Source organism: Hemitrygon akajei, chromosome 29 (genome assembly GCF_048418815.1).
Source record: "Hemitrygon akajei chromosome 29, sHemAka1.3, whole genome shotgun sequence".
Lineage (NCBI taxonomy): Eukaryota > Metazoa > Chordata > Chondrichthyes > Myliobatiformes > Dasyatidae > Hemitrygon > Hemitrygon akajei.
The window spans coordinates 985,054-1,057,142 of NC_133152.1; the positions used below are offsets into that span (position 1 = coordinate 985,054).

At 44.4% G+C, this 72,089-nt stretch overlaps 2 protein-coding genes across 5 annotated transcripts; both read right to left on the minus strand.

Moving 5' to 3' along the window:
• Positions 1–9,126: 9,126 nt before the first annotated feature.
• LOC140718588 (galanin receptor type 3-like) lies at positions 9,127–10,134 on the minus strand. The gene has a single exon (XM_073032548.1). The coding sequence runs from the start codon at positions 10,132–10,134 to the stop codon at positions 9,127–9,129; it is 1,008 nt and encodes a 335-aa protein (XP_072888649.1).
• Positions 10,135–29,602: 19,468 nt separating this feature from the next.
• patl2 (PAT1 homolog 2) lies at positions 29,603–60,231 on the minus strand. Of its 4 annotated transcripts, XM_073031635.1 has the most exons (17): positions 60,134–60,188; positions 59,365–59,455; positions 55,049–55,296; positions 54,818–54,889; positions 54,325–54,474; positions 53,765–53,904; positions 43,557–43,631; positions 43,304–43,442; positions 43,104–43,221; positions 42,353–42,450; positions 40,454–40,507; positions 39,794–39,936; positions 39,528–39,678; positions 39,156–39,287; positions 30,878–30,975; positions 30,438–30,587; positions 29,603–30,078 (listed from the first exon to the last, which is right to left on the minus strand). In XM_073031635.1, exons 1-17 carry the CDS (start codon positions 60,161–60,163, stop codon positions 30,045–30,047), a joined length of 1,923 nt encoding a protein of 640 aa, XP_072887736.1. In that variant the 5' UTR covers positions 60,164–60,188; the 3' UTR covers positions 29,603–30,044. The 4 variants fall into 4 exon arrangements, 3 of the variants coding, with proteins under 3 accessions (XP_072887736.1, XP_072887738.1, XP_072887737.1); XR_012096643.1 differs by lacking the exon at positions 30,878–30,975; XM_073031637.1 differs by lacking the exon at positions 59,365–59,455 and having other exon boundaries at positions 60,134–60,231.
• Positions 60,232–72,089: the final 11,858 nt, after the last annotated feature.

A 72,089-nucleotide genomic window follows, 5' to 3' on the forward strand; every position in this document is an offset into this window, starting at 1 on the left:
TCCTCACTCTTTCTTCCTACGTCATTAGTACCGATGTGTACCATGACATCTGGCTGCTCACCCTCCCATTTCAGAATGCTGTGCCACACGATCAGAGACATCCCTGACCCAGACATCCGGGAGACTCTATCGCAACCACAGAACCACCTGTCTGTACCTCTAACTATTGAGTCCCCTATCCCCTATCATAGAGGATGTCCTTTTAGAATGGAGATGAGGAGGAATTTCTTTAGCCAGAGGGTGGTGAATCTGTGGAATAGGCAGCTGTGGAGGCCACATCTTTATGTATATAAAGATTCTTGATTGGTTAGGCATGAAATGTTATGGGGAGAAGGCAGGAAATTGGGGCTGTGAGGAAAATTGGATCAGACATATGCTAAAGCAGACTCAATAGGCCAAATGGCCTAATTCAGCCATTTCTTAGTTATTTGAACTGAATCCCCTGACTATGACAATTTCAGCATTCCAAGGCACAGTGGCCAAGGAAGTGGGTGTACCACCATGTTTATAAAGCTTTCTAGGTGCAATCTACTGCTTGTCAATAATTTTTCAATGTTCACTTAAAATTCATGGTTTGGATCCTGTCCTCTGCATTATCATTTATTGTCCTCCTAAATCCAATGCATTCTTTCTCCAGGAATTCTTATCCTCTGTTATATAGGATTGTCATCACTAGTGATTTCAATATTCATATTAATGATCTCTCAATTGCAAACTCTATGGAAGCTGAATTCATGAGCTTACTAGACAGCCTAGACATTAGCCAGCATGTCACTGAGCCCACCCATCGACTTGGAAAGGCTCTTGATTTAGTAATGACAAAAGGGTTAAATATTATTAATGTCTCTGTCTGATACCACTATCTCTGATGATGTTTGTGCACTTTCTGATGTTCTCCTGCCTGTACCCAAGACCAGGAAGAAATTAAAAACATTCTTTATCTTTTCAGGTTCTGTGGCCCCAATCATGTCATTTTCACTGTGGATGTCCAGTCCCTACACACCTCCCTCCCCCAACAGAAGGGCCTTACAACTCTCCATTTCTTCCTTGACAACAAACCCAACCAGTTCTCCTCCATCACCACTCTCCTCTGTCTGGTGGAACTGGACCTCACTCTTGATGTGGTGATATCACATGTCAGAATGTGATTGGTCAGAGGTTGGAGCATGCGCAGAAATGACAGAATGATCTAGAAGCGTGGCAGTGTTAAAATGTGCTTGCTATTTGCTGTTGTAAATAAAAATCCTAGTTTTCCAGAATATGGTTTGTTCTTAGTAACCAACGGTACATGTGAAGAACACAACATGGTGTCAGAAGTTAGTCTGGAAGAATAATTTGTTTTGCTAACACGGGAGAAGTGAAGATAATCAAAAGAAAAGAGCGCAAATTTTTTCGTTGTTTGCTAACAGCTTTACGAAGTTTTGCAACCCCCATCGATGCTTCAGCTGACTGGAAGTGTAGCTGAAAACTGGAAAAGATTTAAACAGCATTTTGAAAATCTGTTTATTGGCGATCGGAGCAGATAATAAAATGGAGAAAACAAAAACTGCAATTCTACTCCATGTGATTGGGGACAACGCAGTTGAGGTATATAACCATTTTACTTTTGAGAATGGAGATAATTTGAATCTAAAAGCGATAATTGACAAGTTTGAAGCATTTTGTATACTGAAGCGCAATGTGACATATGAATGGTTCAAATTCCTTAACACACAAGCAGAAAGCTGGTCAAATGATTGATCAATTTGTTACGGAATTTGAGAAACCACAGTAAAACTTGTGAGTTTGCAGAGCAGACGGACTCTCTCATTAAAGACAGAATTGTTTGTGGCATTCTGGATAATGCTCTGAGAGAAAGACTTAGTAGAACCAGACATAATTTGGAAAAAGCTTTGATTCTTTGCAAAGCTTCAGAGACTGTGATGTCGCAGGCTAAAGAGCTTTTGATTGAGAATGACAACGTAGATGCTGTAAAGCGCAAACATTTTAGAAAAAATAATGAAGCTACAATGAAACCGACAGAGAACAAGATGTCATCTGAAAGAAAAATACGTTGTGATCGCTGTGAGTGGAAGCACTGACCTAAAATGTGTCCAGTGTATTGGAAAATGTGCAACAACTGTGGTAAGAGTAATCATTTTTCGTGATGTTGCAGAAGTAGAAAGGAAATAATACACGTAAGTGCAGTGCTTGTAAATGAAAGAAAGGAGTTTTATATCAATGTGCTTTGTGAAAACAAGCAAAGTAAGAATGACTGGACTATTCCATTGCAAGTGAACCAAAACAATATTCTGTTTAAACTGGATACTGGAGCACAAGTAAATGTTCTTACAGAATCTGAGCTTAATGCATTAAAGCCAAGACCAAAGTTACATTAGACAAATATAAAAGTGACTGGGTATTCAGGTGCAGACATTCCAGTTAAAGGAACATGTGTGGCAAAAGTATCACACAAAAATATGGTGCACACGCTTTCATTTGTGGTTGTGCCTAAGAATGTACAGTCAATACTGGGTTTATCTGCCTGTGAAAGACTTAATTTGGTGAAAAGAGTGAGTTGAAGAAAGAGTATGAGGACTTGTTCAAAGGGCTTGGTTGTCTTCCAGGAGAGCACACAATTAAAATTGACAACACAGTGCCACCCATAGTACATTCATGTAGAAAAGTACCTTTTGTATTACATGATCAACTGAAAACAGAGCTTGACAAAATGGAACAGTTATGAGTCATACAAGAATTTGATGAACCGATTGAATGGGTCAATTCGCTTGTTATTTTTGATAAGAAAAATGGAAAACTGAGGATATGCTTGGATCCAAGTGCCTTGAATCAAGCCATTAAAAGAGAGCATTTCAAGTTGCCTACTTGTGAAGAAATTATGTCACAGTTTGCTAATGCAAAGTACATCAGTTAATCAGATGCATCCTCTGGATTCTGGCAACTTAAACTAGATGAACTGAGTTCAAAGTTGTGTACCTTTAACACTCCTTTTGCCACATAATGCTTTCTTAGGGTTCCACTTGGAATTGCATCAGCTCCTGAAGTGTACCATAAAACTATTCACATGCTATATGAGCACATTGAGGGCATAGATACTTCCATGGATGATATTGTTGTTTGGGGATCATCTAAACAAGAGTATGATGCCATACTCAGACAAGTCTTTGAGGCAACACGCAAGGCAAACCTGAAGTTGAATAAAGACACATGTCAGCTAGGAGTGACTGAACTTACCTTTATGGGTGATACCATCAGCAAGAGGGTTTGTGTCCTGATCCAGTGAAGGTTTCTGCTATTGAGAACATGCCAAGACCGCAATGTAAAAAGGATGTTCAAAGGTTTATGGGAATGGTCAACTACATGGGAAAATTCATACCCAATCTTTCAGATCAGCTTGCTCCATTGAGGCAGCTGACAGAGAAAAAACCAAAAGAAGCTGGAACCATGAACAGGAGAAGGCATGGCAAAATCTCAAGAAAGAACCTGTGTTGAAGTTCCATGATGCTGAGAGGCCCATCAGAATCTCCTGTGATGCATCTCAAGCAGGCTTAGGGGCCAGTATTACTCCAAAAACATGATCAGGAATGGCTACCAGTGGCATATGCATCTCATGCATTATCCGATCCAGAAACAAGGTATGCCCAAATTGAAAAAGAATTGTTCAGTATTATATTTGCTTGTGAGAGATTTCATCAGTTTGTGTTAGGGCAATCTATTGATGTTGAAACTGATTATAAGCCTTTGATTGCATTGTTTAACAAACCTTTAAGCAACTGTTCTTTGTGAATTCAGCAAATGATGATCAAATTGCAAACGTGTTGAATATGTCATACACACCTGGAGAATTCATGTACATGGCTGACACACTTTCCAGAGCTGTGGATCTAACAACAAAAGACAGTCACAGGAACGTTATTGATGTTCAGGTATTTATTGATACGGTCATAGAAACTGTACCTGTTGCTCCTAAAAAGTTGGAACTGCTGCATCTTGAGACAGAGGAGGACAAAATTCTCAGTCAGGTAATACAAGTGGTGATGGATGGATGGCCAGATAATAGGCATGACTGTACCTCAGAAGTACAAGAATATTGGAACCACAGATCAGAATTTTCTGTTGTGGATGGGATATTGTACAAAGGTAGCAGAACTGTAATTCCCAAAAGTCTCTGAAAAGAAATGCTTGAGAAAATTCATGAAGGCCACTGAGGTATTGAAAAGAAGGGCGCAGGAAGTGATTGGCCCAGGATGAGTCAAGAAATTGCAGAATTTATGTCTTCTTGCTTTAAATACCAACCTGGCAACCCTAAGGAGCCATTACATCCACATCCTAGTCCTCAGAAGGTAGGCGTTAATCTGTTTGGAACTGACAACAAAGATTATCTATTAATAACAGATTACTACTCATTGTATCCTGAAGTGTGTGGTTTGAGCAGAACAATAGCAGAGAATGTAATTACATGCATGAAATCATTTTTTTTCAGACATTGTGTACCTAATGAAGTTTTTACAGACAATGGTCCACAATTCTATGGTGAATGCATGAGACATTTTGCTCAGGAATGGAGCTTTATTCATTTAACATCTAGTCCATTTTTCCTTCAGTCCAATGGATTAGTTGAGAAGTCAGTAGGAATGATCAAGAAACTGATTCTCAAAGCAAAGGATAGTGGAGGTGATTTTTATAAAGCTTTGATAGCCTATCGTAGTACTCCAGTTAAATGTGGATTTTCACCTGCTCAGCTCTTGATAGGATGCCGTTTGAGATCCAATCTGCCAATAGATGAAACGCCTGCTGAGAACAGAGGGAGGTGAACAAGTGAAAAGTTGGAAAGCAAAGCAGAAAACATACTTTGACAGATGTTCTCATCCATTACCTGAACTGCACCAAGGAGATAAAGTGAGGATACAAGACAAAATGAAAACATGGACACAGAAAGCTACAATACTTGAAAAAGTACAACCCAGATCACACATGGTCCAAACAGAAGAAGCAGTGTTAAGAAGAAATCACAAAAACCTCACGAAAGGGCCAACTTCAGAGTTTCAGTTAACTGAAACAGACCTGACGAAACATGAAAATAACAAAACACAAGAACTGTGTGAACCACTTAGAAGGTCTACGTATGTTCGTAAACCCCCAGAGAGACTGATAGAGACATGTTAAATTATGCATTTGCTCTAATTGTTTTTGTTTTTAAGGAAAGGAAGATGTGGTAATATCACGTGTCACATGTCAGAAAGTGATTGTTCAGAGGTCGGAGCATGTGCAGAAATGACAGAATGATCTAGAAGCGTGGCAGTGTTAAAACGTGCTTGCTGTTTGCTGTTGTAAATAAAAGTTCTACTTTTGATTCTTCCAGAATATGGTTTGTTCTTAGTAACCCACGGTACATGTAAAGAACACAACACTTGATAATTTCTCCTTTGGCTCCTCCCACTTCCTTCAAACCAAAGGTGCAGCTGCGGGCATTTGTATGCCTGCCTTTCTGTCGGCAGTCCATGTTCCAAGCCTACCCCAGTACCACAACCCATCTCCTCTTACACTACATTGACAACTGCATTAGTACAGCATCCTGCAACTATGCTGAGCTCATTGACTTCATCAAATTTACCTAACTTCACCCCCACCCTCTGCCTTCAGATTTACTTGGTCCATTTCTGACACCTCTCTATAGACAGTCTATCCACCAATATATTTTGTAAACCCCACTGATTCTCGCGGCTTCCTGGACTATACCTCTACCCACTCTGTGACTTGTAAAAATGCCATCCCCTTCTCTCAATTCCTCCAACTCCACCGTATGTGCTCTCAGAATGAAGTCTTCCATTCCAAAACTAATGAAATGTCCTCCTCCTTCAAAGAAAGGAGCTTCCCTTCCTCAACCATCAAAGGTGCCCTCAATATTCTTTGGAACTTTAAAGGTTGAGGGGAGACCTGATAGAGGTATTTAAAATTCTGATGGGGATAGATAGAGTTGACATGGATAGACTTTTTCCATTGAGAGTAGGGGAGATTGAAACAAGAAGACATGAGTTGAGAGTTAGGGGCAAAAGTTTAGGGGTAACACGAGGGGGAACTTCTTTACTCAGAGAGTGGTAGCCGTGTGTAACAAGCTTCCAGTAGAAGTGGTAGAGGAAGGTTTGATTTTTGTCATTTAAAAAAAAAATTGGATAGGGATATGGACAGGAAAGGAATGTAGGATTATGGTCTGGAAAGGAATGTAGGATTATGGACTGAGTGCAGGTTGGTGGGACTAGGTGAGAGTAAGCATTCGGCACAGACTAGAAGGGTCGAGATGGCCTGTTTCCATGCTGTAATTGTTATATGGTTATACTTGTGAGCCTGCTGGGATCCTCTACTGTATCCGGTGCTCCCAGTGTGAACTGTATATCGGTGAGACTCCAGGTAGATTGGGAGATCACCAGAAAAAGTGGCTTCTCCCAATAGCCATCCATTTCATTGTACTTCCCATTCCAACATGTCAGTCCATGATCTCCTCTATTCCACACTCAGATTGGAGAAGCAACACTTTATGTTCCATCTTGGTAGCCTCTAACCAGATGGCATGAACAATGATTTCTTGAACTTCTGGTAATTGCCCTCCCACCCTTCACCATTCCCCATTCCTGTTCCCCCCCACCCCCGTCATTTTTTCCTAACCTGCCTACCAGCCCTCTCTAGTGCTCTTTTCCTTCCCTTTCTTCTATGGTTTTCTCCCCTCTTCTATCAGAGTCCCCCTTCTCCAGCTCTTTCACTTGTCAACATCCCAGCACTTTACTTCATCCCTCCCCAGCTCCCGGTTTCTCCTTTCACTGCCTTGTACTTCTTCCTTCCTTTCCCCAGTTTCTTACTCTGACCTAATCTTTTTTCCAGTCCTGATGAAGGGTTTTGACACAAAACATCACCCGTCTCTTTCTTTCTATAGATGCTGCCTGGCCTGCTGAATTCTTCCAGCATTTTGTGTGTGTTGCCTTGGATTTCCAGAATGGTTTCATGTGAAGAATGGTTTCTTGATGCTGCAATGGAACTTCAATTCTCAGGACTGACTACCGGTAGTTTATCTGACCTAAACTGCTCAGTAAATGAAATGGTAGATTCTTTCAACAACAACTTCAGGTATATTAAATACAGTGGCACCAGTCATGGGTTAAAAATAAATCACTTAGTCAAACATCCCCATAGTTAAACTATTCTGTCTGCAGATTCAAGATGTTTTGTAGAGTAGCTGACAGAAAATGGTCCTTAATAAACCTTTAGCTCAGCACTGATACCAACAGAGCCCCAGTTCTCATTCTCAGTCTCAGAGCTGCCTTTTACACAACTGACTATGACATTCTCCAAGATTGCCTCGAGAACTGGGTTGGCCTCTGTGGTAGTACCCTTAATTGGTTTCACTCTCATTATCTTAGAGATTCTTTAATCTGCCATGGAGGCCAATTTTCTAAGAAATACAATGTACCTTCTGGGAAGCAGTCTTGGTCACCTGCTCTTCTCCTTATAGCTGCTCCCTCATTAGAGAGCATAAACTTGATTTCCACAGTTTCATAGATGACACTAATTGTATATCAAGGGCCTACTCTGCCCTGTATGGCCAATAAAACAAACAAACAAATAAAAAAATTCTCCAGAGCCTCACTGAGTGCATCCATGGAATTTGTGGCAGGCTAGAGTTTCTTGAAGAAGTACCATAAAGGTAAATGAGGGTGGATATTGTCCAGTTGGACTTTTGTAAAGCATATGATAGGGTCCTGAATGGCAGGCTAGGTGCCATAGAAAATAGCAGGAGCTAGTTAGGTGGATTCAAATTTGGCTCAGAGGTAGGCAGCTGAGGATGGTGGTTGAAGGTTGTTTCTCAGAATGGAGAGCAATTACTAGTGGTGTGCCACACAAATCGATGATGGGTTCCTTGTAGTCTTTATTTATATAATATACAGTATATAGCATATACTTATATAGCAGCCTTTTTCTGGAGCATCCTTCATACAGACGATGTAGTTCAAGTGCTTTATGGAGACCAGAACTGTGATAACCATACTTCAACTGTCAAATTTTCCAGCAGAACCGATTAAATTATTTTAATAGTTTAAAAGACTATTAATGAAAGTCATATATGCATATACAAATCATCACTTTATAAAAAATTAAGCTATCCCAATAAACATTTTGTGAAGTTGGGTGTCATTGAGGAATTGTAGGACAGGAGTGGAAGAATATGAACAACAGAGTTCAAAAGGTTATTAACTTCACATCTTTGCTACAGTATCACCAAATCAACATCTTAGGTATAAATACTGATATGAAAGGAGCTTTGTGCAGTTAGGGTTGTGTCTGATTTTTTTCATCTTTATCTACGTGCATCTGACCTCTATGTGACAGAGAAATCGTGGACAAGAACAAAAAACATATATGATGGGACTATAGGAAAAATATTTACAGTACAAGGATGTTGTAAGGACTCAGGGACCTGTGCAACAAAGTAAGACTATTTAGGTTAGGACTTTATTCCTCGGAGTGCAAGTTACTGGCGCAATTCCTGTTTCTGTATCCTACATCATAAGTCACCACACACAGTTTTAGTCTCTATATCCAAATGGTGTCTTACTGCACACAGATCCAGTCTCCATATCCCATACAGGGTATGAGTTCCAGTCTTCAGAGTGGGGGGGGGGGGGGTGGGGAGAGCAAAGGGAAGGTGAGCAAAAAGGGGAAAGAATGAGTGAAGGGAAGGCAGAGAGGCAGTGAGGAATGAATGTGAAGGAGAGAGGAGCAAGGGTAGACAGAGGTTGGAGTGAGAGACCCAAGACCAAAGAGAGGGGGGAGGGGTGACACACGAAAGGAGGGAGTGGATGGAGAATGAGAGGAGAGAAAGAGGAGTGAGGAAAGATGGATAAGAGGGAGGAATGGGGTGGAAATGGAGAGAAGGGAGGGGAGGCATGTGAGAGGGAGGGGAAAGGGTGCGAGGACAGAGGGAAAAGGGCAGTGAGGAGAAAGAGTGAGGCGTGTGCTATATCAGTAATATTGTAAACATAGTTTGATTAAGCATTATTTATTTGTTTACATAATTCATTACGAATTATATGTACAAGTATAAAAGCCACCGTTAGTTAGCCCTGCCCTTGCCAACTACCAACAGGATGCCGCCCCGCGAAGTTTGGGGGCTGGCTGGAACGGGCTGTCAGGGGGCAAGGCCAGCCCCGGAGTTTCGGGGGGTGAGGCCAACCCCGAGTCCTCGCTGAAGCGGCGGTCAAAGATGCTGGCTAGCGAGCGGCGGAGACCACCGCCCACCTCTCGGCTGGGTAGCACGTAGGCCAGTGGAACTAGGCAACTTTTGACGTCGAGCAGGCAGACGGAGTAGAAGGCAGCCAGGTAAGTCCTGTAGCAGACCAACGGTCTGGCGGCCCAACGCGCCTGGTAGTAGGCGAAGACAAAGACATGATAGGGTACCCAGCACGGCAGGAAAGCAGCGGCGTGAATGATCACTGCAGCCTGCAGGCGTGAGGCCTCCCGTGGCAGCGCCGCGCCCCCCCGGCAGCCCACGAATGCGCTGGCCACGGAGAAGATGGTCAGGGGAGTAGCGAAGCCCAGGCTGAAGTCCAGCCAGATGGCGACCCTTTGCGGCATCCCATCCGAGTGGAAGCGCGCCACCCCGTAAAGGACGCCTATGCCCAGACCCAGGACCAAAGAGGTGAGGCAGGCGAAGAGGGCCGGCGCCCGCGAGCGGCCCAACCGCCACCAGTGCGGAAAGGCGAGGGCAAGCGCCCTCTCGGTGCTCAACCAGGCCAGCAGGAAGGCACTGCTGCTGTTGCAGGCCGTCATCAGGCAGCGGATCACCAGCAGCGTCCCGCCGGCTGAGACGCCGGCCAGCCGGGAGACAGTATGTATGGCTTGCAGCAACAGGAAGAGGAAGTCCGCCGTTATCAGGCTGATGACGTAAAGGGCGAAGCGAGGCCGGGAGCGGGAGCGGGCGCGGGAAGGGCGGCGGGCCCCGCACACGTACCGCAGGGCCAGGCCGTTGAGGGGCAAGCCGACCACGGCAGTGAGCAGCAGCAAGCCTGAGATGGTGTGGGCGTGCGACGGCAGTCGCTGGAGTTCGGTGCTGTTCGAGTCGTTGCTGAAGCACATCGAAGACATCGGGCAATCCGTCCTGGGGAGCAGAGGGGGAAGAGTGGAGGGGGTTGGAGATGATGGCGGGAGGAGGAGAGTGGGTGGGGTGGAGGGGTTGGCAGGAGTGGAGGGAGGGGAGAATGGGGGGTGGGAGGGGATGGCGGGGGAGTGGCGGTGGGGGTGGGTGGGTGGAGGGAGACGGGGGGGGGGAGGGATTGAGGGGGTGAGAGAAGGGAGGGCAGAGGCTGGTCACTGTCTACTCGAGAGAACTCTTCCGCCCCACCACTCCCCCTATTCCCTTCTCCAAACCACTCTACAACACCTAGATTCCCTCCCACTTCTCTCTTCTACTTCCTCTCTCTCCATTCTTGCGCTGCATCTCCACCCTTCTCTCCTCAATGTCATTAATGACCAATTTGCCTACTGATCTGTATGTCTCTGGACTGTGGGAGGAAACTGGAACAGCCAGAGAAAATGCATGCTGTCAAGGGGAGAACATTCAAACTCTTAACAAGCAGCAGCAGCAAGATTTGAACCTCGGTCACTGGTATAGTAAAGCATTGTGCCTGGCACTACCCTACCATACTGCCTCTCCCCCCAACCCCATTGCCATCATCTGTACCTCCCCCCTCCCCTTTATATTCAGTAGACTTCCATGAGATTCCCATCATTCTAAACTCCAGTGCATATAGGCCCAGAGCAATTAAGTGCATGTACATTGACCCTTTCATTCCCAGAATCATTCTTGTAAATCTCTTCTGGAGCCTTTCCACTGTCAGCACATCTTTTCTTTGATAAGGGGCCCCAGCACTGCTCTTAATACTCTGCAGTCTGACCCATGCCTTATAGAACCTTGCTTTTATTTCCTAGTTCTGTCAAAAGGAATACCTTTAACCTTTTGCCTTTAAATTTGCTTTCTTACCACTGACTCAATCTGCAAGTTAACCTTTAGGGAATTGTGGAAATATACTTGAAGCAAAATGACATTTTGTCTGTAACAAAATGGAGCTTGTATTGTACCAGGGTGCTTTGCTAAGTGTTTGTGCAACGTTATGCCAATGGACCTTGAGTATATGACAACCCACAGAAAGATAAACCAATTCGGTTACTGGAAGAATACCAAGTACACTAACAGAATGCACACTGTCATTGAACTGGCATGGGTATTCATACTTCTTACAATACCTTCAAGTTAGACATTTCTTACAAAAATATTTAAGTAATTTTCCTTGCATATTAGAGGCCGACTTGTTGGATACTATTATGAGTATGAACCCTCTGATGAAGGGTTCCATTGGGAGAATGTATAATTTATTATTACAATGGGATAAGTACCCTTTCTTCAAGATTAACAAGATTGGGAAAAGAAACTTAATTTGACTTTTATAATGGATGCGGATCTTGAAGTTGGTTAACTCTTCTTTGATTTGTGCTAGTCATTCATTGATTCAATTTAATATTGTACATCATTACTATTTGACAAAGGAGAGATTGTCTTAACATCTTTCCTGATGTTGACAGTTATTGTGATAGATGTAAAACTGAGGCAGCTACACTGACACACATGTCTTGGTCTTGTTCTATACTGGAACAGTTTTGGAAGTCAGTTTTTTCTACATTTTCTAATGCACTTAAAATTAATTTACAACCTAACAAATTAACTGTGCTCTTTGGAATAATACCTCAAAATATAGAACCATAGAACACTACAGCACAGTACAGGCCCTTCAGCCCTCCATGTTGTGCCGACCCATATAATCCTTAAAAAAAGTACTAAACCCACACTACCCCATAACCCTCCATTTTCCTTTCATCCATGTGCCTGTCCAAGAGGCTCTTAAATACCCCTAATGTTTTAGCCTCCACCACCATCCCTGGCAAGTCATTCCAGGCACTCACAACCCTCTGTGTAAAAAAACTTATCCCTGATGTCTCCCCTAAACTTCCCTCCCTTAATTTTGTACATATGCCCTCTGGTGTTTGCTGTTGGTGCCCTGGGAAACAGGTACTGACTATCCACCCTATCTATGCCTCTCATAATCTTGTAGACCTCTATCGAGTCCCCTCTCATTCTTCTACACTCCAAAGAGAAAAGTCCCAGCTCTGCTAACCTTGCTTTCTCCAAACCAGGCAACATCTTGGTAAATCTCCTCTGCACCCTCTCCGTAGCTTCCACATCCTTCCTATAATGAGGTTACCAGAATTGAACACAATACTGTGTATAAGTGTGGTCTCACCAGAGATTTGTAGAGTTGCAACATGACCTCTCTACTCTTGAACTCAATACCCCTGTTAATGAAGCCTAGCATCCCATAGGCCTTCTTAACTACCCTATCAACCTGTGCAGCAACCTTGGGGTTCAAATCCATACATCCCTCAAGATCCCTTTGTTTATCCACACTCTTAAGTAACTGACCATTAATTCTGTATTCAGTCTTCTGGTTTGTCCTTCCAAAATGCATCACCTCACACTTGTCCAGATTGAACTCCATCTTTTTCTGCCCAACTCTGCAGCCTGTCTATATCCTCTTGTAACCTTCGACAACCTACAGCCCCATCCACAACTCCTCCAATCTTCGTGTCATCTGCAAACTTACTCACCCATCCTTCTGCCTCTACATCCAGGACACTTATAAAAATCACAAATAGCAGGGGTCCCAGGACGGATCCCTGCGGCACTCCACTAGTCACCGACCTCCAGGCAGAATACTTTCCTTCCGCAACTACCCTCTGCTTTCTTCCTTTAAGCCAATTTTTTATCCAAACAGCCAAGGTTCCACTTATCCCATGCCTCATGACTTTCTGCAAGAGTCTCTTGTGAGGGACCTTGTCAAATGCTTTGCTAAAATCCATGTAGACCACATCCACTGCCCTACCCACATCAATTTCTTTTGTTACCTCTTCAAAAAACTCAAATCAGGCTCGTGAGGCATGATCTTCCCCTCACAAAGCCATGTTGACTATCCATGAGTAGACTGTACTCCAAATGCTCGTAGATCCTATCCTTAAGAATCCTTTCCAGTAGTTTGCATACCATTGACGTAAGACTCACTGGTCTATAGTTCCCAGGTTTCTCCCCATTACCTTTTTTAAACATTTGCCATTCTCCAGTCCTCCAGCACTTCCCCTGCAGCCAAAGAGGATTCAAAGATCATAGCTAATGCTCCTGCGATCTCTTCTCTCAATTCCCACAACAACCTGGGGTGTATCATATCTAGCCCTGGGGATTTATCAATCTTAATGTTTTTAAGAAGATCCAGCACTTCTTCCTTAATCTCCACATTGTCCAGCACATAGGCCCACTTTACTTCGATCTCATCCTGATTAAGATCCTTTTCACTTTTGAATACTGAAGCCAAGTATTCATTTAGGACCTCCCCAACCTCCTCCGCTTCCAGGCACATGTTGCCCTCTTTATTCTTTAGCGGTCCCACCTTCATTCTTGTCATCCTATTCTTCACATACGCATAGAACACGTTGGGGTTCTCCTTAATCCTACAAGCCAAGGCCTTCTCATGCCCCCTTCGAGCTCTCATAAGTCCTTTCTTTAGCTCCTTCCTGGCTACCCTATATTTCTCATAAGCCCCTTCCTTTTTCCCCTTGACGAGTTGCCTCGCATGTTTCGTCAGCCACTGTTCCCTTTTCCTACCATTTATTCCTTGCCTCAGTGGGACAAACCTGCCCTGAACCCAGCTCAAGTGGTCCCTAAACTTCTCCCACATTGCTTCTGTGCTTTCCCCTTTGAACATCTGTTTCCAATTAACTCTCGCTAGTTCCTGCCTCATCCCTTCAAAGTTAGCTCTTCCCCAGTGAAGCACTTCACCATTTCATCTGATTTTATCCCTTTCCATAGCTATGCTGAAGCTAAGGGAGTTGTGGTCACTCTCACCAAAATGCTCCCCTACCAAGAAGTCTGTTACCTGACCAGGTTCATTACTCAGAACCAGATCCAGTTAGCCTTTCCTCTTGTTGGTCCACAAGGATCCTTCTTGAACACACCTGACAAATTCAACCCCATCTATCCCCCTTGCACTCAGGAGGTGCCAGTCAATATGAGGGAAGTTGAAATCACCCATAACTACTACCCTGTATTTCCTGCACCATTATAAAATCTGCCTGCTTATCTGCTCCTGGGTGTCCCTATGGACTACTCCCAGCACAGTGATTGATCCCTTCCTATTTCTGACTTCCACCCAGACTGATTCTGTGGACACTCCTTCTGCAGCGTCCTCCCTTTCTATAGCCGTGATACTATCCCTGACCAGCAATGCCACTCCCCCACCTTTTCTACTTCCCATCCTATTCCTTTTAAAACACCTGAACCCCAGGACCTGCATCATCCAATCCTGCCCTTCCTCCAACCAAGTTTCAGTAACAGTCACAACATCGTGGTTCCACGTACTAATCCATGCTCCAAGTTCATCCTCCTTGTTCCTAATACTCCTAGCATTGAAATTTAACTAATACTCCTAACATTTCAACCCCTTTAACTGGCTACAATTATGTTCTGTCCCCTGCCTGTCCTTCGTCATCAACTCAGAACTCTTAGCATCATGCCCTTGTCCTTCTACCTTAATCCCTGCACTCACATTCTGATTCCCAACCCCCCCTGCCAAACTAGTTTAAACCCTCCCCAACAGCTCTATCAAACCTGCCTGCCAGGATATTGGTCCTCCTGGGATTCAAGTGCAACCCGTCCTTTTTTTATAGGTCACACCCGCCCCAAAAGAGGTCCCAATGATCCAGAAATCTGAATCCCTGCCCCCTGCTCCAATCCCTCAGCCACGCATTTATCCTCCACCTCATTCTATTCCTATTCTCACTGTCCTGTGGCACCAGCAGTAATCCCTAGATTGCTACCTTTGAGGTCCTGCTTTTCAACTTCCTTCCTAACTCCCTGTAGTCTTCTTTCAGGACCTCCTCCCTTTTCCTACCTGTGACATACCAATATGTACCACAACCTCTGGCTGTTCTCCCTCCCTCTGCAGGATATCTTGGATGCGATCAGAAACATCCCAGACCCTAGCACCTGGGAGGCAAACTATCATCTGAGTTTCTTTCCTGCGTCCACAGAATCACCTGTCTGAACCCCTGACTATAGAGTCCCCCATCACTACTGCCTTCCTCTTCCTTCCCTACCCTTCAGAGCCACAGGGCCAGACTCTGTGCCAGAGGCATGGCCACTGTCGCTTCCCCCAGGTAGGCTGTACCCCCCCAACAGAACTCAAACTGGAGTACTTATTGTCAAGGGGTACTCTCTAGTACCTGATTCTAGTCTCTTTCACTCTGTCTCCCATTGTTCTCTCTCCTTCTCTCTATCTGCAACTCTATTCCTGCTTGCCTCTTTCTCCTCTCTTCCCATCTCATAATCTCTTCCTTCCCTTTTACTGCATCTCTCCTCCCTCTCCCTGTTCTTTGTCTCTCTCTTTCTCCCATGTCTTTTTGACTTTTTGCCCTAATGTGACCCATTTCTCTGTCCCCTGTGGCCCCGGAGTGACCACCTGCCTGTAACTCCTCTCTATCACCTCCTCACTTTCCCTGACCAGACGAAGGTCATTGAGCTGCAGCTCCAGTTCCCTAACACGGTCCCCTAGGAGTTGCATCTTGACTCGTGGTATTTCTTTATCTGACCAACATGTTGTTGCGTTTGTTACATTGATAGCTAGGAGGGCCATTTTGTTGAAGTGGAAGGATACGTCAGCTCCCACTCTGTCACAATGGTTCTCTCAAATGATGTTATGTCTTAGTTTGGAGAAAATTAGAAGTCAAACCTTCAAACCTATGTTTGATTTTGAGAAAAGTTAGGTTCATTTGCTTGTTATTACCATTTGAGTTAATTGCTAGATTTTCTCCATGATCTAATTGTAAATTTTGGTATAATTTTTTTTGCTGGCGGTTTGATGTTTATCTTTAGAAGCTTTTTGTATGACACATGTCTCCGGGGTTGATCACCTAATGGGATTTTTTTTTGTCACTTTTTTCTTGCTTTAGTAGGGTTTTTTTTCTTTTCTTTTTTGTGTCACCATTTTTTCAATCTTTAATGTTTTTTTCTCTTTTGAGACATTGTAAGTGGTACTTACTTCGATGTACTCTTGTATTTTGGATAATAATAATAAAAATTTGAAAAGAACTGGCATGGGTAGGTGACCATAAGACAAAGGAGCAGGATTAGGCCATTTGGCCCATTGAGTCTGCTCCGCCATTCAATCATGGCTACATGATTATTTCCCTCCTCAACCCCATCCACCAGCCTTCTCCTCGTAACCTTTGATGAACCTGTCAAGCTCTGCCTTAAATGTGCCCAACGACCTGGCCTCCACAGCTGCCTGTGGTAACAAATTCCACAAATTCATCAGCCTCTGGCTAAAGGAATTTCTCTGCATCTGTTTTTAATGGAACACCCTCTATCCAGAGGCCCTCTTGTCCTAGACTACCCCCACCATGGAAAACATCGTTTCCACATCTATTCTGTCTAGGCTATTCAACATTCGAAGCGTTTCAGTGAGACCCCCCCCCCCCCCATCCTTCTAAATTCTAGTGAGTGCAGAGCCAGAAGCAAAAGATTTGAAGTGAGTGGGGAGAGAGGTAAGAAGGTGGAGGGCAAAGAGATAAAGGGGAGAGAGTCAGAGAGAAACAAAGTGGAGGGAGAGGTGGAAAGGGAGACAGGATGTGTTAGAGAGGGGCATGAGAGGAGAACAGGAAAGCGGCAAGAGGAGTACGAGGGCAGAAGGAAAAGGTGAGGGGTCTGGCAGAAGGGGGTGAGAGTGGAGGGATAGGGGAGAAGGAGGTGGTGTGAGAAGACAGGATGGTGGGAGAGTACAGGAAGTTGAAGGAGTTGAGAGATGGGAGTGAGAGTGGGGAGATGCAGGGGGGCTAAATGGAGAGGAAATGCTGGGCTGGCAAGAGGAGAGTGTGAGAAGTGGGAGAGAAAGAGGAAGTGGGGACATGCAGAGTTTCTGTTAGTACAGAGGCACAGATAAGATCATCTGACACTGAATGTGAAATGCAAACAGCGATGTTATCGGATAGTTTCTTGTTCTCTGACACTAGACAGGGTATACAGAGTTAAATCATGTGCTATTCGTGAGGAGAGGGGTGAAGGAGTGGAGAGAGAGGAAAGTGGAAATAGATTGAGAGTGGAGGGAGAGTCGGAGACAGACGGGAAAGAGAAGAGAGTAGGGAAACTGAGGAGAAGGGCAATTGTGTGCAGAGAGGTGGGGTGGGATAGAGTGGTAGAAATGGATGGTGACAGGAAGAGAGAATGTAGGCTGAGTGCAGAGGAAAGTCTGAGATTGGGGAAAAGGGAGAGGCAGAGGGGAGGAGCTAGAGAAAGCATTGTTTGGGGTGTGAAAAGATGGAGAGCAAGAGGGTGTGGAGGGAGGGGGTGGAGGTAGAGATAGGTGCTGGGGAGAGGAAGAGTTTGGGGAATATGAGGAGGGCCAGGGAAGGAGTAAAGGCTGTGCAAGAGGGTGAGGGGATGGAGAAAATTTTGTGACTGAGGGACCAGATAGGAAAGGGAGAGTGTAGTTCACACCGAACCCTCCCTCCTGAACTACTTGCATATTAGCCCTCCCCCTCCTTACTTTTTGCCCTCCCAGCCCTGCGGTTCTCCGTGTACTTCCTCTTCTACAATGACTGGTCTCATTGCCCTCTCCTTCCTCTCCAGTCCTTCCCATTTCTGCTTAAGAACATTATACATTCTTAATGACAGCTTGACTTCAGCCCAACGACCTTCTCCTTTCAACATATCTGGAGCACTGGCCAGGAACTTCGCTCCATTGGGTCCGTGCTAACCATAATGTTGAATTCAACTAAATCCCTTCTGTTTGCATTGACCTGCATCTCTCTGTTCTGTGTACATTCATGTGTGAATCTAAAAGTCTCTTAAAAGCATGTTGTATTAGCCCCCACCACCATGCCTGGCAGCACGTTGCAGGCACCTACGACTCTGTTTAAAAAAAATCATACCCGCACACATTCTGTTTAAACATTAACCACATTTTCCTCCGCCCCCCCCCCCTTAACATTTATTCACCTTAAACCTCTGCCCACCGTATTTTAACATTTCCAACCTGGGTGATTAAGTTTATGACACCCATACTTGTACTATAAACTTACATCAGCCTCTCCTACTCTAGAGCAAACAGCTCAAGTTTATCCAACCTCTTCCTTATAGTACATGCCTTCTAATCCTGGCAGCACTCTGGCAAACCCCTTATGCATCCTTTTCAAAGATTCCACATCCTTCCTATAATGGGGTGACCAGAAATGCACACAATACTCCCAGCCTAATCAATGTTTTATCCAGCTATAATATTACTCTCAACTCGTATTCAACACCCTGATCAGTGAAGAAAAGCACACTGTGCGCCTTCTTTACCAATCTATCTACTTGTGTGGCCACTTTCAGGGAGCTAATAATGCTATATATCAAAGCTCTTGTCATTTGTTGTACATATTCTCTTTAGATTTGACCTCTCAAATTGCAACACCTCATACTTGCCTAGATTAAACTCCATTCGATATTCTGCCCCATTTCCAAAATCAATCTTCCTCACTCTTCAACCAACATTTCTTCCAAAAAGTACAAAAATGCCAACTCACTTGAGATCACTGCTGACCCAATGCTCCCCTCTTTGGGCTCCGAGACAGGCTGATGAAAGTTGCATGGCATTAACTTTGTGTTACAGCAGACACTTAAAACTGTGGTTACTTGTAAAGACAGATATTATCTGCTAACTTTGCAACAGCTCTATAATAACAAGACCAGGTTCTCAATATTTTTGGATGCTACCCATCTCTCTTCTCTCTAGTCACTTTCATTCTCTCCCATCGTTCTCTCTCCCTCTCTCTATCTGCAACTCTATTCCTGCTTGCCTCTTTCTCCTCTCTTCCCATCTCATAATCTCTTCCTTCCCTTTTACTGCATCTCTCCTCTCTCTCTGTTCTTTGTCTCTTTCTCTCATGTCTTTTTGACTTTTTGCCCTACTGTGCTTTTTCCTCTTCTGCTCCTGTCTCTCACTAATTCTCTCCCTGCCTTTCACACTCCTCTCCATCTTTATCACTTTCTCCATCTCTTATCCTGCCTACCTCCTCCTCCTATCTCCATTCTATCTAAATCTCTCTTGATCTGTGCTTCTTTTCCATCTATCTCATTTTTCACTCTCCTTCCCATCTCTGCTTCCTCCCTCTATCCCCATTCTTCTATCACTATTTGTAACCTCTCCCTCTTCCCTCCACCTCACCCCGCAAATAGTTTGGGGCACATTCAGGGGGAGTGTTGAGGACAAGACAAATCAAACTCACCTTCAGAATGGTTCAGAACAGCAAGCGAGGTCTTGGGCAGTGATGTCTGTCACCTGGATATCTGTGTTTTCATCTAAAACAGAGCTGACTTCCTTCCTCCAAAATTTAACCCTGCATCAGCCGAGACCCAGGCTTTGTCAATGGTCCAGCACTCAGTGAGTGGGAGTGCTTTTGAGAAAAACCATGTAACACCCATTCAAAGAAAAAAATTATCCCCCTCCCCACTACACAAAAAAAAGTGAAGGAGGGAGGGATGGATGGGATGCTCAGGAGGGAGTTCCATGTATGTTAGTGCTGAGTTACTGAAATAAGGTTAAAGAGATGGGGAAGGTGTAGGGATTGCTGGGGAATTAGAGATGGACAGGGCTGCAGGTGAGGGAGAAGATATTACAGAGATGGGAGGAGTTCACGTAGAAGGGGAGGTGGGGCTGCAGAGACAGGGAAGGAGAGGGGGAGGGTTGTGGGAGGGGAATGGGGTCACAGACACTGGGGGGAGAAAGGTGCTGGAGGGGATCACAGATATGATAAAGGGTTTACAGGCTAAGGGGATTAGAGAGGGGCAAGTATGTACTTACCCGGAGAGAGAGCTGAACAGAATCAATAAATCTTGTAAAAGGATGAGCTTGAGCAGAGTGTTTGAACCACTTATTTGTGGCTACTACTGGCTTGTCAAGCTTGCAAGATAGTTCAGAGATAGCAGAGTTGTATCTGCAAGCTTGTCACGCAGTGGCTTACACTAAGTTCCTGCTGTTGCTGAAGAGGTCTGTCTTTCTGTCCACTTACTTCACGTTTATGCACATTCAATGAGGGAGGGTTCAGATCTCACCCAGATTAGAGTTATCGATGGATAAGGAGAGTTGTGAGGTGCTCCATCTTCACCACTGTTTTACTTCAGAACTCCCGCCCTCTGCATTATCCCTTTCCCACAGCGCTTTCTCCCTCTTAGCCACTCTTGTCCCATGGTGTTCCTTTTTGCCTTTCCCTTTCCTGTGCAGCTCCATGACCTCTCAATACTCCTTCCCCTTGGTGCTCCCTTCCTCAGCACCCCTCTTCCTCCGGCACTCCATCCCTCATCGCCTCCCCCCCCCCAACTTTGCGTCACACCTCACCTTTTCAAAAGCTCTACACCCCTTCTTCGTCTTTCCCTCTCCAGTGCTGTTCTGCCAGGCCTTGTTCCCCACCCCCGGCAATCGATCCTCGCTGCTCTCTCCCTCTGCACCATTCCTATTCTGCAGCACCCCGTCCTCACTTTCCCCTCTCCCAATGTACTTGCTCCTTACTATTTGCTCCATCCACACCTCTCCTTCTCCTTCTGTTGTCTCCTCTTCCTTGGCATTCCCTTCAGCCTTGCCCCTCCAATCTTGAAACTGCCTCCTCACCTTCCCCCTTCTTTTGCTACACCCCTCTCCCATGGTGGTTCCTCCCTCCTTCCTGCAGATCAACAATGTTTTTTGGGAAAGTTCATAACACTATAAAGTACAGGAGCAGAATAAGGCTGTTTGGCTGATCCAGAGTGTTCCCCATTGGATGTGGCTCACTTATCTCAACATCTTTCTTATGCCTTCTCCCCTGTAACCCTTAACGCATTTACTAATCAAGAACCTATCAATCTCTGCTATAAACACACCAAATGACTTGGCCTTTGCAGCTCTCTGTGGCAATTAATTCCACAGTTACACTATCACTATCTGGCTGAAGAAATTCTTCTCCATCTCTGTTCTAAAGCAATGTTTCTTTTCTGAGGCTGTGCGCTTGGTTCCCGGACTGTCTCACAAATGGAGACTCCCTCTCAAAGTCCACTGTATACAGCTCTTTCAGTATCTGGGAGGTTTCAATTAGACCCCCCCCCCCATCATCATTCTGAACTCCATGGAGTACAGGCCCACTCATAGTACATGAGGCCCTTTCATTTTGGAATAATTCTTGTGAACTTTCCTCTGGATCCTCTTCTGAGCCAGCACATCCTTTCTTTGAAATGGGACCACAGATTGCTCATAATACAGTGCAGAGCAGTGCAACACTGGATAAGCTATTAGGCCCACAATGTGTTGATCTTGCTGTCAATTTACACTAAATATCTTCCTGTCTATCACCCATATCCTTCCATTACCTTCATATTCATGTATCTATCTCAATGAATTACCTCCTCCTGTTGCTATCCTGGGTAACCTAATGAAGACATCCACAACTCAGTTAAAAAATATGCTTGCTGCCTAACATAGAAAACCTACAGCACAACACAGGCCCTTCAGCCCACAATGCTGTGCTGAACATGTCCTTACGTGAGAAATGACCCTCTATTTTTCTGAGCTCCATTTACTTGTTTAGGAGTCTCTTAAAAGACCCTATCATATCTGCCTCCACCACTGTCGCCGGCAGCCCATTCCACACACTCACCACTCTGTGTGAGAAAAACTTACCCCTAATATCTACTCCTGTACCTACTTTCAAGCACCTGTGCCCTCTCATGCTAGCCATTTCAGCCCTGGGGGAAAAAAAGCCTCTAAATATCCACACAATGCCTCTCATCCTCTGTCGCTCCAAGGAAAAAAAGGCAGAGTTCACTCGACCTATTCCCATAAGGCATTGTTCCCAATCCAGGCAACATCTTTGTAAATCTCTGCACCCTTTCTATGGTTTCCACATCCCTCCTATAGTGAGGTGACCAGAACTGAGCACAGTATTCCAAGTGGGGTCTGACCAGGGTCCTATATAGCTGCAACATTACCTCTGGGCTCCTAAACTCAATCCCATGATTGATGAAGGCCAACACACTGTGCTTTCTTAACCACAGAGTCAACCTATGCAGCAGTCTTTAGTGGCCTATGGGCTTGGACCACAAGATCCCTCTGATCCTACACACTGCCAAGAGTCTTACCATTAATACTATATTCTGTCATCATATTTGACCTACCAAAATGAATCATCTCACACTTACCTAGGTTGAACTCCATCTGCCACTTCTCAGCCCATTTTTGCATCCTATCAACACTGTAACCTCTGACAGCCCTCCACACTATCCACAACACCTCCAACCTTTGTGTTATCAGCGAATTTACTAACCCATCTTTCCACTTCTTCATCCAGGTCATTTATAAAAATCACAAAGAGGAGGGGGTCCCAGAACAGATCTCTGAGGGACACCACTGGTCACCAACCTCCATGCAGAATATGACCTATCTACAACCACTCTTTGCCTTCTGTGTGCAAGCCAGTTCTGGATCCACAAAGCAATTTCCCCTTCAATCCCATGTCTCCTTACTTTCTCAATAAGCCTTGCATGGGGTACCTTGTCAAATGCCTTGCTGAAATCCATTTACTGTACACTACATGATGAGGCCAAACTCAGGTTGGGGGAGCAACACCTCATCTACCGTCTGGGTAGCCTCCAGCCTGGTGGTATGAACATTGAATTCTCCAATTTACGGTAATTCCCTCCCCTATCCCAGGTCCCTCTCTGCCTCTCTCCCCTTTCAACTTTCTGCTCCTTTATCTCTACAGTTCTTTCATGCTTATCCCCTCCCCCCTTTATCTTTCCTCTGATTGGTTTTCCACCTGGCACCTCTAGCCCTTCCCCCTCCCCTATCTCTATTACTGGGCTTCGGTCCTCTCTTCCCCCCCGATTCCTGATGAAGGGTCTCGGCCCGAAACGTTGGCTACTCTTTTCTCACAGATGCTGCCTGACCTGCTGAGTTCTTCCAGTATTGTGTACATATTCTTTGATCCACAGCATCTGCAGTTGTATTTTTGTGTTTTCACTACATCTACTGCTCTACCGTCATGAATGTGTTTGGTCATATCCTCAAAAAATTCAATCAGACTTGCAAGGCATGACCTGCCTTTCACAAAGCCATGCTGACTATTCCTAATCATATTATACCTCTGCAAATGTTCATAAATCCTGCCTCTCAGGATCTTCTCCATAAACTTACCAACCACTGAAGTAAGACTCACTGGTCTATAATTTCCTGGGCTATCTCTGCTCCCTTTCTTGAATAATGGAACAACATCTGCAACCCTCCAATCCTCCAGAACCTCTCCTGTCCCCATTGATGATACTAATATCATCAACAGAGGCTCAGCAATTTCCTCCCTCACCTCCCACAGTAGCCTGGAGTACATCTTATCCAGTCCCGGTGACTTATCTAACTTGATGCTTTCTGGAAGCTCCTGCACATCCTCTTACTTAATATCTATATACTCAAGCTTTTCAGTCTGCTGTAACCTTAAAAGCATTTCCTGTAGTGTTTGACATTTCCATCCTGGGGAAAAGATTCTGTCTATTCTATCTATGCCTCTCAATTTAAAAAACCTCTACCAAGTCTCACCTCAGCCTCCAGTGAAAACAATCCAAGCTTGTCCAACCTCTGCCTTAGAGTTCATACCCTCTAATCCAGGTAGCAATGTGTGCCCTCTCCACCATCTCCATATCCTTCCTGCAGTGGGGCAACTGGAATCAGAAACAGTACTTCAAGTATGGTGTGACTGAAGTTTAGGTGTGCTGCAGCATGACCTTTCTTGTACTCAACACCCCTACCAATGAAGGAAAGCATGCCATACATCTTCTTTGCTACCTTATCACTTGCATTGCCACTTTCGGTGAACTATGGACCTGGATCCCAGGATCCCTCTGTACTTTAATTCTGTTAAGGGGGCTACCATTGATAGCACTATGTTCCAACACCAATTTCTGTGAAACAAATATATTTCAGAGATTTATTATCAAAGTACATATTTATCACATATTACCTTGAGATTCATTTTCTTGAAGGCACGTATGGGAAGAATTACAGTAGAATTTATGAAAATTTATACAAGACTGAAAACAACCACTGTGCAAAGAATGAACTACAAATAAAAAATAAACCAAGAACACCAGTTGCAAAGATTCCTTTAAAGTGAGTCTGGAGAATCAGTTCAAATTATTGGTGATTGAAGTTATCCACACCAGTTCAGAAGCCTGATAACTTCCTGAACCTGATGGTGCAAGACCCAAGGCTTCTGTTCCTGTCCAACGGTAGTAGCAAGAAGGCAGCATGGCTTTGATGATGGATGCTGCTTTTCTGTGACAGTGCTCCATGTAAATATACTCAATGGTGGGGAGGTTTCTGCCTGTGATGGACTGGGCTGTGTCAAACACTTTCTGTTGACTTTTCCTTTCCTGGGCATTGGTACTGTGATGCAACCAGTTAGGATACTTCCCACTGTGCATCTTTAGAAGACGGTCAAAGGTTTTTTGTAACATGTTGAATCTATGCAAACTTCTAAGCAAAGTTATGCTGCTATGCCTTCTTTGTGATGGCACTTAAATGGTGGTCGCAGTACAGATACTCTGATATGTTAACACCAAGAAATTTAAAACTACTTAACCTGGCCATCTCTGTTCCCCTAACAGTGGACCATGAACACCACTGGTCACAGGCCTTCAGCCCTACTCTTGTGTTTTCTATGGCTAAACTTGTGCCAAAGCCAAATTTACAACTCAGCCTGGATTGCCTACTAAGAGGAATCTGGTCAATATTGCAAGTGCAGCCTGACCAGCACCTTAACGAGAACTACATCCATGATTTTATATTCTAGTGCATTGGAAATAGAACATAAAACACTACAGCATAGTAAATTCCCTTCAGCCCACAATGTTGTGCTTACTTTTTAACCTACTCTAAGATCAATTTTAGCTGGCTGGTGGCATAGTAGCATCAGCACCAGACGCTGACGTGAGTGGTCTTGGGTTCAAATCCAGCTGACTCTTTACACACTTTCCATTAGTGTTGGGTTGAATATTGAGCTAGCAACTTGGCCTCAAAAAAAAAACACAAATGCTAAAGAAACAAGTTGCTGTCTTGTTGCTAAAGAAACAAGGTGCGGTAAGGAACAACATTATCCATAATATACCTTATTATAAATCCATATCCACTGCTCGATCCTCATCAATGCACTTTGCCACATCTTCAAAAAAAAATTCAGTCAGGCTTGACAGGCATGACCTGCCCCTCACAAAGGCATGCTGACTATCCTTACTTAGATTGTGCTTCTCCAAAAGGTCATAAATTCTGTCTCTAAGAATCATCCAACAAGTTGAAGTAAGACTCACTAATCTATAATTCCTAGGGTTACCCCTACTCCTTGAACGAAAGAATAATGTTTGGCACGGACTAATTATCTGTACTACTATGGCCAGTGAGGACGCAAAGGTCATCAGCAATAGTGCAGTAATCTCTTCCCCTGCTTCCCACAGTAACCTGGAGTATATCCTACCCAGCCCCAGGGATTTGTTTATTTGAATGTCTTTCACATTTCCAGCAGATCCTCTTAAACATCAAGATGTTCTGGCATACCAGTCTGTTTTACGCCAAGCTCACTCTCAGCAAGGCCCATATCACTGGTGAATATTTAAGTGAAGTATTTATTAAGGACCTCCTTTGCCTCCAGGCATAGGTTTCCTCTACTATCTGATTGGTCCTACCCTCAAATCTGGCCATCCTCCAGTTCTTCACATACGTGCAGAATGCCTTGGTGTTTCCACAGTTCCATTCACCAATGCCTTCACATGTTACTTTCCAGCTCTTCCAAGCCTATTCATTCTTCAGTTCCTTCCTGGCTATCTTGCCAACCCTTCCCAACCTGGGGTTCACGGACCCCTTGGTTAATGGTAGGGGACTATGGCATAAAAAAAGGTTGGGAACCCCTGCTCTAGAGCCTTGTCTGATCCTTATTTCCAAAACCTTGAGCTTCTTTCTTCCTCTTGACTAAATGTTGCACATCTCGTCACTGTGGTTCCTTCATCCTGTGATTCTTTCTATCTCAAAGGGACAAATCTATTCAGAACCCCATGCGAGTACTCCCTATACAGACTGCATGTTATCATTGTGCTTTTCCAAGCACATCTGTTCCAAATTTATACTTCCAAGTTCCTGTCTAATAGCATCATAATTCCCCCTTAAATACTTTCACATACCCTCTGCTCCTATCCCTGTCCAAGGTTATGGTAAATGTCAATGTCTCTGAAATTCTGATTCTCTGAAAGACCAGATACCTGACCTGGTTCATTGTCTAGCACCAGATCCAGTATGGCCTTTCTTCTAGGCAGCTTGTCTTCAGAATCCTAGGACACACCTAACAAGGTGTAGCACCTGCTTAGCCCCCGATCAGGGTCACATGAAGCCATAGGAGAAGGTGGTGGATGGTCATATGAGCAGTCAGTACATATCACAAGTCCTGGTTTTGCGATGACTGACTCCAGGCAGTCAATCTCTGAACAGAATTGATAATGGCTGGGGACACCTGTCTTGTAAAGACACTGCCCAGAAGGAGACAACCCACTTCTATAGACAGATTTGCTAAGAACAATCATGGTCATGGAGAACATGATCGCCCACATCATATGACACGGCACATGATGACGAGGTAGTGGAGAGAGATAGAAGAAAGCTCTGCAAAAGCAAGACCTTTCTATATCATCAGTAACACAGCATGAGGAACAGGCCCTTTCAGCCCAGTGTGTGCAAACAAGTTAAATTAAGCAAAACTCCTGCTGCCTGCACAGGATCCAGATCCCTTCAGTTCCTGACTTAAACCACAGATTTGCACCCACTACCTTCCCTGGCTCATTACAGGTAGCTACCACTCTGTTTATATATTTAAAAAATCCCCCCCCCCCCCCACCTAACATCATTTTGACATTTCTACTGTGGGGTTGAAAGATTCTGTCTATCTAAATTTGGTAGGGCACCACAGTAGCATAGCAGTTAGCATGACGCTATTACAATTAGGAGTTCAATTACAGCATCCTCAAGGAGTCTGTATGTCCTCCCTGTGAATGCATGGGTTTCCTCCCAAAGTCCAAAAACTAGTTAGTTGGTCATTGTGAATTGTCCAGTAACTAGGCTAGAGTTAGATAGTTGGGTTGCTGTGTTGTGTAGTTTGTTTAGCCAGAAGGTTCTGTTCCACACATTATCAATAAATAAATAACATAAAAATAATAAGTGAAACAACAAACCTCTTTCAGGTATCCCCTCAGCCTCTGACCCTTCAGAAAAAAACAACCCAAGTTTGTCCTTACAGCACATGCCTTCCAAGGCAGGCAATATCCTGGTGAACCCCTTCTGCACCCTGCCCCAAACCTTCACACCCTTCCTATAATGGGGCAACCAGAGGTAAATGCAATACTTTGCAAGTAACAACACACACAAAATGCTAGTGGAACACAGCAGGCCAGGCAGCATCTATAGGGAGAAGTGCTGTCGACGTTTTGGGCCGAGACCCTTCGTCAGGACAAACTGAAAGGAAAGATACTTTGAAAGTAGGAGGGGGAAGAGGAAATGCGAAATGATAGAAGACCGGAGGGGGTGGGATGAAGCTAAGAGCTGGGAAGGTGATTGGCGAAAGTGATACAGAGCTGGAGAAAGGAAAGGATCATGGGACGGGAGGCCTAGGGAGAAAGAAAGGGGGAGAGGAGCACCAGAGGGAGATGGAGAACAGGCAGAGAGAGAGAAAAAACAACTAAATATGTCAGGGATGGGGTAAGAAGGGGAGGAGGGGCATTAATGGAAGTTAGAGAAGTCAGTGTTCATGCCATCAGGTTGGAGGCTACCCAGCCTCCAACAAGGTGTTGTTCCTCCAACCTGAGCATGGCTTCATCTTAACAGTAGAGGAGGCCATGGTTAGACATATCAGAATGGGAATCAAGCGTGGAATTAAAATGTGTGGCCACTGGGAGATCCTGCTTTCTCTGGCAGACAGAGCGTAGGTGTTCAGCGAAACAGTCTCCCAGTCTGCGTCGGGTCTCACCAATATATAAGAGGCCACACTGGGAGCACTAGACACAGTATACCACACCAGCCGACTCACAGGTGAAGTGTTGCCTCACCTGGAAGGACTGTCTGGGGCCCTGAATGGTGGTGAGGGAGGAAGTGTAAGGGCAGGTGTAGCACTTGTTCCGTTTACAAGGATAAGTGCCAGGAGGGAGATTGGTGGGAAGGGATGGGGGGGACGAGTGGACAAGGGAGTCGCATAGGGAGTGATCCCTGCGGAAAGCAGAAAGGGGGGGGGGGAGGGAAAGATGTGCTTGGTAGTGGGATCCCGTTAGAGGTGGCGGAAGTTACTGTGAATTATTGTTGGACCTGGAGGCTGGTGGGGTGGTAGGTGAGGACAAGGGGAACCCTATCCTGAGTGGGCTGGTAGGTGGATGGAGTGAGAACAGATGTGCGGGAAATGGGAGAGATGCGTTTGAGAGCAGAGTTGATGGTGGAAGAAGGGAAGCTCCTCTGTTTAAAAAAGGAAGACATCTCCTTCGTCCTGGAACAAAAAGCCTCATCCTGAGAGCAGATGCGGCGCAGGTGGAGGAATTGTGAGAAGGGGATAGCATTTTTGCAAGAGACAAGGTGGGAAGAGGAATAGTCCAGGTAGCTGTGAGAGTCTGTAGGCTTATAGTAGATATCAGTAGATAAGCCGTCTCCAGAGATGGAGACAGAAAGATCAAGAAAGGGGAGGGAGTTGTCGGAAATGGACCAGGTAAGTTTGAGGGCAGGGTGAAAGTTGGAGGCAAAGTTAATGAAGTCAACGAGCTCAGCATGTGTGCAGGAGGCAGCGCCAATGCAGTCGTCAATGTAGCGAAGGAAAAGAGGGAGATGCATACCCGTATAGACTTGGAACATGGACTGTTCCACAAAGCCATCAAAAAGGCAGGCATAACTGGGACCCATGCGGGTGCCCATGGCTACACCTTTGGTTTGGAGGAAGTGGGAGGAGCCAAAGGAGAAATTATTGAGAGTAAGATCTAATTCCGCTAGATAGAGGAGAGTGGTGGTAGAGGGGAATTTGTTAGGTCTGGAATCCAAAAAGAAATGGAGAGCTTTGAGACCTTCCTGGTGGGGGATGGAGGTATATAGGAACTGAACTTTGCAAGTAATCTGACCAGAGCTTTATAAAGCTGTAACGTAACTTACTGACTCTTCAACTCCATGCCTCAACTAAAGGCAAGAATGCCTTAACTACTTGTGCAACCGCTTTCAATGAGTTGTGGATGTGGACCCCAAGATCCCTCTGTATGTTAACAGTTTGTTAACATATGTTAACACTTTCCATTTTACCTCCCAAAGTGCAACATCTCACACCTACTTGATTAAACTCTCTCATCCGTAACCACATTGTCTCCAGATGTTTCCAGGGTCCCATCCCCATTGATCTAGTGTCTGTTACCAGCTGATCAGGGAGAATCTTCACTGGATGTCTGGAATGACCTGTCCCAGGAGGTTGAAGGGGGGATTTCCCCATTCTCTTCTTCTCCCACCCATCCCAAGTACCCAGCAGGAGGTAGTCCAAAGCTGGAGAGAGACACAGGAAGAGGGTGAAGCCAATAAGCCTTTTATTGCACAGAGTGTGGTCTGTGAGCCATAGTGGGGCAGGTACAGACTCCCCATACCCTAGCTTGTTAGAAAGCCTTCCACCACCCTCCCCTTCACCTACCCACTCTGCCCTTTCTCCTAGCCCCCACAGCTGCATCTCCATCTCTTCAATTACCCCCAAATTAGCAAGAGGGGAGAGGGAGCCTCAGACAAGGGGGAAAATGGTGCAAAAATCTCCGCAGTTCAACAGAGGAGTAGGGGTTGTGGAGCCGGCCCATGCAATGTTTACATTCGGGAACAGGAATCGGATACGCTGAATCTGTGGGAAAGAAAGGGAAGGGATGTAGTGTCAGAAAACTTCGGACCCATCCCCATCTCCACAGCCTCCTCCCTCCCTAAACCCCTCCACTTCCCCATGACCACCTCCCTATTTGTAACACCCCCCACGTGCTGTTCCATGTCAATGTGACACTCTCCTTTCTCTACACCATGCACATTTCTGTAACCCACTTGCTACCCTGCAGCCCTCATCTCTTTATACACCATGTGATGGGACAGTGTGGAGGGAGCCTTGGTGTCTGAGCCTGGGAATGTGTGATGGAATAGTGTGGTGGGAGCTTCACCCTGTATCTGACACCAGGTGTGGATGGAGCTGCACTGGATGTGGAGGATACCTACTCAATCTTGTCCTCCAGCGTGTGGGCTGTCTGCTTGTCCACGTACCGGCAGAAGAGTGAGAGCAAGTTGCTAGGGAGCTGAAGGGGTTCAGCCATGCTTGATTTTGGGGTCTGCGAGAGTTCCCGGGCCACCAGGAAGATGATGTCCATCCTTTAGAAGGAATCACAAGATTACACAAGCTGTGAGAAAGGGAAGGGAAGGGGGAAGGTATGGGGGAGGGGTGCAGAAATGCCTAGGTACCCTGAACCTAGGCCCAGCAGAGAGTCAGGTAGTCCGTCTTGTTTTGTTGCAGTTTGAGCAGAAGAATGCTAATTTTTGGATAAGCCTTGAGGTGGGATCTTTCCTAGATCCAGAAGGATGTGGGAACAGTGGGGGGGGGGGGGGGAAGAGACTGGGACCATGGAGAGCCTGGGGGATAAAGGAGAGACAGTGCCACTTACCAGTGCTGGAAATCCTCAACACAGGGCTCTGTGGGACAGCTAAGAGAGAGTAGGGACTCTCCGTGACTCAGCAGGACATAGAGGAAGGAAAGACTAAACTAAAGGAAGAGAGACAATATCACATCAGGTCCATATGCAAAAAGGCCTAAAATTCCTCCCACCCACTCCCCATCTCTACTTCCACCTCCACCTCTGTTGCTTCCTCCCCTTTCCCCCTTCCCTCTTTCCCCAAGCTACAGAAGAATTACACCATTCACCCAGCCACTTGCTTAGTTGTGGGGGGTGGGGGGGGGGGGGGTGGCAGAGAAGAGAGGATATAACAGGGGGAACACTGAGTAGGCCAGTGTAGCTTTGGCAAGATTTGGTTTGAGAACTAAGTATTTGGCAAGTTCTTCTTCCTATTATTTTTCTCAATTTTTCATCTGTTAGAGCACAGTTAGTGCTATGAGCATGGCTCCTTTGCTGTTTTGTTCTGTATGAGAGATATGGAAATTCTGGGACCTCTAGCCTCCTGGAATACTGGTCCTCAGAGAACGCGTTAAGGATCCAGTACTGGAGTACGATGATCTTCATGTCATACAGGAGACCAAGGTAGTGATAGATAAGAATTACAGGGAAGTAGTCACCCCGAGGTTGCAGGAGGGAGGTAACTGTGTGATTGTTAGAAGGGAAATGGCCAGCTAGTACAGAGTATCCCTATGGACATTCCCCTCAATAATAAACTTCCATTTAGATAGTGTTGAGAGGGTTGACCTACTGGAGGGGGGTGGGGGTGGGGAAGAGGGCACAACAACCAGGCCTCTGGCACTGAGGCTCAGAAGAGAATAGAGGTGAAGAGGACAGCAGTAGTGATAGGAGATTTCATAGCTAGAGGAATAGAGACAAGATTCTGTGGATGTGATAGAGACACCCAGATGGCATATTGCCTCTCAGGGTCAGGGATGTCTCAAATCAGGTCTACAGCATTCTAAAAGTTGGGGGGTGGTGAGCAGCCGAGGTCTTGGCGCACATTGGCACTAATGACATAGGTAGGAAAGGTGAGAAGGTCCTGAAGACAGACTTCAGGGAGCTAGGTAGAAAGCAGAAAAGCAGGGTAGTAATCTCTGGATTGCTGTCAGTCCCAGTAAGGGCAAGAATGGGATCATTTGGCTGATGAACGCATGGTTGAGGAACTGGTGCAGGTGGCAGGGCTTCAGATTTCTGGATCTTTGGGATCTGTTTAAAAAAAAGACAGGTTACACCTGAAACCAAGGAAAACCAATATCCCTGCAAGCAGGTTTGCTAGAGCTGTTAGGGAGGGTTTAGACCATAAGACAAAGGAGCAGAAGTCGGCCATTCGGCCCATCGAGTTGGCTCCACCATTTCATCATGAGATGATCCAATCTCCCCTTTAGTCCCATTCCCCTGCCTTCTCACCATAACCTTTGATGCCCTGACTACTCAGATACCTATCAATCTCTGCCTTAAATACACCCAATGACTTGGCCTCCACTGCTGCCCGTGGCAACAAATTCCACAGATTCACCATCTTCTGGCTAAATTTTTTTTTTTTTCACATCTCTGTTCTGAGTGGGTGCCCTGCAATCCTCAAGTCATGTCCTCTCATACTAGACTACCCCACCATGGGAAACAACTTTGCCACATCCACTCTGTCCATGTCCAACAATGTCCAACATTTGAAATGTTTCTATGAGGTCCCCCCTCATTCTTCTAAACTCTAAGGAGTACAGTCCAAGAGCGGTCAAACGCTCCTCATATGTTAACCTTCTCATTCCCGGAATCATTCTAGTGAATCTTCTCTGAACCCTCTCTAACGTCAGCACATCCTTTCTTAAACAAGGAGCCCAAAACTGCACACAGTATTCCAAGTGAGGTCTTACCAGTGCCTTATAGAGCCTCAACATCACATCCCTGCTCCTATACTCTATTCCTGTAGAAATGAATGCCAACATTGCATTCACCTTCTTCACCACCGACTCAACCTGGAGGTTAACCTTAAGGGTATCCTGCATGAGGACTCCCAAGTCCCATTGCATCCCAAAACTTTGAATTCTCTCCCCATTTAAATAATAGTCTGCCCCTTTATTTCTTCTACCAAAGTGCATGACCGTACACTTTCTGACATTGTAATTCATTTGCCACTTCTTTGCCCATTCCCCCAATCTATCCAAGTCTCTCTGCAGACTCTGTTTCCTAAGCACTACCGGCCCCTCCACCTATCTTTGTATCATCAGCAAACTTAGCCATAAAGCCATCTATTCCATAATCCAAACCGTTGATATACAACGTAAAAAGAAGCGGCCCCAGCACAGAACCCTGTGGAACACCACTGGTAACTGGCAGCCAACCAGAATGGGATCCCTTTATTCCCACTCTGTTTCATGCCAATCAACCAATGCTCTATCCACACGTATGTAACTTTCCCGTAATTCCATGGGCTTATATCTTGTTTAGCAGCCTCGTGTGCGGCACCTTGTCAAAGGTTTAAACTAATTTGACACCAGGATGGGAATTGAGTGATAAGGCTGGGGATGGGACACTTGGCTTACAAACAGAGGCAGTATGTATGAGACCGCTAGCAAGAAGAGGCTAATGATAGGCAAAATTGCAGTTAATGGGATGAGTTGCAATGTAAAAGGGGGACAAAATCAAAAAGGGTAATAAATACAGTACTGACAGTGTCACATTTGAATGCCACACTGAATATAAAACTTGTAGCACATTTACAAGTTGGCATGTATGATATTGTGCTAATTAATGAATCGTGGCTAAAAGAAGATTGTAGTTAGGAGCTTAAAGTCCAAGGATATACATTGTATCGAATGGACAGGCAGATAAGCAGAGGAGCTCTGTTGGTAAAAATGAAATCAAATCATTAGAAAGGTGACACAGGATCGGAAGGTGTCGAATTGCTGTGGGTAGAGCAAGGAACTGCAAGAGTAATAAGACCCTGAGGAGAGTTATAACAGGCCTCTAACAGTATCCAGGATGTGGGATATAAATTATAATGGGAGATAGAAAATCCATGTCAAAAGGTCAATGTTACGATAGTCACGGAGGATTTCAATACGCAGGTTGGGAAAAATCAGGTTGGTGCTGGATCCCAAGAGGGAATTTAGAGAATGCCTATGAGATGGCTTTTTTGAGTAGCTAGAGGTTGAGCCACTAGGAGATCAGCTATTCTGGACTGGGTGTTGTGCAATGAACTGGAATTGATCAGAGAGCTTAAGGTAAAGGAAGCCTTAGGGGCCAGTGATCATAAATTGATAGAATTTGCCCTGCCATTAGAAAAGGAGAAGCTAAAGTTGGATGTATTAGTATTACAGTGGAGCAAAGGGTATTACTGAGGTACGAGGGAGGAGCAGGTCAAAACTGATTGGAAGGGAACACCTGCAGGGATGAATGCAGAGCCGCAATGGTTGGAGTTTTTGGGAGCAATTGGGTGGAACTCAGTAATAAGGTTTTTTAAAATCAGTATATGGACTGTCCAACAAAAGGAAGGGCAGTACTAGACCTGGTGTCGGGTGACAAGCTCGGCCAGGTGACTGACTTCTCAGTGAGAGAACAGTTAGGGAACAGTGACCACAACTCCTTAACTTTCAAGATGGCTACATACAAGAATGGGTATGATCCTTGTGGGAGTGTTTTAAATTGGAGTAGGGCAAATTATGAGGGCATTATGCAGGAACTAAGAAGTGTTAATTGGGAACATCTTTTCTCTGGGAAGTCCACATCAGACATATGGAATGTGTTTAAAGATCAATTGTACAGAGTACAAGAAAGATATGTTACTGCTAGAAGGACAGAAATGGAAAGATAAGGGAGCCTTGAATGTCCAAAGCAGGAATGAACTTAGTCAAGAAAAAAAAGCTTCAGAAGTTAGGATCAAATGAAGCACACATGGAGCCAGAAAAGCCAGAAAAGAACTAAATAAGGTTATTAGGAAAGCCAGGAGGAGTCATGAAAAGTCCTTGTCAAGTAGGATTAAGGTGAAACATTCACAGAGAAAGGAGGGGGGGAACATTTGTGTGGACGCAGAGAATGTGAGTGAGGTACTTAATGTGTACTTTTGCTTTAGTATTTACCAAGGCGAAGGATATGGAGGATCAGGAGATCAGTGCTGAGTGTATAAATATATTTGGGCATTTAGATGTCAAGAAGGAGGAAGTGTTGGGCCTCCTAATGAGAATTAAGATGGATAAGACCCCAGGGCCTGATGGGATTTACCCTAGGATACTGAAAGAGCAAGAGACAAGATTACTGGGCCATTGACCAGTATCTTTCTTTCCTCTCTAGCCATAGGCGAGGTCCTGGAGGACTGGTGAGTGGCTGTCATAGCTTTATTTAAGAAGGGAACAAGGGAAAATCTTGGTAACTATAGACCGGTGAGTCTCATGACAGTTGTAGGGAAATTGCTGAAGAAAATTCTAAGAGAATGTGGAAATGAGCATTTGGAAACCCATGGCTTATTCAGGGAGAGTCAGAATGGTTGTGTGTGTGGCAGGTGGTGCCTTACCAAATTGAGCGGATTTTTGACAAAGTGACGAGAGAGATTGGTGAGGGTAGGGCAGTAGATGTTGCCAACGTGGATTTTAGTAAGGCATTTGACAAAGTCCCTCATATGGGAGGCTAATCAAGATGATTAAGATGCATGGGATCTATGGCAAACTGGCTGTAGTGATTCAGAATTGGCTTGTGCTTAGTAGTGGTTGAAGGAATTTATTCACTCTGGATGTCTGAAATTAGCAGAGTTCTGCAGGGATCTGTGTTGGGACCTCTGCTGTTTGTAGTGACCTGGATGAAAATGTAGATGGGTGGGTTAGTAAATTTGCAGATGATACCAAGACCAGTGGAGTTGTGCATAGTGTAGAAGACTGGCAAAGAGTACTGTGTGATATAGAGCAGTTGATAATATGGGCTGAGAATTGGCAGATGGTGTTTAACCCAAATAAATATGAGGTGTTACAGTTCAGTAGGGCAAATGAAAGGAGACAGTACACTGTTAAGGGCAAGATCCTTAAACAATGTTGCTGAGCAGAGAGATCTTGAGGTCTAAGTTTATAGCTCCATGAAAGTAGATAAACAGGTCAATAGGGTGGTTAATAAGGCTTATAGACTGCTTGTTTTTATTAGTCGAGGCATTGAGTTGAAAAGTCAAGATGTTACGTTGCAACTTAATAAAACTCTGGTTAGGCCACATCTGGAGTACTGCATACAGTTCTGGTTGCCCCACTATAAGAAGGATGTTGAGGCTTTGGAAAAGGTGCAGAAGAGGTTTACCAGGACATTACCTGGTTTAGAGGGCATGTGCTATCATGAGAGGCTGGATAAACACAGATTGTTTTCTCTGGAGGCTGAGGGGAGATCTGATAGAGGTATACAAGATTATGAGAGGCATAGATAAAATGGACAGAGAGCATCTGTTTACCAGATTTGAAATGTCTAATAGCCGAGGGCATGCAATGAAGGTGAGGGGGATAGGTTCAAGTGGGATGTGAGGGAAAGTGCTTTTTTAACTCAGAGTTTGGAAATGTGCTGCCTGATATAATGGTAGAGGCTTTTAAGAGACGTTTGGATAGATACTTGGATGTAAAGATGATGGGGGAGGGGGAATATGGACATGTTGTAGGTAGGAGGGATTAGTGATTGGGTGTTTTTGATTTGCTTTTAGCTGGTTTGGCACAACATTGTGGGCTGAATGGCTGGACCCTATGCTGTACTATGGTCTAAGTTCTAATTTGTAAGGTGCAGGATAGATGCATCACAGAATAGTATTCTAAAGACAGGATGACTCATCTACAACTGACAAGAGAAATCAATGTCAACATAAAAGCCAGAGAGAAGGTGTATAGAGCAAAAGTTAGTGGGCAGCTTTTAAAAACTAACAGAAAGCAACTAAAAACTCACTGAGGAAAAGATCTAATATGAAAGTAAGCAAACTAGCCAATAATATTAAAGAGGATAGCAAAGGTCTCCTCAGATATATATAGTGTAAAAGAGCGGCTAGAGTATATATAATCAGACTGCTGGAAAATGATGCTGAAGAGGTAGAAATAGGGGACAAGGAAATGGTGGATGAACTGAATAAGTACTTTACATTAGACTTCACTGTGGAAGACTCTAGCAGTATGCCGGAAGTTTGAATGTTGGAGGCAGAAGTAGGCGAGGTCGAAAGCACTAGGGAGAAAGCACTTGGGAAACTGAAGGGTTTTAAGGTAGATAAAGTCAACTGGACCAGATAAGTCTCCACCCAGGGTTCTGAAAGAGGTGGCTGAAGAGATAGTGGAGGCATTTATGATGAACTTTCAAGAATCAATAGATTCTGTCAAGGTTCCAGAGGACTGGAGAATTGCAAATGTCACTCCACTCTTCAAGAAGGAGAGAAAGATAGAAGAAAGGAAATAATAGGCCAGTTAAATTGACCTCAGAGTTGGGAAGATGCTGGAGTCAATGTTAAGGATGTTATTTTGGTGTTATTGGAGGCACACAATAAAACAGGCTGAAGTCAGCATGGTCTCTGTAAAGGAAAATCTTGCCTGACAGATCTGTGGGAATTCTTTGAAGAAATAACATGCAGTATAGACAAGGGAGAATCAGTGGATGTTGTGTACTTGGATTTTCAGAAGGCCTTTAACAAGGTACCACACACGAGGCTGCTTAACAAGCAGCGAGCCCATGGTATTACAGGGAAAATTCTAGCATGGATAGAGAGCGGCTGACTGGCAACAGGCAAAGAGTCGGAATAAAGGGAGCCTTTTTTGGTTGGCTGCAGGTGACTAGTGGTGTTCCACAGGGGTCTGTGTTGGAACTGATTCTTTTTACATCATATGTCAATGATTTAGATGATAGAATTGATGGCTTTGTGACCAAGTTTGTAGACAATATAATACAGGTGGAGGGACAGGTAGTGTTGAGGAAACAAAGAGGCTACAGAAGGACATAGACACCTTAGGAGAATGGGCAAAGTAGTAGCAGATGGAAAACAGTTTTGGGAAGTATAGAGTCATGCACTTAGGTAGAAGTAAAAGCGTAGATTACTTTCTAAATGGAGAGAAAATCTGAGGTGCAAATGGATTTGGTAGTCCCCATGCAGGATTTCCCAAAGGTTAATTTGGTGAGGAAGGTAAACAATGTTAGCACTCACTTTGAGAGGACTAGAATATAAAAACAAGGATGTAATGTTGAGGCTTTAAAAGGCACTGGTGAGGCCTCAGTTGGAGCATTGAGAGCAGTTTTGGGCCCCTTATAAGACCAATAGACATAGGAGCAGAATTAGGCCATTTGGCCCATCAAATCTGAATCTGCCAATTATGGCTGATCCTTTTTTTCTCCTCTTCAACCCCATTTCCCAGCCTTCTCCCTATTACCTTTGATGCCATGTCCAATCAAGAACCTATCAATCTTTGCCTTAAATACATCCAGCGACCTGGCCTCCACAGCTGCATGTGGCAACAAATTTCACAAACTCTGCACCCTCTGGCTAAAGAAATTTCTTCGCATCTCTGTTATGTATGGACACCCCTCTATCCTCTTGTCCTAGACTCTCTCACCATGGGAAACATCCTTTCCACGTCCACTCTCTCTTGTCCTTTCAACATTTGAAAGGTTTCAATGAGATTTCCCCCCGCCCCATCCATCTAAATTCCAGTGATAACTTTCCTCGTATGATAACCCTTTCACTCCTGGAATCATCCTTGTGAACCTTCTCTGAACCCTCTCCAATGCTAGCACATCTCTTCTAAGATGAGGAGCCCAAAACTCTTCACAACACTTAAGGTGAGGCATCACCAGTGCCTTATAAAACCTCAGCATCACATCCCTGCTCTTGTATCCTAGACCTCTTATCTAAGAAAGGATATGCTGACATTAGAAAAAGTTCAAAGGAAGTTAACAAAAATTATTCTGGGGGATTTGAAGGTTTATCATACAAGATCGTTTGATGGCTCTGCTCATCGGAATTCAGAAGAATGGGGGGAATCTCATTGAAACCCATCAAATGCAGATAAATCTCAATAGAGTGAATGTGGAGAGGATCTTTTTTTATGGTGGGAGAGTCTAAGACAAGAGATCCCAGCCTCTGAGTAGAGGGACGTCCAGTTAGAATTTCTTTAACCAGAGAGTGGTGAACCTGGAATCTGCAGCGGGAAGCAGGGGTATGTGGTGGGGAAAAGATGCATGAAGCGGGAAGGGGGGGTAGAATGCAGAGCAAGAAGCGGGAAATGGGAGGCTGGGAGGGAGAAAAACAGAGAGACCAGGAAGAAGAGCAGCACTTCCCTACCGTGTTGTGGAAGATGTGCTGGAGGGTGTGGGGAACAACCCCACCCCATATCACTTCTTGGAGCAGGGAGACAAGTTGGGAGAAGGTGAGGCTGGAAACACTCCTTGTTAGTGCTGGGAAGAGGAGGGGCAGCTGCTTGGGGGGGGGGGGGGGTAGAAAGAAAAAAATTGAGTTAGCCTGGGATGCTAGCCCCTTTCTTTGTGCTCCCTCCCTCCATCCTCCTGCTATTTCTCCCTCATTGTCCCCTTCCACCAACCCTCCTGCAGCATTGCCCTTCCCCCAACCCTTCCTGTGGGACTCCCTCCACTCACTTCCTCACAGCCTCTACCACAGCCCTACCTCCACTCCCTTGTTCCTTCTTCCCATCCTCACCTCATCCAGACCCTCCTTGCCCAGCTGGTGGAGGGATGCTGCCACAGAGAAGAGGATCTCGGTGCAGCGGGTGGAAGGGAGCAGAGGCAGGAGACGGGACAGCAGTTTGATCCCCTTCCGCACCCTCAGTATCCTGAAAAATTCTGAATTCCTGCAGGAGAGTGTAAGGAATGGTTGGTTAGTTACTAAATGGGGAGAGAGGATAGTGTTCCCGACACCTGGTTCAAAGGATGAGTGGTTGGGAGACAACGGTGCAGATCACTCACTCTTCCCTGATGCCCACATGGAGACGCTGGTAGAGTTGCTCCAGTTTCCTGTCCCTGAGCGATTGGTACATCAACCTCTTCTCCTCTGGCACAGACACCAGATGGGTCTCCATCTCCTCCAACTCCAGGAGCAGCTGGTACATCTGATTAAGGGAGGCGGTAGTTAATAACGTGTATCATATCTCAGCGGGAGAAAGAACTCTCCCTCCCACCACAGAACTCCCTCTGTCTCTGGTATCCCTCCCACTTTCCCTGCCCTCACACCATCTTTTAGAAGGAATCTGCTCTCCCTCCATCAGAACCTCCCTTTAAGGGTCCCTCTGCTTCCTTCATTCATTGTTCCCTCCATGGGATCTTTTCTTTCCTTACCCCCATGGAGGCACCTCCACCCTCAGTAGCACACCTTCCTTCCATGAGACCCCTATTCCATCATTCCACTTATTGGAGCCCCTTTTCCTCCCTCCACAGGAGTCTCCCCTTATGTCACCACCTACCCTCTCCAGGGATCCTCTTTCTCCCTCCATCTTGGGGATACTCCTTCTCACTTTTCTCAATGGCATCCCATTCCTTCCCACCATCTGCAACTAATCCTACACTTCCTGGGATCCCTCGCTCCCTCAATCCTCCTCCCAACCCTCTCCCTCCCAAGAGATCACCCACCTTCTCGATGTTGTCCAGCAGATGAAGTCGCTGCCGACCTAAATTTGGTGGGTCCTGGGATTGGAGGTATGGGAAAAGAAAATGCCAAAATTCAAAATACAGCCAAGTGTGTTACCACACACAAAAAGCTGGAACTCAGATCAGCCAGCATCTATGAAAATTAATAAATTGTTGCCTTTTCGGGCCAAGACCCTTCTTCAGGACTGGAAAGAGGGATGATGCCAGAATAAAAAGATGGGGGTGGGGAAGGAGGACTAGCTATATGTGAGTGAAGGCTGAACCATGGGGAAAGGGAAGGAGGGGCACCAGAATGAGGAGATAGGCAGGTGAGAAGAGGCAAGAGGCCAGAGGTGGGAATTAAAAAAGTGGGCAGGCAGAGGGAATAACATTACCAGAAGGAGAAATCGACTTTCATGCCATCAGGTTGGCAAAATTGTGTTAAAAGAGGATGCCATGGACCAACGTCAGAATAGGAATGGGGATATTGCTCCAATGTAGTACCCCTGTTCCATCTGCCAAGGTAGCCTCCAACCTGATGGTATGAATATTGATTTCTTCTAGTAATTTTTCCTTACCCCTTTCCTCTTCTATTCCTCACTCTGGCCTCTATCTTTTTTTCTCACCTTCACCCCTCCCCCCCCGGTGCTCCTCCTCCTCTTTCCTTCATAGTCTGCTCTCGTCTCATTTCAGATTCCTTCTTTGTCAGCCTTTTACCTTTCCCACCCATCTGGCTTTACCCATCACCTTCTAGCTGGCGAAGGATCTCGGCCCAAAACGTCGACAGCGCTTCTCCCTATAGATGCTGCCTGGCTTGCTGTGTTCCACCAGCATATTGTGTGTGTTGCTTGAATTTCCAGCATCTGCAGATTTCCTTGTGTTAACCTTCTAGCTGGTCCTTCTTCCCCTTTATTCTGGCATCTTCCCTCCCAGATGCCACCTGTTACGAATGTGACGCAACTCTGAGGGGCCGAAGGGTACAAAGTCGCCCCCTCCTTTTTGAGAATCGCAAGATTGCTATTAATTCGGGTCTGGGACCCAGGAAATGAGAGAGAGACGTCCAGAATACACAAGGTTTGGAATGTGTCCTGACCTCAGCGAAACGGAACCACTGATAACGGCCATTGTCTCTTGGAGACGGAATTGTGTATTGAGTACTGTACTATTCATTGAACCCCCTCAGGGGACAACCAGAGTGGGCTGGTTGAGGGATTGCATCATCCCAACCTGATTGACATCTGAGATCCCATGAGTAAGGATAAAAGAGGGTCTGGGGAACAACCCCTTTGGACGCACCAGGAGAAACGCTAGAGATCCCGTGACAGCGTTTAATAGCGACAGCCGGTGGGGGCTCGTGTGCGTCCTCCCTTGCCAGGGTGGCGGGCTCATCACGGAAGAACGGCTTAGCTAAAGGAGAGGCCACAAGTGAAAGGCCACGACAACGAGACTCCTGACGGATCGAAATCATAAAAGGAAAATCGGCAAGTTTTTCTCCAAATCTCTCTCTCTCTCCCACCATTGCAACACAGCAGTCCCCAAAGGCTGCAGTCTGCATGAACTGAGTGAACTTTATATTTCCGTCGGACAATACATTATCCCCTAGACAACGATAGAGCTTATTTCTTATTATTATTATACCCGCACATTTAGATTTAGTATTGACGACGTATATTATCTGTATATTTGCATTGATATTATTTTTGTGTATTTTTACTAATAAATACTGTTAAAAATAGTATCATCAGACTTCAACGGACGTCTCCATCTTTGCTGGTAAGTGACCCAGTTACGGGGTTCGTAACACACCCCACCCATGACTCGGCAGCTCCTTCACCCTCCCCATCTCAGCAAGCACCCTTCACTCCCACATGCCTCTTCCTCTCCCTCTGAACCCAAACACACCTCCTCCAGGGTTAAGACATGAACAACATCTATGGCTCGACGAGGGCTGTAACATGTGGAGACAGCAACTTGTCCCAGGGAACCCTCGATGTGGACAACTGTGGGTCAAACAGAGAAGAGTTCACCTACTGAGAAATGCACCTCACCCCAGCACACACACCAGATGCCAAACACAGAGTGCAGCTTCTTCTGCCCTGTCTCATAACACATGCTCAATAAAGGGTACTCTAGTAACTAACCCTCCTGATTCATCCAGTTTCCTTTAGAACTCAGTCCCTCTCATTCTCCATAGGTTGGTGGACAAAAATTTATTAGTGAAATATTCTTCTGCAAATCAATCAAAAATCTTGAAGCTAGTACCTGCTAGCTAGAAGCTAGGCTACTATTTGCCAAATGTGTCAGATTTCATTCTTCCTCCTGCTGCTTTGGTTTAAACTAGTGATTTAGCCAAATTATTTATAAAATATATGCAAATTATTAGTCTAGTCTCCATAAACAAAATGCTATGAGTGATGAAGCAGCTTATTGTAGTTTTGAGAACTAATCATTGTAGAATAATCTCATTTTAGGACCAAAAATGTCAAGACACAAAGTGAAGCTCTCTCCACTCCGTGCTATCACACATACCTGGGGTCAGACTGGATTCAAGCACATTGCTACACATTTACAAATCATTCACTGCCCCCATCCTAAAATCAAGTGCCCAAAGTAGATGGCCAATATTCAACACTACCCAAAAATTCTGACTTACCAGAATCATACATCTCTGCCTTCTGAACATACGGAGTGACCAACTTCTGAGGTTCCTGTTTCACCTCCTTACCCAGCTCCTCGTCCTGAAGTTTGAGTTCAAGTTTCCGAAAAAATTCCTGTAAACACAGAATGTCACAGTATCTGCTGCTCACCCCAGATGAGGCAGAGAACTGTATCTGACAGTGTTAATGTCCTTACTTGATAATAGTAGTCATCCAAATGTGGATTTTCACTCTGTAGCTGGATCATTTGTAATTTTATGATCCAAGCCTTTTCTTTATCAGTCATTAAGTTGCCGAAAGCATCTACCCCAGCATTAGGCTCCTTAGTAGACTCTCTGCAGGGAGGGAGGAAGATTCATATGTACACTGGTGTCTCTCGACCCCTTTTCCTCAGGGTTGATCTCTCCACGGGGTGAGGGTAGAGCAACAAATGGTGTCGGTGTACTCACCTCCGCACGCGTTGCTGCCTTTGGCTGAGAATGCGACTGTGTTGTGGATGTAACTGTGTAACACGTCCAGGGAACCTGAGAATAGAAGCAGCAGTGGTGAACCTGCCCTCTCACCATATCCCTTGATGGCCTGACCAATCAGGAACCTATCAAATTCCGCTTTAAATATACCCACGGACTTGGCCTCAACTACAATCTGTAGCAGAGCATTCCACATTCACCACTCTGGCTAAAATAATTCCTCCTTACTTTTGTTTAAAAGGTCACCCCTCAATTTTGAGGCTGTGCCTTCTAGTTCTGGATAACCCCACCAGAGAAATCATCCTCTCCACATCCACTCTATCTAGACCTTTAAACATTCTTCTAAGTTCCAGAGAGTACAGGTCTAAAGCTGCCAAACGCTCCTCCTATGTTAACCTCTTCATTCTCGGAATCATCTTCATAAACCTCCTCTGGACTCTCTCCAATGACAATACATCCTTTCTGAGATAAGGGGCCCAAAACTATTGACACTACTCAAACTGCAGCCTGACTAGTGTCTTATAAATCTTCAGCATTATCTCCTTGCTTTTATATTCTATTCTCCTTGAAATAAATACCAATATTGCATTTAAAGAGCATACACGAGGAAATCTGCAGATGCTGGAAATTCAAACAACAACACACACGAAATGCTGGTAGAACACAGCAGGCTAGGCAGCATCTTCGTCAGGACGAAGGGTCTCGGCCTGAAACGTCGACAGCGCTTCTCCCTATAGATGCTGCCTAGCCTGCTGTGTTCTACCAGCATTTCGTGTGTGTTGTTGCCAATATTGCATTTGCCTTCTTTACCGCAGACTCAACCTGTAAATTAACCTTCAGGGAGTCCCTCTGCAGCTCTGATGTTTGAATTTTCTCCCCACTTAGATAACAGCCTGCACTATTGTTCCTTTTACCATAAATCATTATCATACATTTTCCAACAGTGTATTCCATCCGCCACTTTTTTGCCCATTCTTCCAATGCGTCTGTCCTGCTCCAATTGCATTGCTTCCTCAGCACTACCTACCCCTCCACCTACCTTCGTATCATCTGCAGACTTTGCTATAAAGCCATCAATTCCATTATCTAAATCACTGATAAACAATGTGAAAAGAAGCAGTCCCAATACGGACCCCCGAGGAACACCACTCATCACTGGTAGCCAATCAGAAAAGGCCCCCTTTATTCCCACTCGCTGCCTCCTGCCTGTCAGCCATTCCTCTATCCATGCCAGTATCTTTCCTGTAACACCATAGGATTTTATCTTAAGCAGCCTCATGCGAGGGACCTTATCAAATGCCTTCTGAAAATCTAAGTAAACGACATCCAGTGCTTCACCTTTGTCCTGCCGAAGGGTCTTGGCCCGAAAAGTCAATTCTACTATTTTCCATAGATGCTGTCTCACCTGCTGAGTTCCTCCAGGACTTTGTGTGTTTCACCTTTGTCCACCCTGCTTGTCACTTATACAAAGAATTCCAACAGATTTCCTTTTACAGAAACCATGCCAAATTTGACTTATTTCATCATTAGTCTCCAAGTACCCTGAAACCTCATTTTTAATAATGGACTCCAACACTTTCACAACCACAATCACAAACAATTATAGGTTAAATGGCCTATAATTTCCTCTTCTTTGCCTTCCTCCCATCTTAAAAAGCAAAGTGACATTTCAAATTTTTCACTTCTCTGGGGCCATGCCAGAATCAAGGGATTCTTGAAAGATCATGACTAATGCATCTGTTATCTCTTAGGCTACCTCTTTCAGGACTCTGGGATGTAGTCTTATCTCGTCCAGGTGACTTACCCACCTTCAGACCTTTCAGTTTACCTGCACTTTTTTCTTTGTAATGGAAAGGGCCCTCACTCCTGCTCCCTGACATTCTCAGTCCTCTAACATAAAGCTAGTGTCTTCCACGGTAAAGACTGATGGAAAGTACTTTTTCATCTGCCATGTCTTTGTCCCTCATTACCACCTCACCAACATCATTTTCCAGTGGTCCAATATCAACTCTCACCTCCCTTTTACTCTATATAACAAAAATGCTTGGTATCTGCTTTTTACAATCAGCTAGTTTGACCTCATATTTAATCTTTTCCCTTCTTATAGATTTTTTAGTTTTCCTTTGTTCAATTTCCCAATTATCCCACTTCCCACTCACTTTTGCCCTTTCCTTGGCTTTTATGCAGTCCTCAACTTCCCTTGTCAGCCATGGTTGCCTACTTCTGCCATTTAAGAACTATTTCTCCTGCGGGCCATATCCTGTGCCTAGTGAACTATTCCCAGAAACTTCAGCCACCTTTGTCTGTCATCATCCTTGCCTGCATCTCCCTCCAATCCACCTTGGCAAGCTCCTCTCTCATGCCTCTGTAATTCCCTTTATTCCATTGAGATATTGATACATGTGACTTGTGCTTCTCTCCTCAAATTGCAGTATGCATTCAATCATATAATGATGCATGTACAGTGCTCAACTGGAGGGACAGGATGGGGGGGGGGGTTTTAAGAATCATCACCCCTCAGGTTTTGGGGTGTAGGACTAGGAAGGATGTCACAGCATTTATGATTGAAGCATTAGCCCTTCAATACCGAGATTAGGAAGATTTTTCCCCTCAAAAAGACCAGGAATATTTGTAATTACCTTCAAAAAAGTCACGATTACTTTTTTTTTGGTACTGTTAACACAACAATTGGTAGGGAAGCAAGGCAGCAGCCTCAAAAGTGGGGGGGAGTGGGAAAGAGAAACATATATAGTGAAAGAGTAAACACTGAGCAAATGACATCTTGTAGATTTTCACAAGAATTGATTGAAAAAGGGGTTACACAAGTGCCAAGAGTTTACGATGCCTTGAGAGGGGGGAGCCAGGTATCTGGTGAATGGCTGACAGACAACTTCAAAGAAAGTAGAACAAGTAATCAGCAAAGTCAAAAATATTTGAAGTCCTAAGGACATTTGACAGTTAAGTAAATGGGGAGAGAAAGTAATTGAGAGACTGAATGAAACATTTACAGTTCCATGGCATTTGAAAGTCTAGAAAATGATGAGAACAATTAATCAGGGAAGTATTGGACCCAGTTAGTTTCATTACAGGTACAGCTCTTCCCACCATTAAGGAATATTAGATGTAATAGTTACGGAAGACAGCATTCATCACTAGGGCCAAGCTCTCTTCTTGACCCTGCAATCTGACTGGAGGTGCAGGAACCTGAACACCCAGCCTCAAGGTTCACCAATAGCTTCCGCACCACTGCCTTCAGGTTGTTGAACCAATCTAAAGTACTCCAACACTACCACCAACTGAAGTTCTGTTCCTTCTCTCTCAATCGCACACCCTTGCTGTTCAATTTATTGTGCAAGTCATGTATAATATATGAGAATTAATATTATTATTAACATGCTCGTCATGTTTGCAATGTAATGTGCTAACTTTCATGGCATTTTACTCTATTCATGCAGATGATAATAAATTTAAAATTGAGTGAAACATTTCAGATCTGGAGTTGTTTTAGCAGAATCTAGTAAGCAAGAGAACAAGTAACCGGCAAAGTTCACAAAATATGTGTGGAGCCAAAAGGATGGGGGAAGATCTTAAATGGATTTTTGCACCTGTATTTATTCAGAAGAGTCTATAGGAATGAGGCAAAACAGCAAGGTTATGGATCCTATACAGATTACAGAGGAGGTGGTATTTGCTATCTTGAGGCAAATTAGGGTGGATAAATCCCCAGGGCATGACAAGATAAATCCTTAGACTCTGTGGGAGGCAAGTGCTGAAATTGCAGTGGCCCTAGAGAAATACTTAAATCATTCTTAGCAACAGAAGGTTAGAGGATAGCTAATGTTATTCTGCTGTTTAAGAAAGGCATTAAACATAAACTAGGAAATTATACACTAGTGAACCTTACATATCAGTTGTATGAAAGTTTTTGGAAAGTATTCTAAGGCACCAGGTATACAATGCCTATACATAGTATTCACTCCCCCCAAGTTTTCATGTTTTATTGTTTTACAACATTGAATCAGTGTTGTAAATCAACATTGAATTTGGCTTTTTTTGACACTGACCAACAGAAAAATACTCTTTCATATCAAAGTGAAAACTGATCTCTACAAAGTGATCTAAATTAATTACAAATACAAAATGCAGTAATTGATTGCATAAATATTCACCCCCTTTAATATGACACAACAAATCATCACTGGTGCAGCATTTGTTTTTAGAAGTCACATAATTAGATAAATGGAGATCACTGTGTGCAGACCATAAGACATAGGAGCAGAATTAGGCCATTTGTCCCATCGAGAGTGTTCCACCATTCAATCATGGCTGATCCTTTCTTCCCCTCCTCTGTCCCACTCCCCAACCTTCTCTCTGTAACCTTTAATGCCATATCCAATCTGGAACCTATAAAGCTCTACCTTAAACACACCCATCGACTTGGCCTCCACAGCTGCCTGTGGTAATAAATTCCACAAATTCACCATCCACTGGCTAAAGAAATTCTCCTGCATCTGTTTTAAATGGATACTCCTCTATCCTGAGGATGTGCCCTCTTGTCCTAGACTCCCCAACCATGGGAAACATTCTTTCAACATTCAAAAGGTTTCAATGAGATCCCCACTCATCGTTCTAAACTCCAGTGAGTACAGACCCAGAGCTATCAAATGTTCCTTTTCATTCCTAGAATCATCAAGATGTTTCAACTGATTGTCATAAAAGTACACCTGTATCTGGAAGGTCCTGGCAAAAACGACACTACGAAGACAATAGAACACTCCGAGCAACTGAACAAAAAGGTTATTGAAAAGCACAAGTCAGGAGATAGATACAAGAAAGTTTCCAAGTCACTGAATATCCTTTGAGTGCAGTTAAGTCAATCATCAAGAAATGGGAAGAATATGGCACAGCTGTAAATCTGCCTAGAGCAGGCCGTCCTCAAAAACTGAGTTGAAGGTGCAAGAAGGGGACTAGAGAAGGAAACCACCAGTCACAGCTTTATGAGAGAGTGGCAAAGAGAAAGCCACTGTTGAAAAAAAAACTCATCAATTTCAATAAAAAATAAATTACAAAAAAAAAAGAAAAAAACTCACATGAAATCTCAGCTAGAGTTTGCCAGAAAGCACATGGGAGACTCTGAAGTCAGCTGGAAGAAGGTTCTATGGTCTGATGAAACCAAAACTGAGCTTTTTGGCCATCAGATTGAATGATAAGTTTGGTGCAAGCCAAACACCACGCATCAAAAGCACACCATCCCCAACATAAAGCATGCTGTGGAGATGCATCTCTGCAACAGGCCTTAGAAGGCTTGTGAAGATAGAGGGTAAAACGAATGCAGCAAAATACAGGGAAATCCTGGAGGAAAACCTGACGCAGTCTGCAAGAGAACTATGACTTGGGAGAAGATTTGTTTTCCAGCAAGACAGTGACCCCAAGCATAAAGCCAAAGCTACATAAGAATAACTTAAAAACAACTTGACTGGCCTTGAGTCCTTAAGTGGCCAAGTCAGAGTTCAGACCTCAATCCAATTGAGAATTTGTGGTTGGCCTTGAAAAGGGCTGTTCACTCACAATCCCCAGGCCATCTGCCAGAACTTGAGCAGTTTTGTAAAGAAAAATGGGGAAATTTTGCAGTGTCTGGATGTGCAAAGCTGATAGGCTGTAATTGCTGCCAAAGGTACTAAATACAGACTTAAAGGGGGTGAATAATTACGCATTTATCCAATTTTGTATCTAATAATTGTAATAAATTTAGACCAATTTATAGAAATCTGTTTTCACTTTGACACAAAAGAGTTTTCTGTTGATCAGTGTAAAAAAAAACACTAAATAAATCCACTGTAATTGAATGTTGTAAAACAATAAAACATGAAATCTTCCAAGTTTGGGGGGGGGGGGGGGGGAGGGAGTGAATATTTTTTATAGGCACCATGTGAGTATTTGGATAGATTGCTTAGGGATAGTCAGTATGGCTTCATGTATGGTAGGACGTGTCAATCTTAAAGTTTTTTCAAGGAAGTTTGATGAAGGCAAGGCAGTGGATGTTGTCTACATGAACTTTAGCAAGGTATTTGACAAGGTCCCACATGGGTGGTTGGTCAAGGTGGTTCATTTGCTTAGCATTTAGGATGAGGTAATAAATAGGGCTTTGTGAGAGAAGCCACAGACTGATAATAGTAGACAGTTGCCTCTCTGACTGGATGTATGTGACTAGTGGAGTGCCTCAGGGATTGGTGCTGCATCAATTGTTGTTCATCATCTATGTCAATGATTAGATGATAATGTGATTAACTGGATCAGCAAATTTGCAGATGACACCAAGATTGGGGCTGTAGTGGACAGGAAGGAAGGCTATCACAGCTTGCAGTGGGATCTGGACCAGCTGGGAAAATGGACTGAAAAATGGCAGATGAAATTTAATTTAGACAAGTCCGAAGTTTTGTACTTCAGTAGGACCAACAAGGGTAGGTCTAACACAGTGAACAGTAGGGTACTAAGGACTGTGTTTGAATACAGATTCTGTATTCTGGGAATACAGATCTCTAATTCAATTGAAAGTGGTGACACAGGTAGGAACGGTTGCAAAGAAAGCTTTGGCATATTAGCCTTCATAAATCGAAGTACTGAGTAGAGGACATGGGATGTTATGTTGAAAAAGCACAGAGAAAGTTTACAAGGATGTTGCTGGTTCTGGAGGACCTGAGTTATAAGGGAGTATTTGATAGAGGTATAGGTATTTAATGAGGGATATAGATAGGGTAAATGCAAGCAGGCTTTGTTCCACTGAAGTTGGGTGGCACTACAACTAGAGGTCATGGGTTAAGGGTGAAAGGTGAACGTGATTAGAGGGCTCATCTAGGGAGGCTATTTGGGTGAAATTGAGGAATGGGAAAGGTGTAGTAACACTTATAGGGGTGTATTATAGACCACCTAATGGGGAGCGAGAATTGGAGGAGCATATTTGTAAGGAGATAGCAGATATTTGTAGTAAGCACAAGGTTGTGATTGTGGGAGATGTTAATTTTCCACACAGACTGGGAAGCCCATTCTGTAAAAGGGCTGGATGGTTTGGAGTTTGTAAAATGTGTGCAGGATAGTTTTTTTTTTGCAGTAATACATAGAGGTACCAACTAGAGAAGGGGCAGTGTTGCATCTCCTGTTAGTGAATGAGATAGGTCAGATGACGGATGTATAGGTTGGGGAGCACTTCGGGTCCAGTGATCACAATACCATTAGTTTCAATATAATTATGGAGAAGGATAGGACTGGAGCCAGGGATGGGATTTTTGATTGGAGAAAGGCTAACTTTGAGGAGATGCGAAAGGATTTAGAAGGAGTGGATTGGGACAATTTGTTTTATGGGAAGGACATAATAGAGAAATGGAGGTCATTTAAAGGTGAAATTTTGAGGGTACAGGATCTTTACGTTCCTGTTAGGTTGAAAGGTTAAAAGTTTGAGAGCGCCATGGTTTTCAAGGGATATTGGAAATTTGGTTTGGAAAAAGAGAGAGATCTACAATAAATATAGGCAGCATGGAGTAACTGAAGTGCTCAAGGAATATAAAGAATGTAAGAAGAATCTTAAAGAAATTAGAAAAGCTAAAAGATACGAGGTTACTTTGGCAAGTAAGGTGAAAATAAATCTGAAGGGTTTCTATAGTTATATTAATAGCAAAAGGATAGTAATAGATAAAATTAGTACCTTAGAGAATCAGAGTGGACAGCTATGTGTGGAGCCGAAAGAGATGGGGGAGATTTTCGGTATTCACTAAGGAGAAGGATATTAAATTGTGTAAGGTAAGGGAAACAAGAAGAGAAGTTATGGAAACTATGACGATTAAAGAGGAGGAAGTACTGGTGCTTTTAAGGAATATAAAAGTGGATAAATCTCTGGATCCTGACAGGATATTCCCTAGGACCTTGAGGGAGGTTAGTGTAGAAATAGCAGGGGCTCTGACAGAAATATTTCAAATGTCATTAGAAACGGGGATGGTGCTGGAGGATTGGCGTATTGCTCATGTGGTTCCATTGTTTAAAAAGGGTTCTAAGAGTAAACCAGCAATTAAAGGCCTGTCAGTTTGACGTCAGTAGTGGGTAAATTAATGGAAAGTATTCTTAGAGATGGTATATATAATTATCTGGATAGACAGGGTCTGATTAGGAATAGTCAGCATGGATTTGTGCGTGGAAGGTCATGTTTGACAAATTTTATTGAACTTTTTGAAGAGGTTATGAGGAAACTTGATGAGGGTAATGCAGTGGATGTTGTCTATATGGACTTCAGTAAGGCCTTTGACAAGGTTCTGCACAGAAGGTTAGTTAGGAAGGTTCAATTGTTAGGTATTAAAATTGAAGTAGTAAAATGGATTCAACAGTGGCTGGATGGGAGATGCCAGAGAGTAGTGGTGGATAACTGTTTGTCAGGTTGGAGGCCAGTGACTAGTGGTGTGCCTCAGGGATCTGTACTGGGTCCAATGTTGTTTGTCATATACATTAATGATCTGAATGATGGGGTGATAAATTGGATTAGTAAGTATGCAGATAATACTAAGGTAGATGGCATCATGGATAATGAAGTAGGTTTTCAAAGCTTGCAGAGAGAATTAGGCAAGTTAGAGTGGGCTGAACGATGGCAGATGGAGTTTAATGCTGATAATTGTGAGGTGCTACATTTTGGTAGGAATAATCCAAATAGGACATAACATGGTAAATGGTAGGGCATTGAAGAATGCAGTAGAACAGAGTGATCTAGGAATAATGGTGCATAGTTCCCTGAAGGTGGAATCTCATGTGGATAGGGTGGTGAAGAAAGCTTTTGGTATGCTGGCCTTTATAAATCAGAGCATTGAGTATAGGAGTTGGGATGTAATGTTAAAATTGTACAAGGCATTGGTAAGGCCGAATTTGGAGTATTGTGTACAGTTCTGGTCACCGAATTATATGAAAGATATCAACAAAATAGAGAGAGTACAGAGAAGATTTACTAGAATGTTACCTGGGTTTCAGCACCTAAGTTACAGGGAAAGGTTGAACAAGTTCTGTCTTTATTCTTTGGAGCATAGAAAGTTGAGGGGAGACTTGATAGAGGTATTTAAAATTATGAGGGGGATATATCAAGTTGACGTGGATAGGCTTTTTCCATTGAGAGTAGGGGAGATTCAAACAAGAGGACATGATTTGAAAGTTAGGGGGCAAAAGTTTAAGGGTAACACAAGGGGGAATTTCTTTACTCAGAGAGTGGTAGCTGTGTGGAATGAGCTTCCAGTAGAAGTGGTTGAGGCAGGTTCGGTATTGTCATTTAAAGTAAAATTGGAAAGGTATATGGACAGGAAAGGAATGGAGGGTTATGGGCTGAGTGCGGGCCAGTGGGACTAGGTGAGTGTAAGCGTTGGCACGGACTAGGAGGGCCAAGATGGCCTGCTTCCGTTCTGTAATTGTTATATGGTTATATGAGGGGAAACTTCTTCACTCAGAGGGCTATGAGAGTGTGGAACAAGCTGCCAGCACAAGTGTTGCATACAAGCTTGATTTCAATGTTTAAAATAGTTTGGATAGGTATATGGATGGTCGGGCTACCGAGAGCTTTGGTCTGGGTGCAGGCAGTTTAAATGGTTTGGCCTATTTCTGTGCTATGCCTTCTATGCTTCTTCGATTCATGGGATCATTTATCAACAGGGTTTGGGGCGGGGATAAGAGAACCAGGGACAGTAATAGTTACTTTATTCAACAACAGGGGTTAATGCCTTGCAAGCAGTTCAGAGGGGGAATGGACTGATATATCTGAATGGGTGCGCTTGTATCAGGAGGAAGGAATGGACAGGCAGGGCTTGTACTGGTTGTGGTTGGGGAGGGACTACTGAACCATACTGAAATGCCTCCGATGCCGAGGGCTCTTAGCAGGGTGGAGTTGGAGTTGGGTGTTCCCTCTGTGGGAGGATCTTGAACCATATGGAGGTGTCATTTAAGACAATGGGCAGGCTGCTTATAACAAAGAGAGACATGGGGGGAAATGTTTTTTGTCTCCTGGGGGAAAATAACTGGTACTCTCTCTCCCTCAAAATGAGGTGGAAGCAGAGCCCTGGGGTATTTCTGTGGGAAGGGAAATGGGCTCTGCATAGGCAATGCACAGAATCATCAGGGGAAACCTACACCAATGACCCACGCTTATGGTACACCATGGCAGAACATACCGAAAGGCTTCGAGAAGTTTAGGCGAAGAACTGAAGTAGGCTGAGGGTGATGGAGACCCAAATCTCATCGTCATCAGCTTCCTCCCAGGAAGCATGGGAGACAAAGATCGGAATGGTAAAGGTGGGACACTTCCTGAAGGCTGGAAGAGAAAAAGGGAACCGTGATCTCAAGTAACCACAACCCTGGGTCAACCACACCGGGAGTGCCAGGCACAGTTCCCTGTCTTGTTATCCCTGGAAAGTAGTGGTGGAAGGGAAAAAGGGATAATAGAAATAGGGACCAGTGTATAGGATAGAGGGGCCATGGATGGGGAGGGTTGTAGGGGAAGGTGGTGATTACAGGAGTGGGGAAGGAGGGCAGATGGAGGAGTTTAGGACAGAGGGCTTTTGCAGGGTGTGGGTGGGGGAGGGATGTACAGAGAAAGGTAGAGATGTAGGGGAGGGAGTGAGCTACAGGGACAGTAAGGAGTGCAGGGGAAGGAGAGGTTCACAGGGATGGGGAGGGAAGGGTGTACAGAGGCTGCAGAGGGCAAGAACATTTCCAAAATCTGAGCTCTCACCATCCGCAGCGGGCAGTGACTGGGGGGACCTCTCTGTTGTCGTACATTTGGGCGAAACATTCCTGGGGAACCAGGCAAATGAGGAACCAGTGGGGAACGTGCAGTCTCCAGCATTGCAGTTTCCTCCATTGATTTCAGGAGAGCAGAGTCCTATGGTGAGAAAGGAATAAAGATTCGCTCCACATCTGAAATTGGGAATGCCTGGTGGGATGGTGTAGAGAGAACTTCATTTTGTGTATGACACCAGGAGTGTGAGATAGGATAGTGTGGAGGGAGCTTCTCTGTGTCAGATGGAATGGTGAGAGGGAGCTTCACTCTGTGTCTAACCATAGGAGTGTGTGATGGGGTGGTGTATAGGGAGTTTCACCCTGTTCCTGACCACAGGAGTGTGTGATGGGGTAGTGTCTATGGATTTTCACCCTGTTCCCGACCACAAGAGTGTGTGCAGTGATGGTACGGAGAGTGCTTCACCCTGTCCAGAAACCTCACCCACCAGGATGTGGGAAATGTTAAATTCTTCCCAACTAGAGCAGACACCACTGTCCACTATTGCACTGTCCAAACTCTGTGGAAAGATAAAACAGTTGCATCAATTCTATCCCCTCAATAATCCCTGTCCAGTTCACTCTCCGGAGTACAGGGGTTGGGGAATTTACCAGTATTATCACCTATCTTAGATTGCCATGCCTTGAGCAGACCCTGCCCCCTTTGATGTTTCTCTCACCTCCAGACTGGGCTGCCCATGAATAGCTTCCATCACTGCTGGATCACTAAGCTCCTGGGCTGCACTGTCCCCTTCCGATACCTTTGGATCTTGGTCTGAACTCTTCCCATCCTTCTTCTCTGGGAAAGGGTGAGACTCCAGTCCCAGCTCTGCCTGAGGCATCTCTTCTGCCCCCTTGGAACGACTGGCTCCCAGTGCCTCGCAGAGGAGGGACAAGTCCTCAGATAGCTCGGCTCCAGACTCAGAATCTGCAGAGAAAGATTCAGTCAGCGCCTGTTGGTGCAGGGAATGGCTGTCAGTTGGGGTGAGGGGGTCAGGTCACGGGCATAGACCTTAAGATATAGGAGCAGAATTAGGCCATTTGACCCATCGAGTCTGCTCCACCATTTCATCATAGCTGATCCATTTAGCCTCTCAGGCCCAATCTTCTGCTTTCTCCCCATATCCCTTCATGGCTTGACCAATCAGGAATCCATCAACCTCTGCCTTAAATATACCAAATGACTTGGCCTCTACAGACACATATGGCAATAAATTCCACAAATTCAGCACTCTCTGGCTAAAGAAATTCTACAAGGACATCCCTCTATTCTACAGAAGTGTCTTAGACTCCACCACCATAGAAAACATCCTTTTCACATCCACTCTATTGAGGCCTTTCAACATTCAAAAGGTTTTGGTTAGGTCACTCTACATTCTTCCATCAAATGTTCCTCATATTAGAAGCCTTTCAATCCTGGAACCATTTTTTTGAACCTCCTCTGAACCCTATCGAATGTCAGCACATCCTTTTCTGTCTGGTTGCCAGTGATTAGTGGTGTTCCATAGGAGTCTTTGTTGGGACCAGTTCTTTTTACATTACATCTCAATGATTTCAACATAGAGCATAGAATTTTACAGGCCCTTTGGTCCACAATGTTGTGCCGACTATGTAACCTACTCTAGAAACTACGTAGAATTTCCCAAGCAGAGAGCCCTCTATTTTTCTAAGCTCCATGTACCTATCTCAGATTTGGATGATGAAATTGACAGCTTTGTTGCAAAGTTTGCAGATAGATTCAGAGAACAGGCAAAGAAATGGTAAATGGAATAGTGTTGGGAAGAGCATGATTATGCACTTTGGTAAAATAAATGAAAGAATCAGAATCAGGTTTATTATCGATGTCATGTGTCGTGACATTAGTTCACTTAAGCAGCAGTATTATGCAATACATGATAATATAGAGAAGAAAAATAAATAAAAATATCACACCAAGTTCATATGTATTTTTGAATGGAGTAAAAATAGTGCAAAAACATAATATATTTTAAAAAAGTGAAATAGTTCTCATGGGTTCAATATCCATTTGGGGGGGGGGGGAGAAGCTGTTCCTGAATCACTGAGTGTGTGCCTTCAAGCTTCTGCACCTTCTTTTCATTGTTACCATCAGGAAGAGGGCATCCCCTGGGTGAGGGGGGTCCTTAATAATGGCCACTGTCTTTCTGAGGCACCACTCCTTTTGAAAATGTCTTGGGTACTATGGAGGCTAGTACCCAAGATGGAGCTAACTAATTTTACAACTTTCTGTAGCTTCTTTTGGTCCTGTGCAGTAATCTCCCCATACCAGACATGCAGCCTGTCAGAATGCTCTCTGTGGTACATCTATACAACTTTGAGTGTTAGTTGACAAACCAAATCTCTTCAAACTCCTATTGAAATATAGCCATTGTCTTTATAGCTGCGTCAATATGGTAGGTCAGATTAGATCCTCAGAGATCTTGACACATAGGAAATCGAAATTACTCACTTTCTCCACTTCTGATCCCTCTATGTGTTCCTTCGTCTTACCCTTCCTGAAGTCCACAATTAGCTCTTCCATCTTATTAACATTGAGAGCAAGGCTGTTGCTGTGATGCCACTCTACCAGCTGGTATATCTTGCTCCTGTATGCCCTCTCATCAACATCTGAGATTCTACCAACAACGGTTGTATCATCAGCAAATTTATAGATGGTATTTGAGCTCTGCCTAGCCACACAGTCGTGTATATAGACAGTAGAGCAGTGGGCTAAGCACACATTCCTGAGGTGCACCAGAGTTGAGCATCAGCAAGGAGGAGATATTATCACCAATCCGCATAGATTGTTATCTTCCAGTTAGGAAGTTGAGGATCCAATTACAGAGGAAGGAACAGTGGTCCAGGTTCTGTAGCTTATCGATCAGTACTGGGGGAATGACAGTGTTAAATGCTGACCTATAGTCTTTAAACAGTATCCTGACATAGGTGTTTGTATTGTCCAGGTGATCCAAGGGTGTGTGAAGAGCCATTGAGATTGCACCTGCCATAGATCTACTGTGGTGATAGGCAAATTGTAGTGGGTCCAGATCCTTGTTGAAACAGGAGTTGACTGGACAGGGTTCAAAGGAGGTGCACGAAAATTATTCCAGGATTGTTTCTTATGGTGAGAAATGGAAAGGAAGTACAAAACCTGAGGTGCAAAGGGACTTTAAAGTCCTTGTTCAGGATTCCCTAAAGGTTCATTAGCAGTTTGAGTCTGTGGGGAGGAAGGCAATGTGATGTCAGCATTCATTTCAAGAGGACTAGAATATAAAAGCAAGGATGCAATGTTGAGACTTTATAAAGCACTGTTGAGGCCTCACTTGGAGTATTGTAGGCAGTTTTTGGTCCCTTATCCTGGAAGGGATATGCTGAAACTGATGAGGTTCACAAAAATGATTCCAGGATTGAAAGGCTTGTCATATGTAGAGTGTTTCATGGGCCTATATTCACTGGAATTCACAAGAATTTATGTTTATGTATATTTAAGGGAGAGGCTGATAGATCCTTGATTAATCAGGGCATGAAGGGATATGCGGAGAAGCCAGGAGGTTGGGGCAGAAAAAAAAATTGGATTTGCCATGATGAAATGGCAGAGCAGACTTAATGGGCTAATGGCCTAATTCTATTCCCTGCTGTTATGGGCTTAACCTTTCTTAGATAAGGGGCCTAAAACTGCTCATAATATTGCCAGTAGTTTATAAAGCCTCAGCATTACATCGCTGTTTTTATATTCTAGTCTTCTTGAAATGAATGCCAACATCACATTCACCGTCCCCACCACTGACTCAACCCATAAGTTAACCTTCTGGATATCCAGCACAAGGACTCCCAAGAGCCTTCACACTTCAAATTTTGCCCATTCTCCCAATGTATCTGTCTTTTGTAGCTCCTCTGCTTCCTCAAAATACCCCCACCCCCAACAATCTTCGTACCATCCGCAACATGGCCACTAGGCCATCAATTCCATCATCCAAATAATTGACATATAACATAAAGAAATGGTCCTATCACAGACCTCTGTGGAACACTACTAGTCACCGGCAGCCAACCAGAAAAGGATCCATTTATTCCCACTCATTGCCTCCTACCAATCAGCCAATGCTCTATCCATACTGAGATCTTTCCTGGGTTTATAACTGGTTAAATAAACTCACAAGTAGCACCTTGTCAAAGGTCTTCTGAAAATCCAAGTACAAAACATACACCAATTCTCCTTTGTCTATCCTGCTTGTTATTTCTTCAAAGAATTCCAACAGATTTTTCTGGCAAGATTTTCACTTACAGAAATCAAGCTGACTACAGATTATTTTACCATGTGCCTCTAAGTACCCTGAAATCACATCCTTAACAATTGACTCCAATATGTTCCCAACCACTTATGTCAGACTAACTGGCCTATAATTTATTTTCTTTTGCCTCTCTCCCTTCATGGGGAGACATTTGCAATTTTTCAGACCTCTGGAATCTACAGAATCTATTGATTACTGAAAAATCATTACTGATGCTTCCACAATCTCTTCAGAACCCAGGTGACTTCTTTATCTTTAGACCTTCCAATTTCCCAAAAACCTTCTCCCTAGTAATGGCAACTTCTCACGCTTCTGCCCTGATATAATGTGTTGCTTGTAACATTGCTCTTTTGATATGTGTTTTCTATCTTACATTTTAATTTGAAGACCACATCTTTGCTACAGTTTGGAGGTCTATATATATCTCCCATCAGGGTCTTTGCAGTTTCTTAGCACTAGCCACAATGATTCTACATCTTCCGATCCTATGTCACCTTTATGCCTTTGTGCCAGTCCTTTCAATACAGTGTATCATCATTCAGGGTGGGAAGGGGGTACAGTTGCCAGTGGGTAGGTGGGACCATGCACCATTGTTGGCATGAAGGCGGGGTCGTAGTCACTGGTGGGTGGGTGGAGCTGTGCTCTGTCAGTGGTGGGGGTAAGGGGGGGGAGGAATCAGAAGGGAGAAGGATGACATTCCAACAAACCAATTCCAAAAGTCTCCTCATTATACAAATCAATATCTTCCTCATCTTTCATGTCCTGAAGATATCCTTCATCAGTGAGTGAAGGGAATTCCTGTTTCAGGAGAGATGTCCAGAATGTCAGAAACAAAATAAAATGCATTCCCTCCCATCCCAGCACAGAGGAAGGTTCCAGAAAATGCTTCCTTGCCTCACTTCTGTACCCTCCCTCTTCCTCCCCCCTTTCCTACCTCACTCCTCTCCTGTATTTCCTTACTTCTATTCCCCTCCCACCAATCGCCCTTTTCATAACTTCCTCGCCACTCATCTCCTGTTTTTCTCTTCCCAGTTTCCCAACCACTCTGTCCCCTTAACCTCACTATTACTTCCAAACTCCATTTCACAACCAGCCCTCCCCTCCACACTACCCCACTTCCCATTGCCACCCCACCTCACCCTCCCCACCACCTACACTCATCCCCTCCCCCCCCCGCACTCCACTTCCCCCTACATTCCCCTCCCCTCCCCCTCCTCTGGTACGCGCCCTTCCCCTCCCCCTCCAGCATTCACCCTTCTCTCTTGCTCCTTCCGTACCCTTCCCCTTCATTCCTCCTCTCTCTCCCTACCTCCCTCCTTGATCCTTATTTCTACCCCAAACATCGGTTTTCTTTTTCCCACTTTCCCACTTTACCCCGGCACCAATTCCACTTTTTCCAACTGCTGGAAGAACTTATCGATTCGAGCAGCGATTCCAGGGAGGGGTGGGGCCTCATATCGTCCCGCGCGTTCTCACCTCCACCTTCCCGGAATCCGTCGGCTCCATCCTGCTGTCCAAGAACCACAGCTCGGATCTTGTCCCAATATATTACCGCGGAATTGCCCGCCCCACTTAAAGGGACCACGTCCGTGTCTGTGAACTCGGAAGGAAGTGAGGGGCAAGTGGTAAAGGGTGAAGAGTGGAAGGGTGGGAAGGGAAAGATGCAAAGGAGAATGAGGGATGAGGGAGGGAGAAAGAGGGGAGAAATTAGAGAGGAAGAGAGCGAGGTAGGGAGTGGTGATGAAGAGAGGAGGATCAAGAGAAGTCACAGCCTTAAAGTGTTGGCGTAGTTGGAGCAGTGTGTGCAGTTCTGGTCGCACAGCTATATGAATGGTGTGGTTAAGCTGGAAAGGGTTCAGAGAAGGTTTAATGTTACTGGGACTCGAGAGCTGCAGTTATAAGGAGGTGCTGTTTCCATGGTGCAAAGGAAGCTGAGGGGTGACCTAATAGATGTTTATAAAACCACAAAGGGTGTAGAGTCTTTCTCCTCGTTGGTCGAGGAGTCTAAAACTAGAGGGCACAGGTTCATAGTGCAAGGGGAAAGGATAAAAGCGGCAGGTTGTTGAAACAGACTATGATGGGGATCTGGAAACAGCTGCTAAGGAAGTGGGAGAGGCGGGTAAAGTTATGACACTTGGGCAGGTACATGGATAGGAAAGCTTTAGAGGGATATGGGCAAAGGCAGGCAAATGGCAAAATCTTTTAGAGGAATCTTGGTTGTTTGAACAAATGCCAGCCCACATTGGGGGAATTTGTGTTGCAGAGGGTCATCAGCTTTAAATTGCTAGGTCCTGTGCCTAGTACATTGATGCAATCATTAGGAAAGCATGCCAGCATCTTGCCTTTCTTATGAGGTTAAGGAGGTTTGGCGTGTCACCAAGCATTCTAACAAACTTATGGAACATAGAAAACCTACAGCACAATACAGGCCCTTCGGCCCACAAAGCTGTGTCAAACATGTCCTTAGAACTACTTAGGCTTACCCATAGCCCTTTATTTTTCTCATTTTATTTTTAAGAGACTCCAGTAGTCTCTTAAAAGACCCTATCATTTCCGCCTCCACTACCGCCACTGGCAGCCCATTCCACGCTCTTTTACAGACCTACTCTTGAATGGTTGCATCGTGGTCTGGTATGGCAATTCAAAAATGCAGAAATGTAAGGAACTACAGAGAGTAGTGGACTCAGCTAAGTACTTTACAGGCACATCCCTCCCCCTCCCCACCATCGGTAGTATCCATGTGAGGAACTGCCTCAGGAATGCAACATCTATTATCAACGATCCCCACCATCCAGGCCATGCTTGAGGTACGTGTAGTTTATAGTGAACTATTATTCTGTTCCCATCAACCTGCACCTGAACCATAGTCTGCCATAACCTTCTCATCCATGTACTTATCCAGATTTTTTTAATCGCTGAAAATGGCAACCATCACTTCCGCTGCCAACTTGTTCCACACTTGCACCGCCCTCTGAGTGAAGAAGTTTTCCCTCATGTTTCCCTTACACATTTCACCTTTCAGCCTTAACCCATGATGTCTAGTTTAGTCTCACCCAACCTCAGTGGAAATAAAGCCTGCTTGCATTTAGCCTATCTATACTCATCATACCTACGGTATATCAAAACTCACCTCATTCTCCGATACTCTAAAGAATAAAGTCCTAACCAATTCAACTTTGTCCTGAAATTTAAATCAAGTGCTAGCAGCATCCTTGTAAATTTTCTCCACAATGTTTCAATCATTATTATCTTTTCTGTAGATAGGTGACCAGAAATACACACAATGCTCTAAATTTGGTGTCATCATCTTGTAAACATCCCATTTCCTGTACTCAATATTTTCATTTATGCAGGTGTTGCAATGTGTCAAACTCACCCTCTAATTCATAGCCACTCCCCAGTGGGAGGCAGAGATTGGCCCATGTCAGGAGCATTGTAGCCTCTCCCACTTAGCTGATGTCATCACAGAGGCAGTAGAGTTTAAATCCAGCATGGTAAGCACACTGTCTCTTTTCACTCTCCGGTCATCGCAAGCTGATGGCTAGTGCCATAGAAACAGTGAACTGAGCTTGGGTAAACGCTTTAGATACGGATTTGCCAATGTCTGCTTTGTCCTGCCACTTCAGGCACTCAGTTTAGATAAGATTGTAACTGAGTGTAACTTGAAGGGTTTACTGAAGTGTTTTGTGTCTGCCTTGTCCTGTAAATAAATAGTTAACCTACTTTACCTACCAGTAGTGAATATTTTCTGTCTCCATTCACTGAACCCATGAACCTGATTTCACACAATTGGCACTGCAATCAGGTTTCGGTGATTGAACTCTTGCAAGGTGAAAATGGGACACCACATATAATAAGGTAGAGTTCTCCAAGAACACAGAGAGCCAGAGGGCTGTTTTCTGGCTGCTGGCTGCCATAATAAGGCAGCAGTACAAGAAAATCTAACACAAGGAGATATTTATTGGAGACAGTCCAGAGGAGTTTCTCAAGGATGATTCCAGGAATGAAGGAGTTGTAGGGACTCCTTAATTTCATTAGGTAGAATTCACCCAGACTGTTAAATTTGTATGTTATGTGTTACGTTGTACTTTATTATGTTTTGGTCATATATAAATAATGTCACCATTTGTTTGCAGGGCAAATAAATGTACATTAGAAGTAATTATGCACATGTCAATTTTTGTTGACACTCCTACGAGGTTAACATATGAAGAGTGTTTGGCAGCTTTGGGCCTATACTCACCAGAGTTTAGAAGAATGCATGGGGATCTCCATAGAACATTATAGCACAGAAACAGGCCCTTTGGCCCTTCTTGGCTGTGCCAAACCATTTTTCTGCCTAGTCCCACTGACCTGCACCTGGGCCATATCCCTCCAAACCCTTCTTATCCATATACCTGTCCAAGTTTTTCTTAAATGTCAAAAGTAAGCCCGCATTCACCATTTCATCTGGCAGCTCATTCCACACTCCCACCACTCTCTGCGTGAAGAAGCCCCCCCTAAAGTTTCCTTTAAACTTTTCCACCTTCACCCTTAACCCATGACCTCTGGTATTTTTCTCCCCTGGCCTCAGTGGAAAAAGGCTGCTTGCATTCATTCTATCTATACCCATCATAATTTTATATACCTCTATCAAATCACCCCTCATTCTTCTACGCTCCAGGGAATAAAGTCCTAACCTATTTAACCTTTCTCTGTAACTCAGTTTCTCAAGTTCCGGCAACATCCTTGTAAACCTTCTCTGCATTCTTTCAACCTTATTACTATCCTTCCTGTAATTATGTGACCAATGATCTCATTAAAATTTAACCGAATGTTGAAAAGACTAGATAGGGTGGATGAAGAGAGGATGTTTCCTCTGGTGGGGGTATCTAGAACTAAAGGGCACAGCCTCAAAATTGAGGAGCAACCCTAAGAACAGAAGCAAGGATGAAATTTTTTAGCTAAAGAGTGGCAAATCGGTAGAATGCTCTGCCACAGACTGCAGTGGAGGCCAAGTCTGTGGGTATATTAAAAGCAGAAGTTGATAGACTCCTGATTGGTTGGGGCATCAAAGGATATGGTGAGAGAGCAGGTGTATGGGGTTGAATGGGATCTGGGATCAGTCATGATGAAATTATGGAGCAGACTTGATGGGCTGAATGGCCTAATTCTGCTCCTATGTCATATGGGGAAGGCTGTCCAATTAGTGCAATCTCGGGGTAAAGATAGTGGAGAGGAGCACAGAGATGCCCTGTTGGGTATTAAATATGTCCTGTTGGCTCGCCTGCACGACTGACTGATGATGGACCCTGTTATGGGCTGAGCCTTGATTTTGTGGGGAAGTGAACCCAACACATATGTGGGGTGGGGCCTTTTGGTTAGATGGTGAAGATGGGGAAGAGAGGTTAGAAGAGAGCCTCAGGGTTCCCCCTCAAAGTGGGCATCCTTTTACCTGTGTAGATGAACCAGTACAAACCAGTGGTGATAATTACACTACCAGGGTAGGAGAGGCAAGGAAGTTGTTAAGGGAGAAGGCTCATTCTCCAAGCTTTCCCCCCAATAAGAGTACCTTCCACAAGATTCCTCACATTTCACAATGTTTTTCTGCAAAAGGTACTGGAGGACTTTCAGCGGCAACAGGTGTAAGCAGTTAGGTGGTGCCTTACCACCTCAGGAGGTCATTTGCCCTGCACACCCGCTAATGATAAAGTGTGAATAGTTCGAGTTTGAACATCGTAGCATGTTGCCAAATGTGAGTTCACTTGGGTGAGAGGGTGTCAGTGAATTCAAAGTCTGTCATGTGTGTTAAATCTGTAGTGGAAGGCTATTTAAATTAAATCTATACTTCAGCAGAAAAGGTGCTACTTGGTGATGTAAATTTGCAGGAGCTCTTATCTTTTAAGAGGGCTGTGCAACCGTGTTGGGGCCCCACAGTTTCCCTTTGCTCTTCGGAAAATGTGCTTTCCAAAGTTTTCCACTGTGGAAATTAACTGTTCCAAGATTTGCAGTTACTTGTGAAGGCTCTGAAAGAAGTCAACTAAAAGCATGGATTAAATTTATTTTTTGGAGGGAGATTGGAACACTTGGGGAATGAACTGAAACTCTGCTTTTCTTAACAAGAATGTTTCATAGGGTTAAAATACATATATTGGGTATTGTCAATGCACCAAATAAGTTTTAGTTCTCCTGGAAAGAACTTGAAAAGTTGAGTAATAGCATGTATTGGGTAAAATGCGAATAGTTCACCATTGCTGACCACAGAGAACTAAAGGGACACAGTGAGTCTGCCCACTAACAATCTCATTACATTAAATTTAAGTAATGACCTCTTGATTGAAGAAGACTTTTAAATGATTAAAAACAGGATCACAAATGCAGAAGACCGAGGGAGCATGACAGCAAGATGTGAATATATCCCTGGATTCTGAAAGAGGTAGTGGAGGAGATTGTGGAGGCATTAGTAATGATCTTTCAAAAATAACTAGATTCTGGAATGGTTCTGGAGGATTGAAAAATTGCAAATGTCACTCCACTTTTTCAGAAGTGAAGGAGACAGAAGCAAGAAAATTATAGGCCAGTTAATCTGACTTCAGTAGTTAGAAAGATGTTGAAGTCCATAATTAAGAATGAGGTTTCAGGATACCTCATTATTAAGGATGAGGCTTTGGGGTACTTGGAGGCACATGTCAAAGTAGGCCAACAAATGCTCCAATACTGACCCCTGAGGAACACCACAAGTCACAGGTCACAGGCAGCCAAACAAACAGGTCCCCTTTATGCAACACACACAAAATGCTGGTGGAACGCAGCGGGCCAGGCAGCATCTATAGGGAGAAGCACTGTCGACGTTCCCACTCTTTGCCTCCTGCCAGTCAGTCAATCTTCTGCCCATGCTTATATCTTTCTTGTAATACCACATACTTTTATCTTGTTTAGCAGTCTCATATGCACGTTGTCAAAGGCCCTTTGAAAATTCAAGAATACAACATCCACCGACTTTCTTTTGTCTTTCCTGCCTGTTATTTCCTCAAAAATTCCAACAGATTCAGGCAAGATTTCCCCTCACGGAAACCATACCTACTTATAATGCTGGGGCATTGACCAGTCCGTACTTGAAGTATTGTGAGCAGTTCTGAGTCTCTTATCTAAAAAAAGATATGCTGGCACTGGAGGTGACCCAGAGGAGGTTCACGAGAATGATTTCAGGAATGAAAGGGTTAAGTTATGAGGCGTATTGGATGGCTCTGGTTCTGGAATCTGGGGTTTAGAAGAATGAGGGGGGGGGGATCTTATTGAGACCTATCAAATATTGAAAAGCAGATGTAGAGAGGAAAGGATATTTCCTCCAATGGATGTCTAGAACCAGAGGGCACAGTCTCAGAATAGAAGGACGTCCTTTTAGAACAGTGATGAGGAGGAATTTCTTTTGCCAGAGGGTGATGAATCTCTGGAATTCATTGTCACAGATGGCTGTGGAGATCAAGTCACTGGACATATTTAAAGTGGAGTTTAATAGGCTCTCGATAAGTTGGAGTTTTAAAGGTTATGGGGAGAAAGCAGGAAATTGGGGTTGAGAGGGGTAATAAATTAGCCATGATGGAATGTTGGAGCAGACTCAATGGACCAAAGCACTTAGTTCTGCATCTATGTCTTATGGTCTTATGTTCTTACAACACATTAAAATCTGACAGTAATGGTACTAGCGCAAATGAGGAAATCTGCAGATGCTGGAAATTCAAACAACTCACACAAATGCTGGTGGAACGCAGCAGGCCAGATAGCATCTATAGGAAGAAGTACAGTTGATGTTTCAGATCGAGACCCTTCGTCAGGACTAACGGAAAAAAGAGATAGTAAGAGATTTGAAAGTGGGAGGGGGAGGGGTAGACCCGAAATCATAGGAGAAGAGGAGGGGGAGCTAAGAGCTGGGAAGTTGATTGGCAAAAGGAATACACAGCTGGAGAAGGGGGAGTATCATAGGACGGAAGGCCTTGGAAAAAAGAAAGGGGAAAGGGGGAGGGGAGCACCAGAGGAAGATGGAGAACAGGCAAGGAGTTATTGTGAGAGGGAAAGAGAGAGGAAACAAAGAAAAGGAAAAATGTGTGTGTGTGTGTGTGTATATGAAAATAAATAGGGGTGGGGTAAGAAGGGGAGGAGGGGCATTAACAGATGTTAGAGAAATCAATGTTCATGCCATCAGGTTGGAGGCTACCCAGACGGAATATAAGGTGTTGTTCCTTCAACCTGAGTGTGGCTTCATCTTGACAGTAGAGGAGGCCATGGATTGACGTATCAGAATGGCAATGGGACGTGGAGTTAAAATGTGTGGCCACTGGGAGATCCTGCTTCCTCTGGCAGACAGAGCGCAGGTGTTCAGAGAAACAGTCTTGCAGTCTGCGTCGGGTCTCACCAATATATAAAAGGCCACACCGGGAGCACCGGACACAGTATACCACACTGGTCGACACACAGGTGAAGTGTCGCCTCACCTGGAAGGACTGTCTGGGGCCCTGAATGGTGGTGAGGGAGGAAGTGTAAGGGCAGGTGTAGCACTTATTCCGCTTACAGGGATAAATGCCAGGAGGGAGATCGGTGGGAAGGGATGGGGGGGACGAATGGACAAGGGAGTTATGTAGGGAGCGATCCCTGCGGAAAGCAGAAAGAAGGGGGGAGGTAAAGATGAGCTTGATGGTGGGATCTCGTTGGAAATGGCGGAAGTTACGGAGAATTGTATGTTGGACATGGAGGCTGGTGGGGCAGTAGGTGAGGACAAGAGGAACCTATCTCTAGTGGAGTGGTGGGAGGGTGCAGGGTGGAGAGCAGATGTGCATGAAATGGGATGGTAGGTGATTAGTTATATAGATCCGAATAGAAGGATATTGGGAAAATTGATGGGAGAGATCTGAGTTATGGCAGAGATATCAGGTTCCACCCCTCATTTGTTCCACAACCTTGATGGCAAGGCAGGCTGAAAAGGAGAAGAAATTACACACAGTGTCATAAGGCAGCCTGAACAGGAAATGAAGACAAATGAGCTGAGTCTTTTCCGTGGTTGGGCTGGGGAGTTCCTTGCAGCTATTCAAATACAGACTGCCCCAAAACCTCTGCAGATCTGTCAAAGATAGCTGTCAACGTCATACTGATAATCTTCTGTCATTGACATGGAATGTGAACCTGAAACAAAATGTCCAGGCTCGCTATCAGAGATTGAAGGAGCCAAGAGGATGTGATCTAATTTCTGGAATGTTTTACTGCCAGTCCTGCTCAGTCTTGTAGTTAGAGATGTTAGATTGTGTAGATTGTAAATTGTGAATTGTCCCATGATTGGGCTAGTGTTAACTTGGGTGGTTGCTGGCAGTGTGGCTCTAAGGGCTGGAAGGGCCTATTCCACACTGTATCTCTAAATAAAAAGAAAAAAATATATGTAGGTACACATGAAGACGTGATAGACTAGTAATTAGGGAAGGGATCTGAAGTGAAGGGCATTTTCACTGCCTACTTAATTAGATCCTCCCTAAAGTTTGGACATCTAGGGACAGATTTCAGTCCAGGGGGCCAAGTGACCATAAGACATTGGAGCAGAATTAGGCTATTTGGCTCATCGTGTCTGCTCCGCCAATCAATCATGACTGATCCTTTTTTCTCCTAGCCCCACTCCCCGGCCTTCTCCCCATAACCTTTGATGCTGTGTCCAATCAAGAACCTTTCAAGCTCTACTTTGAAAAAAACACCCAACGACCTGGCCTGCACAGCTGCCTGTGGTAATAAATTCCACAAATTCATCACCCTCTGGCTAAAAAATATTCTCTACTTCTCTGTATTTAATGGATGCCCATCTATCCTGAGGCTGTGCCCTCTTGTCCTAGACTCCCCTAACATGGGAAACATCCTTTCAACATCTAGGCCTTTCAAGATTTGAAAGGTTTCAATGAGATCCCCCCCCCCACCTTATCCTTCTAAATTATAGTGAGTACAGACCCAGAGCCATCAAACATTCCTCATACCTTTTCATTCCTGGAATCATCCTTGTGAACCTCCTCTGAATCTTTATCAATGTCAGCCCATCTTTTCTTAGATGAGAAGCCCAAAACTGTTCACAATACTCAAGGTGAGGCCTCACCAGGGCCTTATAAAGCCTCAGCATCACATTCCTGCTCTTGTATTCTAGACCACCTGAAATTAATGCTAACATTGCATTTGCCTTCCTTACCACCAACTCTACCTGCAAATTAACCTTCAGGGTGTTCTGCACAAAGACTCCCAAATCCCTTTGTATCTCAGATTTTTGGATTTTCTCCCCATTTAGAAAATAGTCTGCACCTTTGTTTCTACTACCAAAGTGCATGACCATGCATTTTCCAACATTGTATTTCATTTGCCACTCTCTTACCCATTCTACCATTCTGTCTTAAGACCATCTGCAGCCTACCTGTTTCCTCAACACAACCTATCCCGGTATTCAGGCCGAAACATTGACTGTACTTTTTAACCATAGATGCTACCTGCATCATACTGGCCTGCTGAGTTCCTCCAGCAGTTTGTGTGTGTTGCTGTCTGTTATTGTGCTTGTTACAATAAAATTGGCACTTGAGATAAATGAGCTTTTCTTGTCTGTCATCATGGACCAAGTGCTTGCCATAGCATGTGGCATAGTGGGGCGACCATGGGGGTTGCACTAGCCTGCTGGTCGAGTGTCAACGTGCTTTTGAGAGGTGGACTATTGCATGAAAAGCCACTTGCCTGTGGGAGGCAGGAATTGGCTCCTCTCAGTGCTTAGCTGATGATGTGCAGTGCCAGTAGAGTTTAAGTCTAGTGCGCAGTAACCACATGGTTTCTTTCACTCTCCAGGTCATCATGGGCTGATTGGTGGTGCATTGGATGAGCAAGTAGTAGAGATGTACTGCAGTAAAGAAGGTCCAGGGCCCAGGCATATACTTTATATATGTATTTGCCACTATGTGTATGTTTAGTGTCTGTTTTGCCCTGCCACTTCAGGCACTCTAGATAAGTTTTTAACCAAATGTAAGTTGAAGGGTTTACTGAATGTTCAGTGTATGCTGTGTCCTGTAAATAAATAGTTAACCTAGTTAGACCATAAGATATAGGAATAGAATTAGGCCAATTGGCCCATCAAGTCTGCTCCGCCATTTCATTTTGGCGATCCATTTTCTTCTCAGCTCCAATCTACTGCCTTCTCACCATATCCCTTCTTGCCCTGACTAAATGAGAACCTATCAAATTCTGTCTCAAATATACCCCATGACTTGGCCTCCACAGCCGCCTGTGTCAATTATTTCCACAGATTCACCACTCTCTAGCTAAAGAACTTCCTTCTCATCTCCATTCTAAATGGAAGTCCCTCTATTCTCAGACAGTGTCCCCTAGTCTCAGACAGCCCCACCAGAGGGAACATCCTCTAATGTTGACTGTATTGAGGCTTTTCAACATTTGAGAGGTCCCTCCTCATTCTTCTGAGTGAAGGGCCAGAGCCATCAAGCACTCCTGATATGATAAGCCTTTCAATCCAGGAATTATTTTCATGAACCTCCTTTGAACTCTCTCCAATGTCAGCACATCCTTTCTTAGGTAAGGGGCCCAAAACTATTCACAATACTTGAGTTTTATACTCACTACTCAATACTCACTAGAGCTTTATAATATCTCAACATTACATCCTTGCTTTTATATTCAAGTCCTCTTGAAATGAATACTATAATTGCATTTGCTTTCCTCACCACCAACTCAACAGGCAAATTAATCTTTAGGGAAACCTGCACCTAAAAAGTCCCTTTGCACTTCAGCTTTTTGATTTTCTCTCCATTTAGAAAATAGTCTATGCTTTTATTTCCTCTACCAAATTGCATGACCATATACTTCCGAACATTGTATTCCATCTGCTATTCCTTTGCCCATTCTCTTAATCTGTCTGTCTTTCTGTAGCCTCTCTGCCTCCTCAAAACCATCTGCCCCTCCACCTGCTGTCATATCATTTGCAAACTTGGCCACAAAGCCATCCATTCCATAATCCAAAGTATTCCTATCCTTTGCCTCCTGCCAATCAGCCAATGCTCTACTGATGTTAATATCTTTCCTATAATACCATGAGCTCTGTAATACCATGTTTGTTAAACAGCTTAATGTGTGGCAACTTGCCAAAGGCCACCTGAAAATTCAAATACACATCAACTGATTCTCCTTTGTCTATCCTGCTTGTTATTTCTTCAAAGAATTCCAAAATATTTGTCAGGCAAGATATCCCATTAAGGAGACCATGCTGACTACAGCCTCTTTTATCATGTACTTCCAAGTACCCCAAGACCACATCATAGAAACATAGAAAACCTACAGCACAATATAGGCTCTTCAGCCCACAATGCTGTGCCGAACATGTTCTTACTTTAGAAATTACCTCGGGTTACCCATAGCCCTCTGTTTTTCTAAGTTCTATATACCTATCCAAGAGTCTCTTAAAAGACTCTATCGTATCTGCCTCCACCACAGTTGCCGGCAGCCTTTTCCACACATTTACCACTCTCTGCGTAGAAAATTTACCCCTGACATCTCCTCTGTACCTACTTCCAAGCAGCTTAAACCTGTGCCCCTTTGTTTTCGCCATGTCAGCCTTGGGGAAAAGCCTCTGACTACCCACACAATCAATGCCTCTCATCATCTTATACACCTCTATCATGTCACCTGTCATCCTTGGTCACTCCAAGGAGAAAAGGCTAAGTTCACTCAAGCTATTCTCATAAGACATACTCCCAATCCAGGCAACATCCTTGTAAATCTCTGCATCCTTTCTATAGTTTCCACATCCTTCTTGTAGTGAGGTGACCAGAACTGAGCACAGTACTCCGAATGGGGTCTGACCAGGGTCCTATATAGCTGTAACATTACCTCACAGTTCTTGAACTCAATCCCATGGTTGATGAAGGCCAATGCACCGTATGCCTTCTTAACCACACAGTCAAACTGCACAGCAGCTTTGAGTGTCCTATGGACTTGGACCCCAAGATCCCTCTGATCCTCCACACTGCCAAGAGTCTTACCATTAATACTATATTCTGCCATTATATTTGACCTACCAAAATGAACCACCTCACACTTATCTGGGTTGAACTCCATCTGCCACTTCTCAGCATACCTCCATGAAATCTCTCCTCATCCTCCTGCACTTCAGGGAATGAAGTCCTAACCTATTCAAAGTGCCCCTATAACTCAGGTCATCAAGTGCTGACGACATCCAAATTCTTTTCTGTAGGTTAGTGACCAGAACTACTGCACCTATAATATAACAGGCACCTTGCAGGCCTTGAAGACTTATACACCTTAATTTCATCCTTAACAATCAACTCCAACATCATCTGTGGTCAGACTAAATGGCCTATAATTTCCTTTCTTCTGTCTCCTTTCTTGAAAGTGGAATGACATTTAAATTTTCACAGTAATC

Coding starts and splice junctions, on each gene's coding strand:
- LOC140718588 (XM_073032548.1), bottom strand. CDS start 10,134: ATGTCTTCGATGTGCTTCAGCAACGACTCGAACAGCACCGAACTCCAG.
- patl2 (XM_073031635.1), bottom strand. CDS start 60,163: ATGGAGCCGACGGATTCCGGGAAGGTGGAG. Junction 43,443..43,556: donor AGGCAGCAACGCGTGCGGAG/GTGAGTACACCG, acceptor CCCTCCCTGCAG/AGAGTCTACTAAGGAGCCTA. Junction 30,976..39,155: donor AGCACATCTTCCACAACACG/GTAGGGAAGTGC, acceptor CTCTTCCTTTAG/TTTAGTCTTTCCTTCCTCTA.